This window comes from Vitis vinifera, chromosome 18 (genome assembly GCF_030704535.1).
Source record: "Vitis vinifera cultivar Pinot Noir 40024 chromosome 18, ASM3070453v1".
Lineage (NCBI taxonomy): Eukaryota > Viridiplantae > Streptophyta > Magnoliopsida > Vitales > Vitaceae > Vitis > Vitis vinifera.
Window position 1 is genome coordinate 7,231,814 of NC_081822.1, and position 61,679 is coordinate 7,293,492.

Here is a 61,679-nt window from a genome sequence, read left to right on the forward strand (position 1 = left end):
TGTGTAGAAGCAAGTGAACAATAAATAAGAAAAAAAAAAACAAAAGTATTGTACTATTTTTTTTTTTAATTTACTATAAATCATTAAATCAACATATTTACTTTTATTAATACTTATAATTTCACTAGTCTTAAAAAATAAATTTATTGTTAAATATTTTATTTAAAGTATTGCACATATATAAGAAAATTATAAAAAATATTAATTATAAAATATGAGTTGTAAATATAAAATAATAGCTATAAAATATACTCTCACTCAATATAAGTAAATAAGACAATATATATATATATATATTATATTTGATATTAAAAATAAATTAATTATTTTAACTTAACACTTAATGTTTTTTTTAAGTTATAAGATTAAGTTATTTTATAATAAATTATTAAATTGATTTATCAGATACTATTTTTTTTTTTTTTTTTTTCATATTATGACAGAGTGATTTGGGATTTGACTAGGTGGATCACCTCAACCCCATGATGAAGTTAGCATACCAATGCACCGACCACACTTGTCTTTCCACTTGAAATGCCTTTCAAAATTCTTCAATTAAAAGAATAAATCATTTTAGATAAAAAAAAAAAAAAGGTTTTTTATTATAAAAAATTATAGAGTAATATATGTAGTGTGCCCTACAATGCTTGAATATTCCTGTTGGACCTTGACCATCTAAACTGAACTTCCAATTTTTATTTTCTATTTTTTCACAATTTGTTTTTATTTGCTCAACTACTTCAGTTGACGTTCAAACATCCTATTTCACTTTTGAAATTTTGTCTCAACTTAAAATTAAATGCAATTATCATTACTTTGACCAAAGTCCGATATTGAAACTCACTCATTGGTGTCTCCATCCTTAGTCTTCACCATGATCCTAAGGCTAATACGTCCCATGAATTTCATACACTGATTTCAAATCCAGATCATTACTTATGACATGCCTAGTGCCTAAATTTCATTATGGGGAAAAAAAAGATATTGCTTACATGTGAACTTCGCCCTGTCCATGTTTCATATCATCTAAGGTATTATAAGACCTTCAAAGATTAAAACTTTCAATCCTGTGAAGGGTTTATTTTTTAGGGGTTAGATATCTTCTTGGGATCGTATAACATTAAAAATTTTAATTTGATTGATACAAATTGAATATATATTTATGAAAAGTGTGCTTTTATGCACATATTTGAAAGTAATAAAAAATAAAAACTTTTAAAAAATAATTTTATTTTCATGCACTATAAAATCAAAGTTAATATTTAAAATAGTCAAAGACAAGGTACTATTATCGATTAAAAAAGTGTATAAAAAACTAAGAACATGTTTATGAATCATTTTTTTATAATAGTTTTTTGTTTTTTAAAGTAAAAAAATATAAAAAATACGTTTAACAATAAAAAACTATTTTTTTTTCTCACAGAATATTTTTTAATTATTTTTTTTATTATTTTCACTCACATTTAAGATTTAAAAAAAATAATAATTATACAAACATATAAAATGATAAAACACAGATATAAAAATTATTTTAAAAATATATTTAAAAATATTAAAAATAAATTAAAAATAATTTAAGTTTTCAAATAGTCTTTTATTCTATAAAAATCAAAAGATAATTTTCAAAAATTATTCTAAAAACTATTTTTCAAAATTATTTTGAAAAACAATTACCAAACAAGTCATAATTATTTTTGGATTAATGTAATAAATTTTAAATTTTATTTTGTGATTTTTTTATGGATGCTCGTGAATACACACTTTTTCCCAATATTTTCTATTCATATAAAACTTGGTACTTTTTTTTTATTCTCATCCAAATCAATGAGAATAAATATAATGAGAGCCAAAAACCAATTTTTATCAAAATTTTTATTTATATTAATTTTTTGTAAGCATTATTTAAATTTTAATAAATAAATTTATGTCAATTGGAGTGATTATAAAATCTTTCCTTCTACTTCCTGTTGTCTTTTTTTGGTCAATATATATATATAAAGGAAAGTAAACTATAAAAGAGAAAACCTCCCACTTTCTCACCCTACCAGCTGGAAAGTGGAAAGTGTAAGAAAAAAAATTTGAAAGAAAATAAATATAAAAAAAATGTATTATTGTTATTATTATTATTTTAGTTTTATTGCTGAAAAAAAATTAAATTACCTAAGAATATATTTTTCTAAACTTTTACTCACGGTTGTTTTAAGGAAAATAATTTAGAAGAAATTTTCATATCTTTTATTTATTTATTTTAAATTTAATAATTTTTTTAAGTTATTCAAATTCTTTGTGTCAGAACAAGTTCAATGCATTAATACATGTCACGATGAGCTAGAGCCATGTCAAAATTCACCATCCATAGGTTGGTCTCACCAAATATTAAAAGTATATGATAAAATTTAAATTCTTGGAAAATATGATCAAATAAATGGCTTACAAAAGAATTACATTTAATAAAATAATGAAATTGGATTTAATTTCACAGATTTAATAAAATTACATATGCATAAAAATAATACAATCTGAAAGTGTATGTAAAATCTGGTCATCATCTGACTTTAAAGCAATCCTTCTTAGGATTCCCTGCTGACCACTGTTGATGGCCCCTCAGGAAAGAGAGAGGAAAGGTAAAACAAAAGTAAAAGAAACTTAGTTTAAACTTTAAAATCTAATCAACAATATGATTTGCAAAACGGCAACATCATTCAAAGTCACGGAAAAAGGTTTTTTTGAATAATTAAAGTTTCTTTGGTGCCTTTTTACTTTTCTTTTTTTACAGGAAATCCGGTAAGATATGCAGTTTACAGTAAGTGCGGTTACTCCAAAAACCCAGTCATTGGAGTGGATCGCCAGCTTGGCCGAGTTAACCAGCGAGTTCATCAATAAAGAGAATTTTTTTCTTTTGTCTTTGAAAGGGACCAATTAATAATTGTGAAATAAATAAATTTTTGAGAATTGCCAAGTTTTCCAAGACCGACCAAGTAGAATGTCTTCATCTGCTATAATTCTGGGCTAAAGTGCTCCATGATCTGCTAATTAATATAGTACCATTAAACAAACTGGAGGTTGAGCTTCAGGTCAAACAAAACCACAGATTTGAATGCCCATATAGTGATGTGTATGTAGAACTGGCATAAAAAGCAAAAACTGGAAAGAAAAAAAAAAAAAAAAACTCGTTGCGATTTCATATCAATAACAGAGAATTCAAGCCAGTAAACATAGCTGTTTTTGGTTTTTTGCATCGCTTTTCGTCCTTGCAATGCCAATAAACCCAACAAACTTCACAGGTCCAGAAACCCCAGAATATATTTATACGTAACTTACCAAAATGAACATCAGTTTTACTTAATCATCCATTTACTCCTGATCAACAAGCCCTCCTCCTTTCTTCCCTTTAGCCCTCCTCCTCCGGCTACCGGAGCCGCCATCGTGCCGGAGATTTCCATCGTTGAAGATCAAGGGCAAGTCGTTGGCATCATCACAGTCATCTTCAGTGGCGATGCGGATACAAGAACACCGTTCAAGGGAGGCGAAAAAAGCAGCTGCAACACCATTGATGAACCACATAGCCACCCCATCGAGCTTTCCGCACCCGGGTGAGGCATGGGTGGATGAGGTTCGGGCCCTGGGCTCATCCGAAGCTGGCCGGAGATTGAATAAGCTAGTGCAGGTGGTGGAGGTAGTAGCAGCCATGAATTGGAGATACAAGTTGCCTCCACACAAGAGAAGAGAGGTTTAGAGGCCTTGTCAAACTCTTAAACAACCTATAATAATAAGCTTGTTAACCAGTGGGGTCGGAATTCCAACAATGCCCTTGGAAATTCGTAGAGTTGCAAGCAATTGTTGATGAACGTGACAGAAGAAAAATGGATTCGCTTTCATGTCTGTTTGGGGCAGTGGGCCCTCTCTATCATGTTCACCTGCCCATTTCTCATAAACTTTGTTTCTTGTTCTGTCGCTTATATTAATTACCTTGTGGAGGTTTATGAAATATCACTTTCACCTCCTTCCTTTACCACCTTCTATTTTTTTCAGCATCATATCCCACATTAATATTGATTAGGGAAAATAAATTATGATATATATATATATATATATATATATATATAATTAATTTTATTGTATGATAATATTGAACCTTTTATTATCAAATCCTTAAAGCTTTTTATGAGGATTTAATCCTCTGGGTGTTGATTACTCCATAATAATATAAATTTAAGAATTCAATTTATATTTATTAATATATTTATATATAAAACTTTTTAGTATGCGATAATGTAAATTGAAATTGTAACGGTTGTAAGTGATGTTTAAAAATAATGAGAAAAGAAGGTTGATAAAAGGCCAAACTTGTACAAAGAAAATAATGGGAAAAAAAGTCAACCTGGCTCGTGAATATGTAATAGACGTAGGTACAAACCAAATACATGTAAAAGAATGGAAATATGAAAAGAAAAACATAAAAATGGCCCAAAGACAATGATTAAACCCAAACGTGAAAGTGGGTATCATCATTATATCTGTTGTTATCCTAAGAAGATAGAGGGGGTGCTTTATGCATGCTACCTTTATTTGATCACAAATTTTACAAAAAAATAATTAAAAATACCAGAATTAGCCTCTTCAGCCGTTTGAATATTTTAAATTTATGAAAAAAACAATAGACAATATAACAAAGATTGAGCCATATAACAGTAAGGGAAAGGTGACTCTTAAAAAACCTAAAAGAGAAAGCGTCATCATTTGGGAGGCAGGGCATGGTGGTAGACTCAGGGCCAGATACACCATGAATTTCTTCAATCCTTTATTTTAATTCTTAGTCTATAGCAATTTGTTGTTCCTGAAATCATTAAAAGCTACATACTCGACAAGGGTAGGGATTCTACTTTTAGACTAACCAAGCAAAGTCTAGAGGGTCCACCATATTTATGGTGTCAAAGGCTAATCACATGGTCCAATTTTTTGAATAATCTGTTTCAAATTCAATATCTTTGCCCAAATCTGACCTGGGGTGGAGAGTTGAGACCAACCACCTAACCATTGATTTTCTGCCACTATTTCGTCTCTCTTTTTTCTCCTTACAAAAGTCCTCTCCATAACAGCTTTCGTAATAGAAGTTTAAACTTTAGACTTTCAAATTAGGTTCAATCACATTTCATACACCTTTACTATAAGGGCAATTTGTAAATATATGATTTTGATATTTTATATTCAACTCAAATAAACACTATAGTGGATCGATTTTTCCATACCTATCCTAAATTCCTAGTTGAAAACATACTCATATAAATTAATAGTTTCGTGTATAAGTAAATAGGTCTATTATGCCAAATCTTGTACTCTTTACCATTCTTTTTATGCCCATTTCGGAATATAATATTGTGTGGGTGTACAATTAGATTACAGCCTAGTGGTCCAAATGAATTGACCATTGAAAAGGATTCTGATACATTGAGAACCCATTCAGGAGTTTTAGTATCAATTCAAATGGCGGCATCTGAACATATGCTTCACATTTACCAAACACTTGTAAAAATCCCTAAATCCAAAAGGAAGGTTGGCAGATCCTCTTTCAAAGCATTCCCACGTGCGTAAATAAAATCTAGAATATTTGCCACTGACTTTATAGTTACAAAATAAACTAACACCAATAAGTTGTTCGTTTTAGTGCTCTTAAAAAGGAATGAATGTCTTTAACGTATACCAACCAATATGGACTGATGGATTCCTAAAAATGAACCAACACCAGAAAATGGATAGAATTCAAATTGAAGTATTAGTGGCTAAAGCGCTTAACCAAAACGAACCTCAACCTGCCCATCCTCGTTCTCTGAATCCTTGCCCAACAAGAGCAGCCCCCAACTTTAGTTACCATATTAAGCCCGCAAGACGTGTCCGACAGCCAAGATTAATGCGATAAAAGCCCAATATTTCATGTTGGGCTCTTGATCTCTCACCAGTATAGTCATCCTATGTGACCAAAAGAAGGTTTTGTGCAGGCCTAATTCTTTCATCAAAATTCAGTGCCCTATACTGCAATAAGATGATATTTCTACTAAAATAATGTATGCTCTTCCAGCCATTTGGTTGAACTGCTTACCCAACCTATGGAATGCTACATCTTTGTGTCATACTACAGTATAATATGGTCCATGTCAAAGGTTTATTTGCTTTTGAACCAAAATCACAAAATAAATTGGTCGATCTAAGCAAAAAAATCCAACATTTAAGACGCTAAATTATGTTGCTTTTTAAAATGTGAAAATATCTTTGGAAGAAACTAATGACAAGTACTAAACTTACATCCTACACATCACTCCCAAAATGCAAAAACGCATGAAGCTTTGGATTGCCAACTACACCATCCTACAAATCTATGCAAATTATATATATTTAGGGAGATGGGGCTAAGCTTGAAGTAGATATTATTGTTATTACCCATGTTCATAAGAACATGGATAATGAATTATATTTTTATAAACGTAAAACCGTGTTCTTGTTAACATGAACTAAAATCATGTCCATGAAAACACAGACAAATTGTATTCTCATGAACACAAACTAAAATCGTATTCTTACGAATACGAATGAAACTGTATTTTAATGAACATAAATAATAATTCATATTTTTATGAACATAAACCATAGTACGTGTTCATAAGAACACAAATAGAAAACCATCTTTACGTGAATTCAATTATAAGGATTTAGAGAATATTTTCTATTATAAATTATTTCGATATGGAATATTGAGAAGATAACACGTGAATTCACGAGGGGAAGTAAAAACTGAAGAATATTCTAGAAGAACTCAGATGAAAAATTAGTGTGACAACAAAGCCCATATCTAGCTCATTAAACTTTAGTCCACCATCCTTCAAATCTATCCGAGTTATAACCAACTCTCTTTATCCAAGAAACAAACACATGTACCAACTACCAATTTGAATTACATCAAGGCATCACATGGGCCCTTGGTTTCCGACTTTCAAGCCCAAGCGAATTGGGCCCAACTCAACGCACTCTTATTATCAGTAGGCCCAATCTTTCTATCTTTTCTACACCTTTTTCACCATATTTACTAGTTATTCAATGGAAAGAATAACTCATCATTAAAAGAAACAAGAAATAATGGTGATGCTATATAAAGTAGTAAGAAGTCATTATCAATTTAAGGTATGTATTTTTCATTTGTATAAGATTTTTTTAATTTTATTTTAAGCCTTTAAAATGGAAAACAGAACATTTTTCCACAGACCAAAGAATACGTTATTTACCACAATCATAATCCATGTGGTTGCCTTCATTGAAACGCCTTCTTCAACGTAGCGACCGAACCAGTTTCCAGTCATAAACTAGAATTTCCTTGCAGTCATTGATGAAATTCCAACCCTTCAAACCATCAACATGTATATGAATTTTAATCGGTCTGTTGCTGGAGCGGTGCTATTTGGAAAAAGCGCGTGACCTCAACTTCTTTTGTGGCCTACTGAACATTTCCACGAGAGTATAGCGTTATTACATCATGGATGGTGATGTCAGAAGCAAAATGGAGTGGATGATAATTTTATATTTTTTTAGTTTTGGAGTGGTGAGTGGAAACTAATTTGACTTTTTGGTTCTTCCAAATTAGGAGTTCAAGTCACAGACGTGTCTGAGAACCCCAGGCAGGCAGGTTCAGCTACAGTGGGTTTTGTCCTCTCCTCGTTCTTGGCCCAAATCCCCCTCCTTGCTGGAAATGAAGCACCAAGTAAATATATTTGATGAATAATACAGATAAGAGAGCTCTCCCTGACAAGATGATTCATGATGACCTAATAATTACTTCAGGCTAAAAGGGAGATTTTAGAATCTAGGTCAAGGGTTTTGCTTTCAGATTCATTTTCATCGTTTTCTCACCCAATGTATGCTGCTTTCACTAGAGGGAATGTATGTACATGCCAAAGGGATGTTGACTCCTCAACGTCTTTGACTTAAAGACAAAAGAACAAGTTGAAGATGCCCAATCAATCCAGAAGCCGGAGAGATTTTTTCTTCCAATTTTGACAAATGTGCCCAAGTGATATGCGGGACCTCAGTTGAATTTGTTGCTGATGATGGTATGGGAATCCCATCACGCATTTTAAATTATAGTTAAAATTATCCCCTGAATTCATCGCAAATTTGCTAAATCTGATTACTGTGATGCCATTATTATCAGGAACTGATGCGCGTGATGGGATTTGCATCGTGGTGAAATACGATGAATATTTAAAAAAGGCGGCACACAATACCTCACGTGACCTAATCCTCATAGTAAAGACGGGGCTGGGTGGGCGTTTGGGGCGAAACCATTAACAAAACGCGTAATACATTTGGCATTGATACCATGTAACCCCACCACCAATTGCGTTTGCCTACAATTTTCTTCCCGGAAATTTCCAAGATCATTCCCATTTCACACTTGGGAGTACAGATTACTCTGCTATTCAACAACGATATTAACAAGTTCTCACTTCAATTCCTCTTGCGATCGCGAAAGTCAAATCTCGACATAATTACAACAATTATCGGACTTCTATTTTATGCTATGACAATTCACAAATTCGTTGTAGATTGAAAGATAATTTTAATTTTTTAACAAAATATTGGCAAGAAATTAATTCAATATGTCTGCTATTATCTTATTATAAACATTACATGTGTAAATAAGCATCCTACTATAAGAATAGCATACTTTAATTGAACATTAAATTATATTAATGAAATTAATTTTATAATAAAGATGATTTTATAAATATATTTTCTTCCATGTAAACATTGTCAACTTTGAATCCAATAAATCCTTATAATTTTACAATATATAGTTAAGATATATCATCCATTCTAAGCTTAATAAGCTCTTATGTCTTCAAAATATATCTATAAAATTAAAAATGACTTATACATATGTAATTTTATCATAAATATTTTTTCTAATCAATGTAGGATATCAAAATTACTACCTCTATAAACATAATATTTTTATTGTGTTTTATAGAGTCGTTGAGTCAAATAAATATATATTTTTTGTGGGTCAAACATACTCCTATAGAATTAAGATTGACTTTGATGTAATTTATAATGACTTACTCATTTCCATAAAAATATTATTTATTTTGGTCCAATAATTTTGATATTATCTTTAAGTGTACCTCTAATTAAGTTTCATGTTTAAACTTTTAATATGGTGTCGACAAATATTTTCATTGTTTTTAATTTTTTGTTATGAGAAAAAAAGTTTTTGTTTTTTTTTTAAACCTATTGTAAGTAAGGCAGGTGCATCTCTACATATACATCAAACACATATATTGCTAACCGAGTAGTGGTTAGGTGTGGTCACGCAAGTGTGGTTCAATACGTGGCAATAGATAATTGGGCAGAATGGAACCACGAAAATACAACAGAAAAACAAGATTGTGACAATTAACATGCAAGCATGACAAAAACACAGCTAAGGTATAGCTAATTCTTGTCACCCCTCCCCTCTATAAATTAGCGTCCTCGGCGTCCTACTTGCTCACCACTTGAATACAATACCAACAGGCAACGAGAGAAATCCCCCCTGAATAACAATAACAATGTCTAAGCATACCTCCGTCTTCACCATACTACTCCTCCTGTTCTTCACACTATCCTCCGCCGCACGCCATGAGCCGACCTTCGTCACCGACTCTGCTGTGAAATTTCAGTACGAGGTACCTCCATCAATTTCATTCTTCATCATCAACAGCGATCTCTTTCACAACAACAGTAACTGATTGATTATGTTTTTGGGGTTTTGGTTTGTGCAGGAAGTGGAAGCAGAGAAGAGCATGGAGGTCGTGGGCGGGAGTTGCGAAGGGGCAGCAGATAAGGATGAGTGCTTGATGAGAAGAACCCTGGCTGCTCATACCGATTACATCTATACTCAGAAGCAGAAGCCCTGAATCTCTCTCTAGCTTCAGCTTTCATGTTTTTATTTATTTCTCATCCTCTTTGTTATTAGATATTACGAATCACAAATAAATATTAAATAACCAATCAATTATTATATGTGGTTATAAAAAATAAAATAAAATTGTAAGATGCCCTTCTGAGTTGCAAGTTCCAACAACACCTTATGCACTTACCTTACTTCTTCCGTGAGTTCTCTGCACATTCACCGACCAACTTGGCCTTACGTTTTGTCCTGACTCATAAGCCACATGCCATACCAACCCAACCCGCTGGGGGTCAACATATTTTACTCAGTCAACAAAGAGGTCTCCCACAATATCATTATTATTAGTTTATTACGCACGTAGAGAGGTCTGCATCTAAGAAGAACCTGGACAAGCAGCTAAGGCTGCTTTGCTGTCATCGGGTTGACTCATGTTCACAGTCTTCCTAATTAAAAAATCTAATTTGTAAAAATTAGTCGTCTTGAAATTCTTTTAATGATTACTATAAAAAATTACGTAAATCTGAGCACTCCAAGTTACAAACATAGGTTATTTAAATATCATTAGATTTGTTCAGCTTACAAGCAAATTATGAAAGAATCATTTGGTTGAGTTGAGCCACCCTATGCAATCAGCCCCTGTTTTCTAATTAAAGATTCAAAAGTTAATTAAAAGATCTCATGTTTTCTGATTCTCAATATCCAGGATGGAAAAAAAAACATTGGAAAACAAATAATAATAATAATTTAAAAAAAGTAAGGTTATGTTGGTTTGGAGAAAATATTTAAAAAAATGGTTTTCTTATTGGATTTCACCATGAAAAATGTAAAAAAATGATTAAAAAAAGTATATATATTTAAATTATTTAATTTTTATAAAATAAAGAAAAATAAGTAAAACAAATTTAAAAAAATTTATTGAGTTTGAATTAATTTTTTTATTTACTTTTCTTCTCCAATTTTTATCTTTTATATATTCGTTGAATTTTTTTGAAAATCAAACATAACTTAAAAGATTCAACAAAAGAAAATCCCTAGACACATTTGCAGTAACATTCATACACAATTTTTAAAATTAGAGTGTGAAATAATATTATAAGAATAATGACTAAGAAAATATATGATTAGAAGATGAACAACTATTTAATCAATGATAAATGAAAATGACATAAACCTACCTGTCTTTTATCATCTAAATAATGTTAAAGCAGATACACAGAAAAGATGGATAATAAAGACAATTAGAAGAAAGAGTCATTGAAGGGGACGTTTATTTTTCTTTTTAAAAGTTTAAATCCAATCTTAGATTTTTAAACTTGGTTCAAATGGGTAATTAAAATATACACTAAAAAAATAAAAATTAAAAGAAAAGGTAAAGAAAAAGAAAAAGGAGAGGATTATAAGAGTGAAAAACTTATGGAATTTTAGAAATACTAAATTTAGTATTCACGACTACAGTTTGTGGACAAAGTTGCTTTCGTGCTAACAACAATTTTGATGAATTTTCCATGAAAATCACATCAACATTGGAGGGACCATCTCTTCCAATGTCTCCCTCAATCCCTCATTTCTTTCTAAAAGTGAAGCAGAGTGTCAAACACGGCTATGACTATTTCATCCCCCGGGCCATACCCACACAGGTGTGTAGTTGAGGAATTTTTGATAAAGTATGTCAACGTCACAAAAAAAGTGAGTAGTGAAAGGAGAAGAAGGATAAAAGACTATCAGTGCTCAACTGTTCCATCATCATCTGTGGTAACCTGACTCAGAATCAAACTTCACTAGTGGGAACGTGGGATTCTACTTGGACATTTTTTCCTGCCTACTATTCCACACACGTCTGCCATATGTGTTCAATTCAAACTTCTTCTCACTCAATTTTTGAATGATGAACAATTTGTAGGAACATTGTACATGTGCACTTTATCTATTAGGATAAATTTTGGGTGGTGAACAATTGGTAGGAACATTGTATATTTGCACTTCATCCATTAGGATTCAAAGCATTTGAAGAACAAAAGGAATGGACTTGGTGGGAGGTTGTAGGTTGTTTCTGACCTTCCTCCTAATGGAGCTGCACTAGAGACACTGCCCAAAAGAAGTCTTTTGACTACTGATTTTTTGGAAATATCGTAGTGAGAAAAATGTTATTTTCATCACCACATATACAATTGTTTTATGACAGATTTGGGATTGATGATACACTATGCGTTCGATGGGGGGGAGTATGATCGGCAAAGGAAAGTATAGGATAAGGGAGAACTGAAGAAAAATAAATTGTTCCATCCAATTCTGAACTCCCTCCCAGTCATGTGTGCTGTTGAATACACAGAACATTAAACTGGGAGCCATTGCCAATCAAATTAGGTCTTTTGAATTTGAACAGATATAATTTTTTTTTAGTAAAAGTAGACAAAAATGGGAATCTTTTTATATAACCCAATACCTTTTTTTTTTTTTGAGTTAATGAATAGATTATTGGGCTCGAAAAGTTGCGGGCTGTGGAGGGGGCTTTTTTAACTTCTACAGCTAGTGTAAAAAATAATTTTAAAAAAATGGTAGTTTGGAAAAAAATTCTTAAAATATGGTAGTTACAAAGTTATTGATAAATTTACGGTACTTTTTGCCACTTTGAAAGATGTTTCTTGAAAAGACACGTTCCATAGTATCTTTTCAATAGACATATTTCATAATTTTATAAAATTGAATTTATATTAAATGTGTCTCTTTAAAATATATTTTTTCATAATTTCATAAAATTGAATTTATATTAAAGATATCTCTTCAAAAAATATTTTTCCATAATTTTTTTATTAATCATACATATTAAAAAAAAATTAAATTTATACTAAAGAAATATTATTTCCACAATACTATAAAATCAAATTTTACTAAATTTGTATCTTGAAAGTCATATCTAGTATACATCATATATACTAGTGCACTCATTATAGGAAACTGATCCCGATAATCAATACAAATCATCCATTTAATTAGGAGGTGATACATTATAGTTTTTACTAAATTGCCTAAATCCATGAAATAATTATAGACAATTTATCTATTTATAAAGAACCTATAACTTGTATCTTCTATGTAACTCTCAATATACTTAAGCCATGTACAATGTAAAAAAAAAGAGTTAAATGTTCAAATCAATATCAATATATAAAAATAATAGCAAAGACCTAATAAAGTCTGACTTTATTACATCATGTTTTACTTTTAAGACTCAATTCCAATAATAATAAATTAAACCTAACCTACTATAATGTTGATTTCTTTGGAATCATAATGAAAAAAACTACGACTATTATTAGTTTTTGAAAGAAACAATTCATAAATATATTTTATTAGGCATATTGATCTTTTTTGATATCTTTGTAAATTCTTATAAAATTGTTATCTCATAAACTATTTTAGGAAGATTGAAATTGGCTATATTTGATAACTATTCTGAAAAATAATTTTTTATTTTTTAAAACAAAAAGGCATGAAACCACGTTTGATTCTCAATTGTTTCCAAATAGGTTTTTAAAAATTGTTACAAGTGTTTTATGAGTGTTACATATAAAAGCATATTTTTAAGAATTATTCTATGTTAATTATTTTTAATTATTTTCACTTTTTTCTAAGAATAATCACAAATAAAAAACCACAGATAAATAGTTATCTTTAAGAAATGTTTGGAAACACCTAAAACATGTTAATAACATTCTAAATTCTTAAACAAATATTTGTTCTGACAAATATCACAAAATTATTTTTAAAACGGTTCTTCCTTGAAAACTATTTTTGAAAGTACCCAAATATATGTCATATCTTTCCTTTGTTAATCTTATCACTTAAGTCGATAAAGGCAAGTGCATTCCTAAAGATATATCCTGTACTCACCTTTTCATTTGCCTAAAAGCTAATGTTATGTTTGGTGAGGGACAATTTTCTTTTCCTAGATTTTTGTACAATCGACCCTAGCCCAAATGATAACAGGTGTGCTCCTTCTAGAGAGTTTCAAATAAGCAGGCAATGGAAACATAAAAACAAGATTACCTACCTTATTATAGAACATATAACAAAAATGTAACTGAGCTTGTTCTATTCTTATCATCTTCTCTTCTATAAATGTACGTCCCCTCCATCTATTCTCCCTCAACCATCACCACTTAAATCCCAACCACAACAAAGTCTAAAGTTACTGGCCTTCTCACCATAGTCCTCCTCCTCTTCTTCACAGTAACCTATGCTTCACGTCCTGAGCCCACCCTCGCCAGTGACTCTGCTGGGAAACTTCAATCTGAGGTAACTCATTTTCATTCTTCTTCGTCAGATACAATTTTTTTTCACAAAAAGAAAGAAAAAATATGATCGCATGTGTTTATCTGGTTATGATTTTTGTTTTGTATAGGGTGCGGAAGCAGTGAAGAACGTAGAGATAGTGGGTGAAAGTTGCAAAGGAGTGGCAGACATGGATGGATGCTTGAAGAAGAGAACCATGGTTGCTGATATCGACTACATATATTCTGTGGACCCCTAAATGTCTTTGTAACTCCATATTTTATTAAGTTGTTACCAAAGAATGAATGTCACCACCCTTACCTAGTCATAATTTTGGTTATGAAATAAACATTGCCTGTCGTACGCTTCCATGCATGCGCATTATGGATTTGGCTTCGCCTATTTTTACTTTTTGGTTGGGACTTTGGTGATCTTCAATAATTTCCTTACCGAGTTTAGTGAGTGATGAAGTAGACAAGATGTAAATAACACTTTTTAAAAAATTTAAAATTGTAAATTACAATTTCGCTTTCAAAAAGAGCACAAGTACGTCCTTAAAAATGTGTATCAATGATCATAAAAAATCTCCAAAATTCCTAAATTGTTGTTTGTAAAATTAACCTCCCATTAATTTGAAAAATGCTCTTATACTCAATCTAACTTTTTTTAGACAATTTTTTCTACACCTTTTAAGCAAAAGTTCAAATAGGATACTACTAGATTTATTTTTAAAAATATTTTAAAGAATAATTTTAAAATTAGTTTTTGTTATAGAATAAAAGAATTATGAAAAAATGAACTTAAAAGAAAAACTAGGGGCTCGACCATGTTTTTCTTATGTTTGTTTTTAAAAACTAATTTTTCCCTTATTTTATAAAAATAAGGGATGTTTGACAAGTTGTTTTTAAAAATATTCTTCAAAAATAAAAAAAATAAAAAAAAAAATTTGGATAAATTGTTTTTAAAATAATTTTTTCATTTTGATTTTGTAAAAACATTGTAAATTCAATTTATATTGTATTAAGTATATTTAATTCAAGTCTTATTAAAATGAAAATAATTTTATAATTATTAATAAATTTAAAAATAAATAATTTTTACTTTTAATAAAATATGAATAGTAATATTTTAATAAAATTATAAATGGTATTTCTTTATAAATATAAGATATTTTTATCCCTCTTAATTATTTTTTTTATTATAAATTATATATAGTAAAAATTCAAATAAGATGATTCTGGATTCATTGAAAAAGTAATTTAAGAATGATTTAAAAATTTGTTCTCTAATACTCATTATGTCAATTCAAAGCCAGTCCCTTTTTTCTTTTTCTTTTTTTCTTTCCTTTTAAGTGTCAAATCTCTCATCTTTTAACACATGTAGCAAGAAGTATCCAATTGGACCAACTAAAAGAAGCCTATTGTTTGCCCCCTGACTAGGACGACGCAGAGTCAAGGACCTCATGGGTAGAGACACCTTGCACCCATGAGGGGCCCCGGAGAGACACGCAATGAGATAAAGAGTAGCATGTGCGCCTCAACATGTCGCAGTGCACCACTAGCACTCGACACTGCCTATGACTGCACACGATGTCATAGGTTATTACTCATGACACAACGACCGTAGCATGCGACTCAACAACATGGCAAATGGGTGGCACGTTCCAACTTGGTCCGAATTCAAGTATCGAATTTTTAGATTTTGGTATTTCTCCATTGAATATGAACCTTCAAAAGGGAGTTTCCAATTGGAATTGGATTTTTTCGAGTTTCCATGAACTAATTAAAATTCATTATGTTCCCTTAAACATAGTTAATGTCTCTCCCAGAAACTTCTAAAATAACCTAAAATGCTCTTTAGGGTGGTGGGGATAAGTAACTCAAGGGAAGTAAGGTGGCTTAGGCAAAGCCACACATAAGGGCATCAATGCAAGGCTTTAGATGCGAGTAAGGCGCAAGAGCAAGCTTTGCTAGCACTCGCACATGGGGCTTCACAACATGTGACAATGTGCAACCAATAGTCGTAATGGCATGGGGTGTAATGCAATCTCCCCCTCCTAATGATGGCACAATGGTGCAATGCCTTATGCAATGAGGTAGCCTGACAAGCCATGGGCGCAATGCCATGGCTTGTTGCCACACCAAGAGAGGGTTTAGACGTGGCTTGGTGCTGCTGCAGCAACGAAGTCATCTGAGGACATGATGACTGATGCCCAACACAAGGGAATAATGCCTTGGGCATGGAGATGAGAGGTCATGGGCACAATGCCATGACTCGTTGCACCAAGAGAGAGCTTGGATGTGGCTTAGTGCTATTGCAGCAACAAAAATGACTCGAACATGAGGACTAATGCGTGACAAGAGGGTCAGGCATGCCATTAATATGGCATGGCCGACTCTTAGGGCTTGTAAGATGGGGCAAAGCCTTGCAAAGGTTGACCCATGGGTGCCAAAGACATGAGCAACAACACTCTAAGGTGTCAGGGGCATAAGGAGACGACCTAATGATGTTGAGGCAACAACTAGGGGTCAAAACAAACATGCTAGTGCATGCCTGATGAGGCAAGAGGGCTGGACATGACATAGGCGTGGCATGTTGCCTCCTCTTGTGGCTTTGTAAAGCATGGGAAGGACTTTGTAAGTGATGGTCTATGACAGGGACAACAACACCTAGTGTGCTGTGGGAACCCAGATATGGCATAAGGGTGGGCAGTAATGTGCGGGATGAGGCACATTGGTGCATAGGCAGATTGGACAAGTAGATATGGCTAAGGCAAAGCATTTATGTTGGTTGGTTAGCATGTGTGGGCTAGCACAAGGTGTTTGATGTGGGCCTGACCCACATGAACACACGGACCGAGGCCTGGATGTGGGCTGACTTGCAACAGTTCGTGTTGGACAAGGGCTCCAGGTTTGACATCATCAGAGGGTTGTTTGGCGAGTTGCAAGACAGGTTGCATGATACCTATTGAGAAGAGACACCAAGGGTGGCTGCAGTAAAATGCATTAGGATGCCCCAGAAGGCTGTAGATTGCATCAGATGGCCGCTGAAGGCATTAGAGGGCTTGGTGTTAGCTATGTGGCTTGAATAGACCGGACTTTTCTCAATAGTACGGTAATTTAAAAAATTTATTCTTAAATTATTGTAGTAGAAGAAGTTATTACAAATATATGGTAGTTTTTGCCACTTAGGAAAGAGGGTGAATGGATAAATTTTTTTTTAAACCAAAATCGTCTTTTTATTTCCATTTTAAAAAAAATTCAAAAGGGAAATCGTCTCTTGAAGAGACGATTTCTCATTAAAAAAAATTAATATTTTTTTTAATATTTATTACAAATTATAAAAAAAAAAAAAAAAAAAAAAAACCTCATGGGAAATCGTCTCTTCAAAAGACGATTTCCCATGAAAAAATCCCAAATCATATATAAAAAAATAAATAAATAAATCCTCAAGCGAACTCGTCTCTTCAAGAGACGAGTTCCCATGAATTTTTTTTTTTTAAAAAAAAATCCCAAATTAATAATAATAATAAAAATCCTTAAAGGAACTCGTCTCTTAATTTTTTTTTTTTCAAAAAATCAATATTTTTTTAAAAAAAATCCTCAAGGGAATTTCGTCTATTTAAGAGACGAGTTCCCATGAAAATATATATATATATATATATATATATATATATATATATATATTTAAAAAAAATCCTAAAGGGAACTCGTCTCTTTCCCTTGGGAAAAAATTAATATTTTTTTTAAAAAAAATCTCAAATTATAAATAAAGAAATAAATAAATAAATAAAATCCTCAAGGGAACTCGTTTATTGAAGAGACGAGTTCCCATGAAAAAAAATTAATATTTTTTTTTAAAAAAATCCCAAATTATAAAATTAAAAAAAAAAAAAATCCTCAAGGGAACTTGTCTCTTCAAGACATGAGTTCTCATGAAAAAAAATTAATATTTTTTTAAAAAAAAATCCCAAATTATAAAAAAAAAAAATCCTCAAAAAAAAAATCCCAAATTATAATTTTTTTTTTTAAAATTCCCAAATAAAAAAAAAAAAACCTCATGGGAACTCGTCTCTTAAAGAGACGAGTTCCCATGAAAAAAAAAATTCCCAAATTATAAAATTAAAAAAAAAAAATCCTCAAGGAAGAGACGAGTTCCCATGAAAAAAATTTCCCAAAAAAAAAAAAAAAAAAAAAAACCTCATAGGAACTTGTCTCTTGAAGTGACGAGTTCCCATGAAAAAAAATTCCTCAAAGAGACGAGTTCCCTTGAAAAATATATATATATATTTTTAAAAAATTCCCAAATAAAAAAAAAAAACCACATGGGAACTCGTCTCTTAAAAAAAAATCCTCGTTTCCCATGAAATTTTTTTTTAAAAAAAAAAACTCCCAAATTAAAAAATAAAAAATAAAAAAAATCTTCAAAGGAACTTGTCTCTTCAAGAGATGAGTTCCCATGAAAAAAATTAATATTTTTTTTTAAAAAAATCCTCAAGAAATTTCGTCTCTTCAAGAGACGAGTTCCCATGAAAAGAAAATATATATATATATATATATTTAAAAAAATCCCAAATTAAAAAAAAAAAATCCTCGAGAAGAGACGAGTTCCCATGAAAAAAAATCCCAAATTATAAATAAATAAATAAAATCCTCAAGGGAACTCGTCTCTTGAAGAGACGAGTTCCCTTTTGAATTTTTTTTTTAAATGGAAATAAATTCGTCTTTTGAAAATATGATTTTGGTTTAAAAAAAAAATTATCCGTTCACCTTCTCTTCTAGGTGGCAAAAACTACCATATATTTGTAATAACTTCTTTTACTACAATAATTTAAGAATAATTTTTTTAAATTACCGTACTATTGAGAAAAGTCCTAGTAGACATCTATTGGGTAGGACCGTAGGAGCCTCTGGTATAAATAGGAAGAGGTCTCCCATGACTAAAAGGGTTGGAAAAAGGGGAAAATACGTAGGAGTGTAAAAGATTTGTAATCTCGGTTATGTGGACCAAGGGTCTCCAAAAAGCCCGTGGCCCACTTTAGGCCTGGCCCGACGGGCTAAAGCCCTTCAGGCCCAAGACCGTTTCTGGGCGGGCCGAGCCGCGGGCCTAATTTTAGGCCTGGCCCATAGGCCCGTAGGCTCGACCTTAGGCCCACCCCTTAAAAAAAAAACTACAAAAGTAAAAAGTATTAAAAAAAATATTCATTTCAAAATTTTATTCATTGAATGTATAATTACATTTGAAAATGTGGAAAAAGTTTACATCACTACAAAATAAATACATCCCAACTAGGTTGACACCTATTTATTTGTCAATCATCTGTATTTTTCAACCACAAAAAATAAAAATAAAAATATAATATACATTTAGTCATTATTTTCTGGCGGTGATGGCGAACTATCATGCATCCATAAAGATCTTGATAATTTTAAAGATTCCATATTGGCAAGCATCTCTGTTTCTCGAATGGAATCGTACATCCTTTTATTTGCTATTTCCCAATCTTTCACACATATCCCTACTTCAATAACATCTGGCGCTAAGTTGCATCGTTTTTTAATAATTACTCTTCCACCTATACTAAAAGCAATTTCTGATGCAACTGTACTCACAGGAACTGTTAGTACATCACGAGCAATTATAGAAAGCACAAGATGTTTGTGTTGATGTGATTTCCACCATATTAAAATATCAAAATCTTTTTGATCTTCAAATGAAATTATATCAGTATTAAAATATTTATCTAAATCAGATGTATTATTTGGAGAACTATTTGTTGTCTTTTTTCGACTTTTCAACATTTCTAGAGCTCCTTTATAAAAAGATGAGGAGTTTGTAGATGTAGGTGGTAATTTAATAGTATTAATATCATTACCATATTTTTCTTGATAATAGTTATATAAATTATATAATAATGAATTTATTTCATTTTTAATTTCTTCAATTTTTATTTGGTCATTAAAATAAATAATTGTTAACCATTCATCCAAAGCTTCAAATTTCAATCTAGGGTCCACAATTAAAGCAATATAAAAAATTAAAGGTATTTCTTCCCAATATTTTCTAAATTTTTCTATCATTGCAAATACTGTATCATTAAATATTTCAAAACTTAAATATTTTTGAAGTACAATAAAAATATTAGTTATTTGCATAATAACTCGATTTGAAGTTGGATAATATACACCACAAAAAATGTTTGTTGAAGTATCAAAAATTTCAAAAAGATCCGCAATATGCCAATCATAATCATTTAATGTATAAATATATGCTTCACAATCATTGTTAATTAATTGTATTTCATATAATTCGACTACTTTTCTATATTTTGTAATATTTTGTAAAAGTTTATATGTGGAATTCCATCTAATGGCCATATCCAAAGTTATATTTTTTCTTTTCATATTTAACATTTTGCAACAATAAAAAAATAATTCATGTTTTGCTTGAGAACTATTAATACTATATGCAATGCCTCTAATTTTTTCCAATGTACTATCAACATTTTTTAATCCATCCTTTACAATTAAATTTAAAATATGTGCACAACAACGCATATGAAATATTTTAGTATGATCTTCTTTTACTTGCCAATATCGTTTTAATCTATGTATTGCTGCATCATTATTAGCAGCATTATCTAATGTTATTGACAATATTTTATCACGAATGCCTAAATCTATAATTTCATCATTTATTAAAGATGCTATATTTTTACCATTATGTGGAGCATTTATTAATTTAAATGAAATTATTCTTTTATTTAATTTCCATTCATTATCAATGTAGTGAGCAGTTATACATAAAAAACCAGTGTGAGTTAAAGATGTCCAAATATCAGATGTTAAACAAATATTTCCTTCAAAATTTGCAAAAAAAAAATTTTTAATTTCTTTTTGTGTATAAATTTTTTTCATAATATCTCTTTTAACTGTATTTCCAGACCAACCTTTAAATTGAGGATTAATACCTCGTTGAATTGTTCCTGCAAAATCATGAGTTCCCATCATGTTGAAAGGTTGTTCTGCTCTTATTATATAATCAATCATTTCTTCATGACAGTTAGATTCATCATAAGAAAATGTGTTTAAATTTCCACTTTCATTTTTACCTAATTGCATATAATTTTTAATATCTACATTATTTTTAGTTTTACAATTTTCATGATGTCTTTTTAAATGACTTGTGCCTGCATTTGAGCCACCAGTAAGAAATTTATTACAAATTTTACATTTTGTTTTTATTTCTTTTTTATTATTTTCTAAAATTATTTATATTCTATAAAAAAAATTTCATATATTTGAAGTAAATTTTTTGTTTGATGATATTTCATCACATGGACTAGATGAAGAAACACTTGCCATATTATAATTATTAATAAAATATTATGCCAAAAATAATAAAGTAATAAATATAAAAAAAATGTAACAAAAAAATAAAGTAGTAGGGGTGAAGTATGTTACTCAATTAGAGAACCGATGCAAAAATTCCTAGCAAATTTGAACTCTTGGAGCCACCAATGCTTGTTTTCCACCACCAACAATATTGTATAATTTGAGAGAAAAATAAAAGAATTTGAAATATTGTAGAATGTGAGAGAAATAGAGAGAGAAATAGAGAGAATTTGATGAAAAAATGAAAAGGAAGAAAATGTATTTATAGGAAGGTTAAAAAAAAAATTTTCAAAATTCAAAATAATTGGTCATGTGACCGTTGGAGGCTTACCTCCAATGGTCACATGGGCTGGAGCTAGGCTCCAACGGTCACATAACCTTTGGAGCATTTATTTTTTTTTAAAAAAAATAATATACTTTATATATATATATAACTCAATTAATAAATATAAAAAGAATGTAATTTAGCTAGTTAGAAACTTAAAGTTTAAACATGAGGGGAGGGGTTCGAATCCCCCCTTTCCCTTCCCTTGGCTTTCAATATAAAGCCATTTTGACTTAATTCAAAAAGCCCGCGGGCTCATAGATGGGGCCGCGGGCCTAGCATTTTAGCATGGCTCGGCCCGGCCCGTTGACCAATCAACGAGCCCATAGGCCCGGCTCGAACTGGGCTACGGGCCTCCTATTTAGGGGCCCGGCCCGGCTGTTGGAGACCCCTGTTGTGGACCTTAGAAAATTTCTAAGCATAGGTAAGCCAAATTTGTATCCCGTATTTATCCGAGAGAAATAAAACAAGTTGGGAAGATTTCTCGTATCCGATTGCCTTGTGTTGTTGCTTCTCATTTGATTTGTTTCCATTGTTGCATTAAGTCAGAGTAGATAAATTAGAGACTAGTCGCTGCATACTCGAACAAAAAAAATTGTCGGCAGATTCGTTGGGTGTGACACCTCCATATTTTTGTTCATAAACAAAAACTTTTGTTATGTTTAGTTAACAGAAAATTTAAGAGAAAATATAAAGAAAAAAAAATAGATTAAAAGTTTGATAAATTATTTTTATTTATTATTTTAAATTCATTATACTTATTTTAACTCATCTATAGAAATATTAAATAATTTAAAATATATAAATTTATAATTAGTTTTAATTATATTTAATTTTTTTTATAAAATAATAAATATAAGAAAATTATTTTCTTTTATATATATTTTTTTCTTAATATTTCTCGAAACCAATAGTAAACTTAAAATATCCACCTTCACTTTTTCTTGCCTTCTATTCATTCTCTTTTTTTTCTCTTTCCCTTTCCCTTTCCCTTCAATTAATAACTTTGGGATTCTCGTTTGAGCAGCGTGGAAGAATTCTAGAGTCCATTGTACCTATTATTGGATTTGACTGATGTTTAACCAAGATACAAGACAGTTTTCAAAGTATTGTAAAATGTCACTTAGTAATAAATGTCGTGTTTTTTAAAATCTCTTTAATATTACTTTCTTTTTTTTTTTTTTCTCATCTCTAATATATAAAAATATGAAAATCGATTTTCACATTTTTTTAGATTTGTATATATTACAAAATATTTTAGAATATTTTCAACAAATTAATTATTATTTTTTAAAAAAAAATCCAAAATATTCTTTTTTATATTTTTTAAAAACAATATGTAAAATAATAGAAAGTCGAACCTGATCATTGTTTTCATTTTTTTCAAAATGAAAATATACTCCGTTAGTAGATGAATTATTTTTCACTTCTCTTGGCATTTTTTTGTGGAGCGTGAATGCTTAAAGAGTTCATTTGTCATCGAGCAACTTTTACGCTCCAGGCAGTGCTCAAATAATCCCAAATTTTCAAGGTTAATCCACCGGCAAAAGTAGAAGCAGAGCCGATGATGAAAGACTCCTGCCAATTTATGCTCACCCGCACCCATTCTACAACATGTTGTTTTATCCATCTAAAAACATTTTTCACTGAACTTTGGATAAAAGAAAACTCATTGAAAGAAATCTGAAAGAAAGTAGAGCCTCTGATGAAATGATGCAAGGCTCCTGCCAATTTATTCTCAGCCATACTCATCTTTTATACTTTGTTGTTTTGTTGTTTTATCCATCTGCAAAGATAAAAAATAAAAAAATCTCATCGAAAGAGAGTATCATTTTTCTTAATCCAGCAATAGATACTTAAAAAAATAGATACTTTAAAAAAAAAAAGGAATTGACAAAAAAGTCCTCCAAAGAAATGGAGAACTCCTGCCCTCTGAAGTCCCATGTAGCAAGAGAAGCTATGGAGATTTCAATTCTCTGCAATTTCAGTTTTATCTCAATTTTCAGTTTGTTTACCCCAATTAACCTCCACATAACTTGTGTTTTTAGTACATTAGGTAATCAGATGCTCCCAATTCTCACACCTCTTTGTGCAACAAGCTCTAAAAGGATGTGGTGATCAACTTTCCATGGCCAAGGGCAGAAAAGTTGAACTAGTTTACCATGGAATTACACAATTTGCTTCTAAAAAAATTGACTACTTAACCAAGGAATGTAATTTGAAGTCACCCAGCATAAAGAAGAAGAAACCAAGAAAAAGTATATAATCAAATCACAGGGTTTTCAATATTCTATTGATGAAGTTAAGAATTTGAGGATGCTACAACAATCTAAACTAAACAATGCCAGAAATTTTGTATTTCAAATAAGAAACACAAAGATATACATGGAGGCAGGTTGTGAGAGTTCCAAATAAAGATTTGCTAACTTTGAAATCATCTGCCTGCACGAGCTCGTAAGTCAACAAGTATGGAGTATTGTCTATGAATCATAAATTCATGCATGCAACAAAACCCCAGTACCCCCCAAGATATGCAAATACAAAGCAAGGCATATGGTAACGATAACAGAAGACTTGGCACCAACATATCTGATAACTTCAAGTCCTCTATCCACAACCTCCTCATGTGCTACATTTAAACTTCTCTTCAAACCATCTGCCAGCTTCCACAACAGAAACTCCACAACTGACTTGATGGTTTCAAATGTCACCCTCCCAGTCAAATCAAGCACAAACTTCCTGTTGCTGGGGACAGCCAATGCAGATGAAGCCTTGTCCACCCACCCACCATTCTGAATCCCATTGGGGGGGCTTCCCACTTTCAGTTTGGTTGAAGATGTTTCCTGCTTAGAAACCTCCTCATCAACAAAAGAACAAGGACTTGAACTCGAATTATTTGAAGTCGTCAACACTTGGTGAGATGTTTTCACAAGTGTTTCCACAGCACCATTACATAAAGAAACCAAAATGTCTCTCACTTTGATTTGGTGCTTAGGATTGGTCAACCCAGCAAATAATTCATCATAAGTGTTGATATCCATCGTTTTATCAAGATACACTGCCACTGCTGTGCTCACAAACATCTGAATGCAATCAGCTATGAGTGGCTTACATTTATCACCACACACCACATTCACCCATTTGGGCGCAGTCGATACCTCTGCCCCATCTAGGGCCGCAGCATTCCGGTTATTTTCATTTGATCCATCATGGGAGGCACCTCTGGCGTAAAACCCCATAACCAAGTTCCGGGCAAAGCTACCAACGACCACCGAAGCAAAACCAGTCCCAGCGGAAGAAAATAGTCTCTCCATAATGCTATCAGAGAAACTCGAATCCCCTGACCTTGTTTGTGCATCATTCTCAATCCTTGCATCCAACCGATACCCTCGCAAAATTCCCACAGTCAAAGCCTCCATGACCCCAATCATCGACCCAGAGAACTCCTCAGACTTCACAATTTTCGAAATCTGCTTCAAACTATTGGGAATTTGGTCCGTATCTGACTGTAAAAATTCCTTCAAGTCCTTGGAGACGACTCCAACGGTTTCTGCGGAATCCGAAGCCATCTCGGCTATAGAAATTAGCGCTCCGAGCAGCTTAAACAACCTCTGCCTCTTCCTAACCACATAGGGCCAGTGATAAACCTTGTAAGCACCAAAACTGGATACACCGAACACAGCAAGTAAAACAACCAGTTTCTTCCTTCTCCGCGCTAAATCCAAAGCCTTCTTCACCAGCTCAAGATCCATTCCCCAGAACAACCCTTGGAACTACAAAATCCAAAACCCTAGGGTTTCAATTAATCGACCAGAGTTGCGTATGCAGGGGTCTCGAGAATCAAAGATCCTAGGGTTTCGTTTCTTGTTGCAGATGTACAATCACGTCACAATAATTTTTGGGAATTGTATAGAGAATTGTGCAAATTTGGGGGAAATTAAATGCGGATAATGGTGAGAAGACGAACCTTTAGGAGAGAGGTTGTGCTGCAACTTGCAAACGTGAAGTTGTTTTCGTCCAGAAAAACGAAAAACATAAAAAAAAAAAAAAAAAAAAACAAAACAATAAACAATAACTGGCCTAGAATGTTGGAGCACAGAAATTTCGCGCGACGACTTGTTATTCAAGCCCTACAGGGTGCGTTATGCGCACCTTCGATTCCAACAGGGTAGACATACTGCAACATACGTATACGGTATACCAAGCCAAAACCTACCTCCCTCAAATTAGGCTTTCTGGTTTCTGGACATTTGTACGTGGCTCCGCCTGACCCACTTTGCAGCCCAAAACATTTTTATCTAAAGAAGACAAAAGCTGTATGAAAATAAGTTTTTTAATATTAAAAAATTAAAATAGAAAATTTTGATTAAAGCGTCGTCTCATATATATATTTTTTCCCCCAAAAAAAATATAAATTTAAGATTAATTTAATTTTTTTTAATATTTTATTTTTATAGGGGTTTTCAAACTTTGTCAAACCTTTTTTGGTTAAGGTGTTAAGAGAGATTGGATGAGTTCAAAAGGAAAGTTTGTTAGCTTTGAGCTGATTGTGTGGGCCATACGCCTCTACTTGAAAGGTCAATGCGTGAATAATCAGAAATAAATATGATATGTACGATTCCGTGTGGGCGGGAATGGGTTTGGATGAGATCAAAGACTCATATCTCCGGTTCGCACACCATCTGAAACGTGTGTTCAAAAAATTCGTGCGGGATCTCCAGTTCGCCTTTTTGGACACCATCTGAGATTCTGAAACGCGTGTTCAAAATTCCTGCGGGATGGAGGTGCCAGGTGGACAGATGCCGCCTCTTGTTGAAAAGGAAAGAGACTGTATTGCCATTTTTCAAATTTTATTTTTTTATTATTTATTTTTTGAATATTGTAATTTTTTTATTAAGTATTATCTCAACTTAATCATTTAAAAAAAATTCTTTTTTTTTTCAATTTTTATTTTAAAATTTCATATATGAATTTGTCATTTATTTATTCAGAAAAGTTTTTAAGTCCTTCAAACATTATTATTTTACAGGTTCTTTTGATAATAAAATTAAAAATAATAATTTATTATGTGTCTCGTAACAAATAAATAAAGTAAAATTATTATCATAAATAAATAAAATAAAAATATTTACAATTATAGCCATGACTATCAACAAAGATGGAATTAGCATCAATAGCGATGAGGATAAGAGAAGGAAGAAGGAAGAAGGAAGAAGGAAAAAGGCCAGAACCCATACTGACCTGTTAATATTAATCTTTATTTAAAATCATGTATATAAATTTATAAATTACATAAACCAATAAAAAATAAATTTTTAAGAATAAAAATTTCATAAATAAAATTTAATTGTCTTATTTTTAAAATTCTATTATATTAATTATTAATAAATTTTTTAATATTTTCATAATAATTCAATAATAAAAGAGGCATAAAATAGTAAGTAAACTTAAAAACAATTAAAAAGAACCTCATACATGTATCATTCATTTTATGTCCTTAAATACATACCAATTGGATAAATCATCAACAACAATTTTCCATACTTTTCTGATGGATCAAAACCAAAAACAGAAGGCAAAACTAAGATAATGACCAAGATGAGATCTAGAAATTTTACATTGGAACTTCAAAATTGAAGATTAAGGCAAGCATATAAAGACAAGAAAAAACATTATTAAGGCAAGATGGTAGATGGTGATCACGATGAAAGTAGGAGTAGAAGCTTTCTTCAAGAAAAAACATTAAAAATACAAAGACAAGATAGAAAAGAAAAAACCAAGATGGGGAGGAAAAAAAAACATGAGGATATCATATCACAAATATATAATCAAATCACAAAAAAAAAAAAAAAAAAAAAAAAAAAAAAAGAGGATATCCAATCTTGATGGTGTCGGGCGAACTGTCTTCAATCTTGATGAATTCCAATTATAATAGTTGGCACAAATGTGAACCTCATCTTTGGATATGCAATTATCTCAGGCTAAAGGAGTCTCAATTACAATTGGCTGATCCATCCTCAGATCTGCAAGCTGATTTTGCCATCAAAAGTCAAACCTTACTAATAATCAGCTATTGCATCCCAATTGGGAAGGCGAATCTATGAATTGAATCAAAGAAGCTTTCATGCTTTTAACAACATATATTGTCTCAATCAAGGATTTTTACAGGTAACCAGACGACAATCCTCACACAATCAATCAACACATAATTGCTCTATGAAAACTTGATTTGGCTTTCATCATGCAAGAGAATATGCTTCAACTTCAGTCATGGAAGCTCAGTAAGTGCTCTGACTCTTTAGTTCCCATGTCCATTTATCATACGACTGTACAGATCCATCCTTTGATGGGTCAGCAGAGCCTTTGCTTAGCTGAATTGAAGCATGGGTTTCTTGTAAAAGCATCACAACCCCTTGAGGCTACTTGGATTTTATAGGTATAATACAATCATCATCTTCAAGATCACTGAAAGATACATCTTCTTCATGTCCCACGGGGATGACAGTTCTACTGTAGGCACCTAATTCTAAGATTTCATCCTCCGGCCAATCATCCTCATCATCCTCGTAGTTCTGAATCAATACTTTAGAGGATGGACCAGGGAGAAAATCCTTGGTTCTGACCTCTGGCTTTTCTTCAATGACAGACTTATCACTGATTTGAGATTCGCTATTTGCAAGCGTGTACTTCTCAGTCTCCAAATCAGTTGTCACAGGGAAACTGACAGGTTCCAAAGCAAATGTCCTGAATGGCATGTTTTCAGAATGAGAATTATTGGTGGAGGCAGAATCCTCCTGATGTAAACTAGTGCTCTCTTTTGAATAGTAAGTGCTTCTTCCGGACCAGTCTGGTTCTGGCTTTGTTTTCTTTTGTAGTTCCTGCATCCACATTGCTCTAGCTGCCACAATCTATGAAGCAATAGATAATTTTAATCAGTCAGTGTGCATGAAAATAAGAGTTTGAAAAATAAAATAAAAAGTAACAATACCCCAGAAGAACCATGCTAACGTTTATAGATCCAGATAGTCTATAAACTAAAGAACTGACAAAGCATCTCTTCTACTAGGCAGATTAGAAACTTTACAAAATAATAAATGATAATGTATATCGTACCAAGTGCCACCAAATGATAGTTCATTTGGTGTACTACTGAAAGAAAAGAATCAATATTATCATCATGAGAAAAAAGAGACCTTCAGTCTTATTATAGTGCAAACAGCAATGTGATTCGCTACTAAGCATCAATCAAGCGTCAAAATTCTATATTATCAACAAAGCATGTCAACAACAGAGACTATGGATCTGTTTGGAAATTATTCTTAAAAATAGTTTTCTAACTTAGAAAACATTTTGACAAACTTTTTAACAGAAAATAGATTTTTTGAGAATTCATTTTGCAAATAGTTTACTTTTTAGAATAAAGTTGAGGTGTTTTTCATATGTGAGTTTTTCTAATAAGAATTTTGTTTCTGAAAACAATTGCGAACTATTTTTAAGAATATTCTCAAAAATTGTTTTTTGAAAGTTGTTTTTGAAAACATTATCAAACAGGCCATAAATGTTTCAAGGAATACTCCCTTCATCAAGTGATGCAAAACAGTAAAAACAAATTTTATCAATTCATTTTTAAAATTTAAACATCTAATAACTTGAGTGATCATAGTTTAGACCAAGTTGAGAGCAAAAAATTGTACAACTTGATGTTTTGGTGTTGAACTTCAAATAGAAGGTGCATTGCGCATTCCATGTGCGCGAGGAAACATTTAATTAGGCCAAAAGATATTCGGTTCTAATGAGCTCCATTCAAAGTTGGAATATTGAAGTCTGCAAGGGGTTATAAATGGGCTGATAACTGTGACTAATTAGTAACTTTTAGTTTACAAATGTAACCATATGTAGGAGCTATGTTAATTTTTACAGACTGAAGTGAACTTTTAGGACTCAGAATTTGGGTTACATGACAAATCCTACTTTGCTTTATTAAAAGCATAACAGTACATTTCCATAAATACCATAAACTGATTCCATTTGGAGGAAAATTTAAACCAAGCTTCAAATCTAGAGCTTTGGCCTCAACAGAGAATAATGAGAACATTGTTTGAACCTATCAATCAGCAGTGGCTTAAAATATCACTAAGTAAACCCATTTCAAGAAATTTTTGTGGAATAAGCAAAAATGACAAGGATGCTGTGTAAAAAAAAATGACTTACCTGAGGTGTTGACAAAAGCTCTGCATCTTGTCTATTAAGTCTTGAATGCAGGAGAACAAAATAGATCTTCCAAAAATAGCCCTTGCTCATATGGCTAGGACACAGTTCAATACGGAGAGCAGCTAATCTAGGTGCAAGATGTTCAATGGCCAAAGCATGATCTTCCTGAGCGTCGGACATGTCAAAATCTAAAACAAAGAAAAGAAAGGCACATGATTACAGTTCAATGCAAGGGTTCATGATATCCATCCTGAGAGATACATGGTACACAATTTTACAATTGTTCAAGTAAAATTTCCTTATAAATTGTAACTTATGCAATTCATGCTCTTGTAAATGACTGAGGATACTTCACCTTTTTCAGTATAAAGACATAAAGGCTGCAATTATCAAACATCGTATATTTTCCTAATAGCTACTCCTAAATCACACATACATAAAAGACTTTCCCCTATACTATACAATTAATGTTGTTGTTCACAATGATGCTATAAATCATGCTTCTAATAGGAACCCATTTCTCCTCGCAAAATAGGTAGATGAATGTTAACTCCAAATATGCACTACACAAAATGCTTTTACCTTAACTTGTCTTGGCTAATTATACTGGAAACCACCGTTAAAGATTCAAAATGCCATTCTATATGTTTCTTATATTTTTAAAATATGATATATACAGTGGACAGTTCTATATATGCTGAACATCCCAATGTGACTGTCACCTAGGCGCAGTCTAGGCTTCGCCAAATTCGCAGCTTGTATCCAAATGCCCGATCGCCTAAAATACCCCAACACAAAGAAACAAATTACCACTAGTTTGACAGGACGACATCTGAATATTAAAGATCAATGGAGAAATCTACATTTGGGAGATTAGAAGTAACAAATTCATAGAAGTTCAGGTCCTACAATTTGCTATTAGAAAGAACAATATCTTTGTGGTTGAATGGTATAAAATCTTTAAAGGAATCAAACTAGACACCCTATAACTAGTCCAATGAACCAAACATATAATCAAACATTGCGTGTACAACACCCAAAATCTTATTTCAATTTCTATGGGTACTCAATTATCAACACCAACTTAGTATATCAAAAAGTGATAAAGCTTTTACCAACACCAAACATTTGGATTGCTTCAATCTTTACCAGCGTAAATAGGATGTCAATGTGTCCAATACAAGGGTTGCGAATTATAGAATCCATTAAACTAACAAAGCCAAAAAAAAACGTACCATCCAGGTCGTCTTCCTCCTCCAAAGGAAAATCCAACCAAGTCTCAGGATGATGCGCAATGTTCCTCGCGAAAGCCAAAACCTCCTCGGTGATCCCAGGGATGCCCTCGAAATCGTACTCCTCCACCGAATCCCGGCCGTCCGATCGAAACGGCAGAAAATTCGAATCCATCTCCGAAATCTCTGAAACCGCTCTATTATTCGATGGATTCGAGATCTCTGGCCTGAATCGTCCCCCGATCCCTGCGATATCGTCGCGGATACCAACGGAATCGAACGTCTCCTCGTCGGAAATTTCACCGGAAACGGACTGATCGGAGGGCTCGCATTGTTCAAGATCGGAGATTGATTCAACGTCGTGAGGATTAGATGGCGCGGAGGACTGTGCAGGAGGAGGAGGAGCAAGAAACGAGGCGACGCCCCACAGCTGACGAGTTAGGGTTTGTTTGAATTCGGTGAGGTCTTCTTTGACGCCTCGGCCGTGTTGATCCAACTCTGGTTCCTCCGTATTCTTTTCTTCTCTGGTCTCAGGGATGGTTGTGTCGTCACCATCATCCTCACCTTCACCGTCACGGTCATCGTCTAGACGGAGAGAGTTGGCCAGCGATCGAGCCAACCATGACATTTCCATCACGCGAAAGAAAAATGACTGACGGATCCCGAGGGTTAAGAAAAAAGGTTAATTAATTAATCAATTAATTAATCACGTAGGAGGTCCATGCAGCAGAAGCCCGGGAGGAGGGACATCGCCTTTTGGTTCCGCACAAATCCACTTCACATTCTCGTTTAGCAGAAATTTTTATACGTAGTCATTCAAATGGCGGCCTAACTAAATAAAATAATGCATTATTGATTTTTATTTAACAATTAATAATAATAATAATAATCTTGCTCTTCTGAAATGAATCTCGCACAATATAATCTAAATATAATTCTTAGTTTCAAGAATTATTTCAAATTTTATCATAAATTTTGACAGTGAGCGCACTAACTAGCGATTTCCATTTATATATAGAGCTAGTGCTAAGATTCATACCATGTAGCAAAACCTAATCCAACAATCTCGTAAACATAGAACATTGTCTGAATTGGTTCGGGCTTAGATCTTTGGGCGGGCTGAGCCTGCAAAATGGGTAGGCCCAATCCATTTATTGAAAAACAAAAAAGTTGTTTTGTTTGGGCTGAGTAACCGTCATTTTGCCTAGTCATTTTTTATTGGGTCGGATTCAACATTACTTTTTTTGTTTTTAAAGCTTCCCCAATGAATTGATAATTTGGCAAAGTGGGTTATCCTTCATGGGCCATAGATTTATGCTATTCTTTTTCATTTGGTCAATCATATAAATTAAGACGAAGGAATAAAGAAAAGCGAACCACGTTTGATCCATTGAATGGTAATTTGTCTTGAGACATTTGGACGGCATTATTATACATCAATCAATCAATCATACCAAAAAAGTTGATTCACAACTTTTAAGGCTTTATCAGGATGATCTTCTTTTCTGCGAAGACTTTCCACCGTCATCCAAACCTGCTACTATTACAGTTTATTGTTTTCTCCTCATTTCAACCCCTGTTTTCCCGCTCATTCGCATGAGAAATCAAGGGAAAATAGATGGGAAACTAAAGCACGGTGCCTTGCTCCAAGGCAAATAGAGTTCCAGGACTCAAAAATGGAAAAGAAGGCCAAGCAGAAGACGGGGACGAACAGATTTGAAGAGAAGTATTGGCCATTAATGAATCATCACAGAACATCCCAGGTAGCAAATGGCCATAGGTGGTGGTCGGCGTTGCGGCTCCTTTTGGACAACCAGAGAGCAGAATCGGCTGGGTGATATTATCATCAGATTGTAGAAACGATGGCACCGGCAGCGGTAGGGGAGGGGGAGCCATGCTTTTGAGACGCTGAGATTTGAGCTTCGGTGCGCCCGTGAGCCGCTGAACCACCTTCCGGAAGTTGGTGGAGTTCACCCTGTAGACTTTAGGTGGTGGCAGCTGCTGTAATATTCCAGTTCTTTTCCCTGGTTTTGGCCGAGGTTTACGGACTGAATGAAGGGACTGAACCGGCTTCACGGAAACAACTAGAGAATTAGAAGAGGATGATGACCACGAGGAAGAATAAGTGTAAGAATCCATATCCGCTGGTGGGGTAGATTTGTTTGAACTGCGAGGCCATAGGATATATAGAAAATAACATAGAGTAGTGGCGCCAACGTCTAAATGGTTGAATATTCTTCGTATACCAGATAGAAACTGGATATTCTATGAATCAAAATAAAATGTTGTAAGCCGGCGGCGCATTTGGGTCAAACTCGATGGAATTCGCTCATGACCAGAAAAATCTAGCCATATGAGCTCAGAAGTTTATGGAATTCTACTAACCCAATGCCGACACGTTGGCATGAGTCCCAATATATCTGATGCCGGCAATTTTTTGTAGTCTTCTAGATGGACAAGGGCATGATTGGCAAAATCGTGGTCAAAATGCTAGAGTTTGACCAAGGGTAAGAGTCATGTATCTTCAATGAATCTTTTCTTCATTTTGTTGACTTTATGTGCAGTTTCAGGTGTTAACCCAGGAACTGATAGAACGTACGACTTCAGATAGTTAGAATGTCGGCATCACGAAGGAGCTCTTCAACTGTTCAATTGATCTAGATTGGTAAAGCCTCTGGTCATAAATATCTAAGTATGCCAAAGAAGTTTGGAAATACTTTCCGAAAGAACATGATCTAAAATTTTGGTATCTTTACCTCAAAGTTTGAAATTTCTTTTATTAGAATAGTTTATTTTAAAATTTATTGCTTTTTTTCTAAGATAATTTTTTGTCTTAATGGAAAAAATATTTTTTTCTTCTTTTTATTTTTAATTTTTAACTTTGTTATTACTTAAATCCAATTTTTTATCCAAATCAAACCAGAATTATTTTTAGATATTTTAGATTACTATTGGTTTAAAAACAAATTAAACAACCTTAAATTTGTGCTATTTAAATAAAAATAAATTTATTATAAATTATTTTAAAATAAATTAGAAATCATATGATATACCATAAAAAAATAAACATTAATTTAAAATTTTTCTAACGTTTTCTTAGTAACCAAACTTTTAAGTAAAATTCTATAATATTGAATGGAGGATTTTTTTTTTTTTGAGTAATTGGATGTGCAAGATTAGATCTTAACCATCTATTTTAAACTTGAACAAAAAAAAAAAAGATAATTTATTAAATGAATAATTAGTTCTTGATTTCCATTCTTTCTCTTCTTCTTTTACCTCTTCTCCCTCTGTTATTTGTCCTTAATTCTTTCATTCTATCTCTTTCTTCCATTCTCTCTCTTTAGATTCATCATACTAATGAAAGATATCTCTCAACCCAAATCCTCGTGTCTTCAATTGCTTTCATCATCATCCAATCCTTCGAGTTGATTGAATAAGAAAATATTGTTATATATATATATAGTTTTGTTTTGTTTTTTTTATGATTGATTTTTTATTAATTTATTTTACATACTTTTAAAACCATTTAGAATAGAATACCATTTCTCAAAATTAGGCTATCAGAATTAGGTACCTCTCCTCAAGATGAGGCAACCAATGGTCCGAAGACAAACTATTTTTGGTAAATGAAAAACATAAGCAAAGTATGGTAACATATGTCTTAGTAAAAAATAAACAATGTTACAAAAAGCAAATAATGTTCGAATTCACACAATGAACAATAATCATGCACTTCATTTTTAGTTTGATTTCTTATCGATTCACACCCTGCACTTTTCTTGAATATTTTTCTTCATTATGTTTAAATTCATACCCTCTTTAAAATTTTCATTTTTTTTATTTTTTAAAAATTATCAATATTTAATCGATCCACCTTTAAAAGGCATTTACTTGATTAAGAGGACGCCATGAATTTTCTCCCTTATCCAATTGAGGAAATTACAAACATCTCTCATGCAGATACAACATTCTCATTGTGTTCCTTAGGATTGCCCTTTTATGGGGTCAAACAACCCCCGTATCGGGTCGAGGATCGACTTTGATATCAATTATAAAGACCCGCACCTAACCGTATACATATTGTTTATTCTAGACCCAAAGGAGTTTTTATGACTTTAAAACATGTCTATTTGATTGAGAGGGTTTACATATATAGTATTAGAAATTTTATTCCCTATCCGATGACATCACATAATCAAATCATTTCCATATAAAATTGAAATTACAATAAAAGAAATTAATAATACTTTTAAAATTTTAAAATTTATAAAAGTATAAAAAATGTGAAGATGGTATAAAAAAATGTAAGTATGATCACATTTTTCATACTCTCCTCACATTTTTTGTATTCTCTTCCCATTTTTCATAATGCCCCACCTTCTTTCATACACTTTTTTAAAATTTAAAAATTATTAAAAAAATAATATCTATATGTTATCTAATCCTCTTCATATAAAAATTGAAATTACAATAAAAAATAATGATACTATTTTGAGTTAATAATAGATAGATTCAATATTCTAATTTTTACCAATAATTACATGCTCTTTACATATCATAAAATAAACAACAATTATTCTTTTTAAAATTTTTATTATTGCTTAAATGGAATAAATTTGGATAATCACTTAATATTTTCCCAATGCAATCACTTTAAAAATGATTTGTTCCAAAATCAATTTTTTTCTATATATATAATCATTATTTTCTATGTATATAATTAATTATAAATAAAATAAATTCTCTACCTAATATGTTGTAAAAAAAATTATTCTAAAAAATAATATAAAAGGTAGAAGAGTTTTTTGCCCAAATATTTTTAAAATAACATAATTTATTTATTTTTTCAAATATTTATTGCACAAATTTTATATTTTCCATAATCAAATCTACAACTTTACAATGTCTTAATCACAAAAAAAAAAAGTCTTCTATTATCTCCATTCACCTCCACATTCTCAAACCTTCCCCATTGAATTTTGCAATGTTTTAAATTTTCCGTACAATTTATAATTTTAGTTTTGATTAAATTTTATTTTAATTTTTTTACCATATTTAGAAAATAAATTCTTAAATGCTTGTTGTATTTTTTTTATAGTATGATTAGATTGGTACATTAAATTAAATTTTTAACAAAAAGAAAAATCAATTGTAAAATAGTATTGGAACGTGTGATACATAAGATTCCATTCCTTTAAAATATAATTTAATCTCTTGGTGAAGTGTGGAATAGGGTTTTTTTTTTTAATTTTTTTTTTTTTTTTTACTTCACCTTAAATTCTCATATTTCGTGATGTTCGAAAATAAATTAATATGCTATCTTTCCAAAATTAGAAAATTGGCTAATAGAACCTAATAGTCATTATCTATCATTTAATTGAAAATTTCAAATTTGTGAAGTAAATTCCATTTAAAAAAAATAAGTTATTTATTTTTATTTGTTTTAAATAAGTGCATGAAAAAGACAGTTTTGGATACTTCGTTTTCTTTGAGAGAATGGGCCCACATACAAATTATCATCCCAAAAAAGGGACCCACATGATAGGGCATAGAGTCAGTGCATTTAGGTCCCTTCCAAGTTGGTTACCTAATATATATTAAGCAAATCGTGATTTTGGTCAAAGTGTTTATGATGACAATTTGACTTGTTAGTTATTCAGGTATTTTTCATGTCAGGGTAATGAATTAGATTAAGAGATTTTTCGTATTATTTAAAATTAGATAAAATTCACATTTTTTTGAGTTGGATTGGGCTTCTCACCGCCAACATGGGGTTCACTCCAACCCATGAACCTTTGTTCTAATACCACTTCTGATAGAGTTTTGAAATATCATTTGAAAATTAATTGGTTTTTTTTTTAAGGATAAGTTAAATCTTTTATAATATTCGACATCACATTTTATAGGTCTGTTCTAAGAATCATCATTTAGGTGACCTATTCTCGAACTTAAGAATGACATTATTTAATTGTTTGAGCTTAGAAAATTGAGAAAAGTAAAAATAAAATAAATTTTCTTTTTTAAAATTGTGTTGGGAATTGTGAAAATAGTTTTAAAAAAAATTCAAAAACAAATAAGAAAATAAACTCACATTAAAGATGTTATGTGATAACAATATAAATGGAATATGAATGATATATATATATATATATAAAGTTAATGTGAATAAAATATGATCTCGTGAATATTTGAAATTAATTATTATCTTAAAAATATTGCATTACATTTTTTAAATAAAAATGCATTGATATATTTTTATATTAAAAACTAATTTATTTTAATGGATTAATTATAAGTATATTATAATGTTTTATTATATTATTTTAAAATTCATAATATTAACATGATCATAAAAAAGTAATAATATTATCCTTTATAATAATATACTTCATAACATAACATTTGTAATATTTAAAATTTTAATCATATTTGTTTCGCTTTCTAATTTAGGAAAAACTCGAGACCAAACTAGTTTTAACAAACTATAATTTAAAAATTGTTTTCGCTTTTCTCAATGAAATGCATATTTAAAAAGAATGAAATAAATGAATTTTTGCAATCTTGTTTCAAATTAATAAATTGCTTGATATTGGTACATGTTTCAACTCCTTCCTTTGTCTCTCATTTTATTGGGTCAGGTTGGGTCAGTCCACTTGAACATTCAAACCCAATTTCAATACGAATGATTAAGAAATTAAAATTTTTAAATTGTTTCTATTCTTTGCTAAATGTTTGATTTTACTTTTTACTTTCAAAATTTGGGGTCATGTTAACCTAGAAAATGAGAGCATGCTATTACATTTTATACGTTCACCACATTTGTATTTGAAATGCATTTTGTTTGCGGCTTTATGAAAGTTGGTTCAAGTGATAGTGAGATACCACTGAAAACATCCAGGGGATGAATCGGAAAGTAGAGTTGCTACTAATAAATATAATCGGCATTTATATCAGTGGAGTTGTTTGATAGTCCCTTTGTTTGGCCCTGTCAGGATTTTCGAGTGGGATGAAAAAGATAATATTGTTAATCAGATTTTATTAAAGTTTCAACTGAAGTGAACACGAAGCAACTATTCATCTTCATAGGATCTTGTCTCTAGTTTCAGAATAAATAAAAGTCCATTATCTTGACAGTCAAGGTACCCAAACAAACCCAGGCTAGCTGCCTATGCAGGTAAGCATTTAATATATACCAATGGATCAAAATCAGTAACACTCAACAAGAATAAAATAAGCTTCTTTGCGAGTGAAAAGTGGCTTTTACATCATGATACCAGCTTCCACTTTCGAGGCAGGTTGAGGGTTTTAATCACTCTGTTGAAAAGGAGGAGGCTGGCTTGAAAAATCAGGCAAATTCAGTCTGAATGGTCAGTTTGTAAGGAAAAGCTTTTTCAAATTGAAGGTTTTGGAGAGGATTGGACTGATCTACCCAGCCTTAGGCACCAAAATCACAAGCCTTGTCCTCTAGCAGCAATTAGCGTATGTTTTGAAGGCTCGAGTAGGACCAGAGTGGGGGAATCATTTCCAATTGGGCACTTGCCAAGAGCTTGGAAAAGAATCAAAAGATTCAATTCACGTGGACCCATATGCCCATACAGTTGGATGGGAAAGGCATGCAAGTTCATTGAGGCAGGCAAATAACCCACCATATTTGGAGGCCAACTATGTCATTCAAACCCAAATTTTAGAAACTTTGAATGCTTCTTTTTTAAGCTGTCTAGCATCTTCATATGTTGGGGTCTCATTCAAAGATGCTGAATTGCTAGTCACCATAGACATTTTTTCCACCCCTCCTTTTTAGGTAGCCAACACTTCCCTTTCCTTTTTCCCTTCTTTCGTTTTCCACAATGCCCAAATGCGTGCGGGTTCATCATGAATTTTTCACAAGTAAAGTAAAACTAGAGGTGACATTGAAACAGGGGAGCGCGGTGGTGGCTTCAACTAGAAGGAGACAGGGCTGCAATGCCCCTGCCCAGAACCAAAATCGACCCAAACCTGAATCTGATCTTTGTACCAGGGCTGCAGTGGCATGTCAACTAAAGGGATAGATTCAGATTAGGCGTCCAGTCCCATTGAAATATTTTAGTAGAGGTTTGTTGGCTTGAGCTCAGGCCCCAAACCAGTTAGGAGGATATTGTGGTAATTGTAAGATGGGAGTTTTATCATAAATTAACTTTTATGGAGATTGCAATGATGCAATGATCAATGATAAGGATTGCTCTCCCATCGTGGTGCCACTAATTACCTAAGGACCAATCGAAGGGTTATATTCAGTGACAGCTCTCATTCAACTTTTCTCTCTTTTGTTCCTGTATCAAGAAACCAGAGAGAGGTGAAAAGGTTCCTGCCATCAATTCTATCCACAAAATAAAAGAAGCAGTACTGCATATCACTTTTGATATCAATGGTCATCCTTTAAACAGAAAGGTCTGACCACTCTCTCTGAGTGTAAATAGACATCCATGACTGAAATCCGGGAAAAAAATGTCAGAATTTGGAGAGTGAAGACCAGAGGGAAAAAAATAGTTGGTACCATCACCAAGTAGAAAGAAAAGAAATATTCATTGTACACATTGGTTTCATGTTGAAATGACAGAAGCTCTACAATGGCAGGACTAAAAGTGTTAACACCACTTCCAACCCAAATGACAAAATCTAAACCCCACAAATCCCTTCAAAAGAACAAAGCAAAAATTAGGGATCAATGGGACATGGCAACCAAATAAAACTAAATACAATTACAATTGAAGAAACAAGCCTACTAGAATTCCCTTCCTCCCCCTTCCCTCTTCATGTATTCTTACATCCCAAACCCCATCCAAACTCCACCCCAGTAGTATGGTTATGATGCTCTGTTGTGAAATGAATCAATCATGTAATCGACTGTATCCCTGTCGGCAAACAAGCTGAAAACTCCACATTATGATGCTTCTTCTTGTGAAATCAAATGACAAAATCAAAGTCCTCAAGTATACACAGGAGTACCTCATAAACCCCATTTCACATTGTTAAGAAATCTGTTTGAGTCCCACAAGCTCTTTGCACCTTTGTCCCCCACGGCCGGAGGGGAAATGAGAGTTTGTATGAACAAATTTCCCATGGTCTTTTCATTGTATCGTTCTTGTAAGCTTACACTTGGATATGAAGATGGTGGCCGTGTAATTTAGACTACACAATTTTAAGAGCTCTGCAGCCCTTTGCTTCAATACAGGATTGCAACCACTCTGAATAACGAGGAGGAGCTTCGCAGCAAGGCCAGCTTCCACGGCAAGTGAAGCACATTCCTCTGGGGCAAGCTTGCAAACTGCTGATAAGATGGCCAATGCCAACTGGGTACAGCTCTCGGAAACCCTCATCAATAATTTCACTACATTTGGTATCATGTTTGGGCAATCCTTCAAAGCCAATCTTCCCTGTGGAAGAGTTGACAGAACCTCCAGGATATAAAGGGCTAATTCCAGGCACGCGGGATTCAAATTGGGCAACAGCTCAACCAATTGAGGAACAGCCCCTATGCTCACTACTGAGTTCCGCACTGGCTCGTGTAAACAAATTGTCTTGAGCAGGGCGAGGCCAGCCAAGATCCCATTTTGGTGCCTCTTATCCTTTACCAACCTCAACAATCCAACCAAAAGACTCAAGCTTGGCACAATCTCCGATTCAAAATCCCTCCCCTCCATCAAAATTTCGATCAATTTTGTACAATTGATTTTGGTCTCGATTGATCCCTCATTCAACATGTCCACCATTAGTGATATCTTTGCTGGCTGCATCAAATTTGACTTTGATTCTGAATCGAGACTCAAGTTCACAAGAATCCCAATTACTTCCGACCCTACTGCATGCGAAGTGAAGGGGCCTAATAGAGAGGAAATCAGACCGATACCACCATTGTCTGCCACCGTCTTCTTGGCAGAAGCATGAATTGAGACAACCTGTCGAAGTTCCTTGAGGGCTTGAATCCTAGCTTGACCCTTAACTTTCTTTAACGTCTCCAAGACTTCCAATGCTCTGCCTTGCACATCTTCTGATCTCTTCTTCATGACCAAGTACTTCTGCGAAAACCAACTATAAATTAGTTGGTAAAGAGTCTTGTTTGGCGTGATGGAATCGTCCCAAAGCTCTTGCATTGTTGTGGGGCAAGTGAAGTGCCCCATAGAGAACCATTTCACGATGTTGGATCTCTCGTAGGTCTGGCCAGTGCAAATGGTCACAGGATCCTGCATTGGCTCTAACGAAATTGGGCATATGAACACAGACGGAACATCAATGGAGTCCAGGTCTTCAATCATCTTTTTCAGATCCAATTTCTCAGTGACTCCGCTGCCGCAAACAACCCCACCTCCGCCCCCCAAAATCCCATCTTTCACGGCGGTTTCGAGATCTAAGACATGCCCACCGTCGCCGCCCACATCATACATGACACCCCCATCTCTTCTCCGGCCAGATGGCTGGTACATCGGCATTTTTGAACCACTTTGCGGAAGAGCAAGAAAATTTAACAGAGAGAGCAGATAGAGAGAAACTGAGGTTGAGGAACAAGAACTACCCTTGAAGGCCTATCACATCTACTGGACATCAAGCGTGTGGGAAAGAAAAAGAGGAATAAAGAGAATGAAAGAGAATGAAGGGCTTCTCACACACTCTCTCTCATTGACAAATACAACTAACAACACCCATCAAAGGAGACATCTTTTCTTCTTGAATGTTTCTTTTTCGCTTTATCTGATCTCTTTCCCTGGTCAAAAGAGCCATATTGTTCTTCATCATCATCATCAAAGACATGATGAACTTGTAATCTTCTTCTCTAATACCAAAGCTCGCTTCCTCTTCAAGCTCAAAAAAGGGTGAAATCATCAACACCCAGATCAGAATAAAAGCCACAAAAAGATAAACTCACTCAAAGATAAACAGTGCCCACTAGTCTACCCCAAAAAAATTCAACAAATAGTTGTTGAAAATACCAACAACACTCGGAGAACATCAAAGACATGAAAGAATGGGAAAATTCAGGGCCATACCAAATTCTACAGAGAGAAAAAGAAAGCAGAAGAAAAGCTATCTTCTGCACAACCCCTCCTCTGCTGCTCTTTTGGGGCAGGTGCTGAAAACCCTAGAAATTGTTTTTTATTTTTCTTTTTATTTTCTTTTTCCTTGGGAATAAAAGACAACCGAGGAGTAACCGGCTATAGAGTGTGAATCAACCCTCGGCAAGCGCGCACCACACGTGCAGTCATATCTGCAGACACCATAATAGCCGGTTTTATTCAATTCGTTTAAATTTTAACAATACTTTACAACCTCCTTACGGGAGTGGGGCAACTATACTGATTCTGAAAGACGCAAGAGGTCAGATGGTCAAAAGGGAAAGTGATGTTGCCAAGGCGGAAATTACAGGATTTAAGGCAAAAAGAATGAATCCACATCCTTTACCTTGTCCCCACTCTTTGAACCACGTCGTCTAGAGGTTTCGCACGAAGCCCCCCTCAACGTTAAAGTCGAGGGAAGAGATGGAGTACACGTTGGGTTGGGTCAGGGTCCCAGCGTACGAAAGCGACCCTTTTCGATTCGTATATCTTTTTTTATTTTATTTTTTCAAAATTTTTCGTTTTCTCAACCCAAAAAGCCCGAATAATTATTAATTTTAAAAAACAAAAGTTGCATTACTGGAAGGCCCGTGGGCTGGGACCCACAGAGAGCGTGCCTTTCATAAAGTGCCAGCTCAGCTGTTTGACCATTATATGGAATTTGACTGTACGCCTCGGGGGGTGCTTTCCGGTCACCAGTTTGACTGCCTTCATGGTGCGTCCCCTCACCAATTGCTTGCTTTTAGCCATCAAACACTGACACGTGGCGGTGGGAACCGTGCGTCTCTCACTTTCGCTCTGGCCAAGTCTCTTTTTCGTTTGTAGTTTAGTTGTTAATTAGTTGATTTAATTAAGATTTAAGACCTCAGTCTGCTTGTGGGATTTGTTAAATGGGAGGGAGTGGGAGGAAGAGATTTGACTAATATTCTGTCGTTGCAGAGTACAGGTGGTGTGACTCGAAAAGATGATGTCGTTTCTCTAAATTCTTTCTCACAATCCCATTTTCCCTACTTTTCAATCCTCAAATATTATTCAAATGTAGTGCCAAATCCCTTCTGAATTTAAGATATTTTTATTACATCAATTAAGACAACTTCCATTTAAATATTCAAATTATTTTTTCAAATGGTACCTTTCCCCCTTATTTTCGTTTAAAATATTTTTTCAATTTTCTTATTTTAAATTATTTTATTTTATTTTTAAAAAAACACAAGTATAAATACCTTACAACTCACCTAAATGAAATTTGCATAGACCATCGTAATCATTCACTCTAATTTGTTCAAAGCTATGATCAAATTTTGTATTTTGATAAAAAATAACTCATTTAAAAAAATATCCATAAATTAAACCCGATTATGAAATAATGCTCAATTTAGTGTGTCTCCATCATATAAATATTCATGTTATAAAATAGTAGTTGGTGACTACGAATTTAATTTTTTTTTTTTTAAGTGGTTAAAATTATAGTCACTACCTATGGTTTTAACTTTAAACTTAAAATTATATTACAATTTTGATCATTTAAAAAAATAAAATAAAAACAGTAATTACCAACTATGGATGATTATGATTATTTTAAATGAAACAACATATTTTATATATATAAATTAGCATTAATTTTAAGCTTAAAACTATAATTGGTGATTATGATTTTGATTCATTTTTAAATAATCAAAGTTGTAGTCATCAACTCTGATTTTAATATTAACATTAAATGGTTTTGATCACTTAAAAAAAAAAAAACAAATTGTAGTTATCAACTACGATTTTATGATATAGATATCTACATGATGGATTTTATGATATGGATATATACGTGATGGAGGTACACTAAATTAAGCATTATTTTGGAGTTGGGTTTAATTTGTAGATATTTTTTTAAAATTGGTTATCTTTTTTGTCAAAACTCCAAATTTCTAACATCATTCATACATATTATGTCAATAAAAAAATACTTAGATTATCAAATATTTTTAATAAAAAATATACCTTTTGATATTTTTATTAAGAGTGGATTTGATAGTGATTTTAAAAATTATTTTTCATCTTTTTAATATTTAAGTAAAAATTTTCAAGTATTAAAAAGATTAAATTTTTTTTCTAAAATTACTACTCTAAATCTTTATTCATTTGAATTTTTATTTTTTTTAAATTAATGAACTCCCTTTGCTTTCAATTTTCAAATATAAGATAAATTTTAGAATATTCTAATATTTTTTTTATCTTTAATAAATTTTACTAATAAAAATAAAATTAAAGACAGATAAATTAATTGTCTTTAATTTTATTAGCAGTTAGCTGCATATTATAGAATAAGTATAGAAGTTTTTTCTTACTAAAATCTATTTAAAAAAAAATAAAATTATAAAAGATTGGCTTAAGGCTAGGTTCAATAAGCCACGTGTGAACTACATCCTGCAATATGACCTATAGTTCTATCATTGTTAATAAAGCTTGAAATATTATGAACTATCATTATACAATTTGGCAGTGCCACTATTTATAAGAGTGAGTATAGTTATTAATTTGTAATAATTAAATTGAAATAGTGGCTATTTGAATGATTAAGATTTATGATCGATTTACCTGGGTAGTCATGATTGAACTCTGGAATCTGGTGTCAGCCATACCAAAGGCCATGAGACATTGAATCCAATACGGGAGAAGATAACATTATTTGCTTTTGAGATTAATACAGATTGAAGGGTACTGCAAAAGGTGAAAAGGTATTGGGAGGAAGCGAATGGCTTTATTCGTGGTTTCATATATTCTCTGGCGAAACTTCCTTTTGACATTCACAGCCACAGGAGGCAGCTGAGCTCTATGCTCTCAGTTTCCTTCTCATTATTATAAAAGTTAAAACACACACTTAAGGATCTCTAATTAATAATGGCAGTATGTGATCAGAAAGAGATCACCACTTCACTGACAGCTTGTCCTTGAGCCCCATACCACTGCCTTGCCAATAACACTCTTTGAAAAAACAAAAACAATCTAAAATCATGCAGTCACACATTGTCAGCATGCTCATCTTCACATGGCTTACCGCCTATTTAAAACTTCATTTAAGAAACGCTTCTCGGATTAGGTCATGACTCATACTAGGCCTTTGGCCTCATATAGAGTGCTTAATTCCCACCAATGGAAGACTTATTTTGTCTATAACTTAAGTTAAGAAATTACCCCTTTGGATGAATTCCTGAACGAAAATAACCAGGTTAATAATGGCAGGAAAATTGGAGCTTTGCAAACGTATGTTGGTGGGTTTTCATTGAAATATGAGGGTTCCCTGAAGTTGGAACCAAATGTTACAGATTGAGAAATCATAACGGTTCCCAATTGCCAGGCAATTGATCACTGGTCAATTGGGTTGTTTTCATGATGAATAGGTATAAGAATTAATACCTGAAATTTCTTCTACTATTCTATTAAGTGCATTTTCGTCTTTGATTATGGATGTATGAGATGCCCCTTCAATGGTAACCATCTTAAGGGACTGATTTTGTTGGTCGGCCCACTCCGATTCAAGTGCTAACAAGCTCACCATGTTCACTGTCCCATCTCCATCCCCGTAAACAATCTCTGGTTGTCTATCAAAGCCACTTTCATCATAGAACAGTGTCTCGGATGTTCTAACGCCACTCCCGATTATACAGGTGACGGGCACCTCAGGCGCTGGTAAGTGTTCCAACAAAGGCACAGTGCGAGATTGGTAAGGATGGATCCCTTCCGGGAACCCAATGTCATTGAGGAACTGCACAATATCGTATGCTGTATAAGTAGCATTTAATGTAACCACGAGTGGTTGTTTGGCACCAAAGACTTTAGGAGAAGGCATGAGCCATAAGTTGCTCTCTGAGCTCCTCTGCTGCTCCCTCACCAGCAATGGATCAACTAGGGGTACTCCCAGAGTGTAGCCAGAAGCAAGGGTGTGCACTTCCTGCACTGCGCCACCCCAAGGAGCGGACAGTGCGACGAAGTGCTTGATGAATTTCTGACGCCAAGCTGGGGGGTTTCGGTTGAGAAGTTGGAGGACAAAGAGGCCTCCCAAGCTGTGGGAGACAAGTATTACTGGCTTTCCTCCATTGGAAGTGCTTGCTTTTTCTATCAAATCTTTGAGGTCCTCAAGGAACTTGGAACCAACACGTGATGGGTGACCATCTGCCGCTAGACCGTATCGAAAGTCATATGGAGCTCCGAATAATGTTTCGCCATCAACGTAACCCATTTGCTCCAGAGATTTCACCAGGGGCCCCATGTATGCTGTGATGCGCCTGCCAATGGGACCAATGTTAGATGTAAATGTGCCTGTTCCTCTTTTTGTTACTGCCAATACTAAACAGTAAATCCCTTCCTGCAATTAGTACAGTTGACTGCTAAATATCTTCTATAACTTCAGTTGTTAATTGGTTCCACCTTGGATGACTATGAATTAGGACAATCTTCAGTCTTCACTAGTTATCAAAATTTAGTATGGCTCTACACTTCATGCTTGAACTTCGATATAAAAATGCATACATTTAACTTTTGAAAACAAGAATGGTTCTAAAAACTTAAATCCAAAGACCACTTTAAGCTTCTGTGTAAACAAAATCAAATGGGTTCAGCTGTTATCTCTCCACTCGTTCAGTAAAACAAACTCACAATTTTAAATGGATGACAAAATGAACAAATAAACATCTCCAAATGACCAACGGCAGCCAAAATTCAACAGTCTCCCGCGGAAAGAAATGGTATTTGGATTCCAGCCCAGTCATTGGACCTTATTCCCATCACTGGTTGGGCTTAAGTGTTGTAGCCAGGCTGACACTGCTCTATACAGTTTTCTCTGGGTCATCCATTCAAACTAATTTTTGTTGCTGGATTTGGTGAAGAGTTCCTATTCAGAGTTTCCATAATATTATGAAATATGCATACATATAATTAAAATAATCATACCATCTATCCACTCAAAGAAATATATTCATCCCAGAGTAGAACACTCTTCCGTAGAGAGTATATGCCACTCTGCTAGAAGGACTATTTCACTAGACTGACTAGATAATGGGACAGAGGCCCCAGGAGTCAGGAGTCAAAAACGGCCCAAATGTGTTGAAATTGTGGAGCACATGTTTAAGCTGAAAAGATTACCAAGAAAGAAAGAAACAGGGTAGAGCGGCGGCTTACTTGAGATGAGGATCTAAATGAAGAAGGGAGCGAGTAGAACCAAAGCTAGGGACCCTGGTTTCAACACCAGGGGTATTTACATAATCATCAAGTTGTGGGTCATAGTAAAGCATCATCCGCTGGGCAAAGCATTGAGTGAATGGACCAACGACTTGGGCGGGGTCGAACCACAGCCTGAACCACCCTTCTTTGTCCTTCAAAGGCGGATAGAGTCGGCTGCACAGCAAGCTCGACGGTTTGTACCCATCCGTAAGCCTTGCTTCTAGCTGATTTCCACCACTCCCCGGCACCAGGATCAGAGGGTGGAGGTTGCTGCTCGCCTGACATGTGTACCACATCACGGCCATCGAAACCATCGCGAATATTAAGCCCAATCCCTTCATTTTTGGATTTTGGAGAGAGAATTGGAACCTTGGAGATTCAGACCCACTGTCTGCAATTCGGACGTCGCCACATACAACTGTGTGGTGGAGAACCTCCCGACGTGGCTGGTTAAATAGGAGGGAATTGATTTCCCCTTCTCTTGTGGACTCGTTGACTAATTTTGCTAGAAGCTTAGAAAGAAAAAAAAAAGATAAAAACTTGACATGAAAGATAGAAAAATATTACTTATAATATAAGCTTTATTTGAAGCTATATAAAAAGTTTTTTGAATTTAGCATACATAATACATAGTCAATCCTAACTATGATTTGCCAACTCCAAGAGAAGAACACTCATAAAATTTTTAAGTAATTTAAAATTCTCCTCATGTGAAATATGATGATTATTAATTAAAACTGTCAAAAGAAAATGAGTACAATATTTGATATTATTTTTCTTTCATTGAATGATGCATTCTTCTCTCTTATTTGTCAAATACATCCATTATACAACCTTCATTTCAAGACCTTCAATATCACATCCACTATGGTAACATCTCTATAAAATAATAATTTTTAAATCTAAACGAAATTATTCTATTTGTAAAATTATTAATTTATCGATAAATAAAATAAATTTACTAATTTATCGATAAGTAAATATTTATTAATTTAGATAAAATATTATGCTTTTACTATATATAATTTGCATATGTATGAATTATAAAATTATTAATTTAGTATATTGGTTCAAATTAAGATCATAAAATTTATTATTTATGTGGGATTATCAATTTATTGAATATTTATTTATTGAGGTTTTATTAAATTTACCCATGCGTCAAAATGGTTTAAAGACGTTAAAAAGCGATAAAAGATATTGGATTCTCCTCAAAGTTCTATCATTTTTTTAATAATAAAATATGAAGAAAATAAATAAATAAATGTGAAGTGATCGAGACTAATACGGTTTTAAGTGTATATTAAAAAAAAGAGTGAATTAGGTATCGGTCAAATCTTAATTTTTAAGATGTAATATAAATGATGATGCTAAATACAATAACAATGAAAAAAAATAAAAACAACGAAAATAAATAAAGACATGAAGAAAGAAACGCAAACAATTATTATAATAATTACTTAATTAGGTTCACTTTTTCTGAGCTCTTTTCGACCTTGAGATTTTTTCCTCAACTCATGAGAACTACTTCAACTAAAGCCCCCTAGTCTTATTACATTTGGATTCTAGGTTCAAACAAATTTTTACAATGTTTGGAGTGATGGATCCTTTACACTTAATCAAACATTTCTTTTATTTTTTATCGAAACGTAAGTCAGAATTTATATAAAAGATATATTCACTTAACTTTGGGGAAATGGTTTTTTCAAGTTTAGAAGTAAGTGCACTAAAAAAGAGTGTTCATTATGCTCTTTTGTAAATGACATTGTAATCTCATAAATAAATTTCGAAAGTTCTAAATATAAGTTCGAAATTGGAACTTCCCGTTAGACATAAGCTACAGTTCAATCTGCCCATCAAACGACCAACTATTTAACTAGTCGAGGTTGCAACTAATCGTTGGATGGTTGGACGTCAACTAAATGTTGCAAAATCGATTGGTACCTCGACTGAACATGGCTCGCCTAAACCCAAAGTTTATGAAATATTTTCATGTAGGAAGCAAAAATTTAAGGTCAACCTTTGTAGCTTTAAATGCTCGGAAACCCAAACTGCAAACAAAAATTTAAAGTCAACCTTTATTGCTTTAAATGCTCCTGTATCACCGAGTCATGAAGGAGCCTCACGAACCTTATGATCATTCTAAGGCAACTGACCGGCAAATAATGGAAGCTAAAAGACAAAAACATCTGCTTGAGCTTTTCTTAAGAAAAGAAGAGTTACAGCAAATAGTATTTGGGAACATTTCCCCACCCAGAGTTACTCGAGAGATACAAAATCCCTTGGAGTAGAGAAAAACAAAAAGGTCCTTGTGAGTGAATGGGTTATCCTCATAATCCGTAGTAGAGACAAAATTCGACATTTGGAAACAAGGTAACGAACATCTTGCTGAGTCCTTAACTTTGTAGAAGTTAATCAAAGTCAGGATGAGATTCAACTAGAAAATGTCCTTGAACCTTGACAAATCGACCTAATCTCACCGGCAATGACAATGATATTTATCAACCTCAATATGGTGTGCTTGTCAGTTGTCATTGCTTCACCAATAGCCAAACTATATCAAGTGCTTTTGAGATATGCTCAACTTCACACGGCTTACCACTATTTAGAACTTCATTTTTGAAAATGTTTCTCAGATTAGATCATAACTAGGCCCTTGGCCTCATATAGAGTGCTTAATTCCCACCAATGAAAGACTTATTTTATCTGCAACTCCATGGATCTCTCCGACGAGTTGATGCTGCAAGTGATGCATGGGTATCTCTCATACTTCAAATTACGCTAAGAAATGACCCTTTTGGATGAATTCCTGACCAAAAATAACCAGGTGAACGGCAGCAAAATTGGAGCATTGCAAATGTATGAAAGATCCTGTATACTGGTGGAAGATTTTCATTGAAATTTGAGGGTTTCCCTGAAGTTGGAACCTAGTGTTACGGATTGAAATATAGTAAACGCTCCCAATTGCCAACCAATTGATCACTGATCAATTAGGCTCTTTACATGATGAATATCAGAATTAATACCTGAAATTTCTTTTACTATTCTATTAACTGCTTTTTCGTCTTGGAATATTGAAATATGAGAAGCCCCTTCGATTCTAATAGTCTTAAGGGGTTGATTTTGCTGATCAGCCCACTCCAATTGAAGAGCTTCCAAGCTTACCATGTTCACTGTCCCATCTCCATCCCCATAAACAATCTCCGGTTGCTTATCAAAACCACTTTCATCATAGAACAGTGTTTCTGCTGTTTTAACACCACTCCCGAATATACAGGTGACAGGCACCGCAGGCGCTGGTAACCGTTCCAACAAAGGCACAATGCGAGATTGGTAAGGATGGATTCCTCCCGAAAACCCAATGTCATTGAGGAACTGCACAACATCATTTGCTGTATAAGTAGCATTTAATGTGACCGCAAATGGTTGCGCACCAAACACTTTAGGAGAAGGAATGAGCCATAAGTTGCTCTCTGAGCTCCTCTGCTGCCCCCTCACCAGCAATGGATCAACTAGGGGTGCTCCCAGTGTGTAGCCAGAAGCAAGGTTGTGCACTTCCTGCACTGCGCCGCCCCAAGGAGTGGCCAGTGCAACGAAGTGCTTGATAAATTTCTGGCGCCAAGATGGGGGGTTTCGGTTGAGAAGTTGGAGGACAAACAGGCCTCCCAAGCTGTGGGAGACGAGGATTACTGGTTTTCCTCCATTAGAAGTGCTTGCTTTTTCTATCAAATCTTTGAGGTCCTCAAGGAACTTGGAACCCACACGTGATGGGTGACCATCTGCTGCTAAACCGTATCGAAAATCATATGGAGCTCCGAATAATGTTTTGCCATCAACGTAACCCATATGCTCCAGAGCTTTCACCAGGGCCCCCATGTATGCTGTGACGCGCCTGCCAATGGAACCAATGTTAGATGTAAATGTGCTTGTTCCTCTTTTTGTCACTGCCAATACTAAATTCCTTCCTGCAATACAGTTGACTGCTAAATATCCTCTAGTACTTCAATGGTTGACATATATATGCTTAATTGGTTCCATATTTGTTGACTTTTTGAATTAGGACAATCTTCACTAGATATGAAAACTTAGTATGGATCCTAATTTTCATACTTGAACTTTGATATAATAAATAAACGCATTTAAATTTTTTTTTTTAAATGGTTCTAAAAAAATGATTTTAAATTGACCACCGGACAGCTAAAATTCAAGTGGCTTGTGGATTCCAACCAAGTCCACTGGTTGGGTTTTAAATGTTGAGGCAAGCTGTCTACAGTTTTCTCTGGATCATCTATTCAAACTAATATTTTTTGTTCTCAGAGAAATGCCTTGTGCAACCATCAGCTTTGGTGAAGAGCTCCTCTCAGTTTCAACAATATGAAATGTGTATGCATATAATTAAAATAATCATACCATGTAACTGCTATGTGTGGAACACTCTTTCTGTACAGTAGAGTATATGCTCCTGTGACAGGAGGACTATTTTACTAGTCTGACTAAATAATGGGCTTGAGTCCAGACGCCTCACGACTCAAAAGTGGCCCAATTGTGGAGCCCATGTTTAGGCTGAAAAGATCACCAAAAGAGAATAAAGAGGCCCGATATTAGAGCAATGGCTTACTTGAGATGAGGATCAAGATACAGGAGGGAGCGAGTAGAACCAAAGCTAGGGACCCTGGTTTCGACCCCAGGGGTATTTACATAATCATCAAGCTGTGGGTCATAGTAAAGCGTCATGCGGTCGGCAAAGCATTGGGTGAATGGAGAGACGAGCAGGGCGGGGCGGAACCACAGCCTGAACCACCCTTCCTTGTCCTTGAAAGGCGGATAGCTTCGGCTGCACAGCAAGCTGGACGGTTTGTATCCATCCGTAAGCCTTGCTTCTAGCTGATTTCCACCACTCCCTGGCACCAGGATCAGAGGGTGGAGATTGCTGCTTGCCTGACATTCGTACCACATCACGGCCATCGAAACCATGCCCATTATTAATCCCAATCCCTTCATTTCCATTTTTTTTTCTTTTTTTCCTTTTTCGGAGATTCAGACACTCTGAGCTACTCGTGTAGCGGAGGATCTCCCACCTCGCTGCTTAAATAATAGCGAATTTATTTCCTCTCGTCTTCTAGAGTTTAGACTTGTTGACTAAATTTGTTAGCAAAGCTTGTTTGCAATCAGGGAAGAATAAAAAAACACAATCTTCACTGGAAAGCTGTACAATACTTCTCGCATAAGATTTGTTTCAACTTATATAAGAAGGAGTTTTTTATTTAATAAAAAATTTAATAATATTAATATTATTTTTAAAAAATGGGCATCACAAAATATGCTTATTCTAACGCTATATTTTGAATCAACAAATGCTTTTGAATTTAGCGTAGTCCAATTCCAATGATAATTTGCCGACCAAAAAAAAAGGGTATCCATAAATTTTGTAAGCAATTTTTAGGTCCCTTCCAATCTTCACATGAAAGATGATGATTAGTCAGAAAAATTGTCAAAAATAAAATGAGTAGAATTTGAGAAAAGAAAGTATATTTTTCCTTTATTAAATGATGCATTCTTCACTTTTATTTGCCACTCAGTCGGGCTAAGAAAAACATGTCTTATACGATTTTCCTTCATTTCTTTTTTCCTTTTCAAGCAAGTGGTACAAAGAGTTTAAAAAATGAGTATTCAAAAAAACTTGTTTGATACCCAAGAAAAACTAAATTTTCATTAGTATCATTTTGGAAAGTTTAGAGGAAAAAGGCAAGATCCATAAAACAAAAAATAAAAATAAATAAAAAATATTTTTTCTTTTATATTTCTTAAAATAAAAATTAAGTGAAACTATTCTAAATGTAATAAAAGGATATATAAATAAAAATAAAAAAATTAAGAATTTTTTAAGTCATAAAAAGGGAAGTAATATTATAAATTTTACACTTCTGAAATTGTGTAAATATAAAAAAATAAAAATAAACTTGAAAATAAATGAAATAGAAATAAAATATATTTTTATAAATAAATTAAATGTAAAAGAAAATTCGAATAAAACCAAAAAAAGGAAATTGGTAAATAATGACTTAAAGTTGAAGAAAAATAGATACTCTACTTTTATTGATATGGGACCATTAATGTTGCAATTCGATTGGACACGGGATTGTAGTTGCAATATGGAACCATCAATGTTGCAATTTGATGGGATATGGGATTGTAGTTTTAATATGGGACATTAGTATTAGGGGGTGTAAAGTAAAACTTAATATTTATTATTTAATAAATTAAGTTGATTTTAAGTTAAATTATACTTAAATTGTTAACTTAAACATGCTACTTAATTTTTATTTTAAGTATTAAGGTTATTTGATAAAATTAATTTAAAAATTATTTTAAATTATTAAAATGATATATTTATCCTCACAAATTATAACTAAGGTAAAGGAAGTTGAGTAATAATGGAGATTGTGGAGTAGTAAAAGAGATCGTTGAGGTAATTAGGGCAAATGAGAATAAAAAGATAAAATGAAAATATGGACTTAATAATAAGTTAATTACTTTTACTTATTACTCAACTTTAAGTTATAATTAAATTATTTTATCAAATATACTTAATTTACTTAATGACTTAAATTAAGTTATTAAATAACTTTAAGTTATTAAATTAGTTTATCAAACACCCACTTAGGTGGTGTTTGTTTTTTTACTTAATTTTAAATAGAATCTTAATGCTTAATAGTGTTAAATATTAGGTTGTTTGTTTTTATAGTATTTTATTTTTATTAAATATTAAAAAGTAAAGAAAACCAATATGTTATTTTTTTTTATTTAAAAAATCTATATATTTTAAATTTTTCTATTTAGTAAAAAGTTTATAATAAGTAATGAAAAAGTAGAAAAATAAACAACCTAAATTCTGAAAACAAATTACTTTCAGTAAAAAACCAAAAAAATAAACACCACCTTAGTTTGCAACTTAATGGATTACATTGATTAGGGTTTATTGTCAAGCTAAGTCTAATCCAAATAAGAAATTCTTTAACTAAGTCCATCCCAATTCAATCACCAACCTTAATTTGCAACTGAGGTCCAATCCGAGCTCATTTTCTAATTGGGTCATGAGGAAACTTTGGGGTCATCAAACTTTCTTGCAAATTGGAATAATATACAATATATTTATAATTTGACACTTTGGATAAATAGTTTTCTAATTTTTATGTCTAATCAAGTTTTAATCTGTATTCAATTGATTGAGAAAACCAAGCCCAAATCCTATCAAAATACTCAAAATGGTTGTCCAGCCCATCTAAAAGTCAGATCATGTTGGAATTGAATCAGACCAACCCACTCTAATTTTTCCTTTAATTCTTGTAACATCTTTTACATATGGAAAATATGTTACAAAAATTCTAGGAAAAATCATTCATTAGAGTCAAAACTAATATTGAAATATAAATACATATTATTATTAACAAAATGCAAACAATCAAGCACCAACAAGTTCATACTTCTTTATTTATATTATTAACAAAAAATCATGTCTTTCCTATCTTTTACTACTTATACCGATAATTATCTTAAAAATAATTTTATATGAAAATGGTAACTAAGGTCGGATATATTTTTTACTTTTTATTTTTTAAATTTAGAAATTCTTATGCAAAATAAAAGAACCACCATACAAAATGCAAAAATTTATTTTGAGTTCTTAAAATCTTTTTTCAAATTTCTAAAAATTAGAAGAATAATTATTATTTTTTACTTAAATTAAAAAAATGTTTTTTAAGCACATAACTATTAAGACAAGCTAGTTCAATCATAATTATACATCTAGGAGAGGAGGGGATACGAGGAATTAGACTTTAATCGCATTTTCAAAGCTTTGATTGATTTTCAAATAATATGAGAAATAAATGTAATGTAATAACAAAAATTAAAAATGTTAGAGAAAAGAAATTACAAGCAATATCTATAATACATATGTACATTCTTTTTGATTCAATCCAAGATTGAAGACAATCCACTAACTTCAAAGGTTTCAACAAAGACTTTTTTTTAGGACATCTAATGGATTTTTACTATGCTTTCAGCTTTCATAGTATCATTTAACCTTTTTGCTTTTATAATTAAGCAAATATAAGAACCATGTAATTGCTTCAAAGTGGTTTTAAATAGCCTAGCACTAAGAACAGAGATAAGAGTAAATGGCTGGGATTTCAAGGTGTGCTCAAAGAGGATTGCAAGTTTGAAATTAACGTACACTTTCAAATGATTTTGACCTCTCACATTAAGTAATAATCAATGGTATGTTGAAGAAGAGTTATAAATATGGAATAAAAACCTTTTATATAGCATTTAGAAGCCAACTAATTGTTAGAGTCAGAAAATGGTTTGTTGCATAATCATTCGGTTGACCACCTAGCTAGTTAGTGAAGCATTTAATTGCACTATATGTGACTTTTGCAAGTTACCCAGGTGAATTAGTTGACCGTCTGATTGAGTCGAAAGATCATTGTAATTTTTTTTTGGTGAAAAATGAGCAAGAAATTACGTTCTTGAAACACATGGGCACTCTCCATCAATTGTCTGGTCCACCATGCTATCCTTCTACTCTCCGATTTTCAAATATTGCTTCCAAAATCATTTAGTATTTTGTTTTTAAATTTCTTTTTATTTTTGCATAAACTTCATTTTAAATTACTGGTCTTTAATATTTTATTTTGTTTTTATGGATACATTTGGTTGCTGGATTCTGGGAACTTTGACTAATAACAAGATATATTCAAACTTTTTGTATAAAAATTCCTATTTTTCATGTAAGACTTTATATTTTTAAAAAATAAAAATAAGAACTATATTCAAGCATTACTTCAATGGAATTTACAACAACAGATAAAAGAGGATTTATTATGTTAGAAAATTTAGTTTTATAAAACCATTAATACTTTGAATTCTTTCGATTTCTTATAATTTGTTTGATGACATCACACTCATCACTAATGAATTGGAAATAAAATAAAAAAGTATTAAAATTCGAATTTATGAATATTTTGATGAAAAAAATCGAACAAGGCCATAGTATAAATATAGAGAAGAAGAGTCAACAGTTGCATGTGATCCTATGACAAAATAACAAAACAAAAGATATGTGAAAACAAATTGAAGATACATGGTCATACTTTTTTATTTAATTATTTGGGACGATCTCCTTTCCAATAAGCTATTCCCCTTCAAGACAAAGAAGACAAATAAAAAATGCTATTAAGATAACGACTCGACTTAAATAAAAGAAAAAGAAAATAGTGTTAGGATTGAGCCTTATGAGCCCACTATGGTTGACGTTTAGCATTTCATGTGACCCCTCAATCACACCAATTGTTTATTTGTTCCAAACAAGGAAGCTTCCCCAGGAATTGAGCCTAGGACCAAACCCTTAAAGTCTACCTAAATGTTAATCCTGGTATTATCAATAAACAATTGGTGTGATTGAGGGGCCTTTAACCTTTCCTTGGGAAGTGTTAAGCGCCAACCATGATAGGCCCATAAGGGTCAATTCCAATAAATATGTATAATTTACAGAAAAAGGAAACCTAGCAATGATGTAGAAATATTTTATTATTTTATAAAAATTGTAATACATGATACCAAAAGTATTTTGTTGCTTTAGAGAAAAAGAATAAATAGAAGGTATTCCAATTTTGGAACGCCACGAGTCCAAATATTGTGTAAGTGGGTCTGGGCTGAGCCGATCTTGGTTAGCCTTCATCACATATCATACAGTTCTCCCAGCACGTACCCCCGGTCGGCCCTATTGGAAGTCAATCCAGCCAGAGTTTCAACTTTCACTGTAGCTGAACAAAATTGTATTTTTATCCAAACATAAATTAGAATTGAATGTTCCAAAATGGTGAGCTTATCCTCAGCGTACCCGGTTTCCTTCTAGATTAAATGCGCCACGAGGAGGTCTAACACATGGAACCGAAAAGAGAAATAGAAGTTGGATTCATTCAGCAGGTACTTTAGCCTACAGGTTGAAGTTGAAGGCCTTCGTCGTTTGAAATGTCAACCAAAGTGGCGATGTACAGGGGGTCGTTATTAGACCATTTCAAGGAGACCAAGAACATTAATAATAGTAATAAAGAAAGAAAACGCACATGTGAGCTGTGCTCAACACTTAAAATAATTCGAGAGGAGTTTCCAATTTTAAGGGCAAATACAAATAGTCCACGCGTACAAGTAGAAAAAGTACTGTATTGGTAGGTATTGAAAAATTGAAACGGTAAGATTAATAGAATGGTGTCATACGTAGACTTTGAGTATCTTTTTGTCTTATCCTATTTATTTGTTTTATTATCCAATAATTTAGACTTGATCACATCTACCTATGATTTAAAAACTTAGATAAGGAGTTTGACAATGTCTCGACCCTTTTCAATGAAGTAATGTGTTCCCATTAACCAAACCACTCCCACTAACTTGTAATGGAAATGCTTTCTAATGGATTTGAATGAGTTCTCCATTTTCCAATGGCGTGATGCTTGGATTAGAAAAGGAAAGGAAATTGGATATATTTTTACTTATCTTATCTATAGCAGCACAGAATGCCACATCAGCACTGGGCTTTTGTTAGACTTGAAGCACCCACAGAATCATTTAGGTAATAAAACGCGGACAATGGGCGCCGCCCCCAAGTTATTTCCTTGCACGCCATGGGTGCCAAATTTTATCAAGCTAAGATGTGGGTAAGCCGGAGGCTGACGTTTAAGGCATGCATTTCATACATTTATTTATTAATATATACGGTCGCCACTCGATTAGGCAAAGACCTCTGATTTGGAAGGTCAGTTTTAGGTATATGGTTTGAATAGAAGGTGGCGGGATGAACGAGCAGATGCGGTCTGGCAGGACGGAACAGTGAACAAATAGAAAAAGTCAAAAAGATGACTAATTCTTACCCAAAACAACATAAAAATAATAAAAAATTCAACTATGTATATGTTAAAAAGGCTGCCTTCAATTTCAATCTTGGCCACGCAGCTCGGTATTATCTTGGGTTTTCTATTTCTGTGTGCTTCAGAAATGTTCCAATACCACACCCACCTTTTTCTCCCACCCTTTTTCTAAGCTTTTGTTCACAACTTCTCCTCTATAATATTGGTTGGGCTTGCTCGTGTCCACATCACACAACCCACCTCACCTACTTCATCACCTTGCCTCAATCGCCATTCAGAATCGCCACCCACCATCTCCATTAATCTATTCTCAACCTTTTCTTCTATCTTTTTGTAAGGGTGTGAGGGAGGCAGCCAAAGTGAAAAATGAGAACGAAAGCGCACAACCAAAACAGATTCATGCGGATCATTACATTACCCATTAGGGTTCTGGGCAAAGCAAAGGATTTATACGTGCGGGGCATGACAAACTGTGCCACCCGCGGCTACGGCAACAACATGGGCGGTCCGGCCGGTATGCCTAGAAGCTACAGCTATGCCTCTTCCAGGTCTAACGATAACGAGGATTTCAGAGAGCTGGTGAGAGCTGCCTCTGTTAACACTTTGGGCCATGGCGTTGACTTGAATGCGCTTCTTCAACAGTCGGCCGCGGAGAAATCCAAGGTGGTTCCCAGGAGTTGCAGTGTTGGGATGGCCAGAATCGATGAGGATGGGCCTTGTAATGATTTTGGAGAAGTTAACTTCAAGGCCAAGGCTGATTTGATGTACCCAAGGAGCCGGAGCTATGCTGTCACAAAGAGAAGCGTTGGATTCTGATCCGCAGATTATGGGAACTTTTCATTGGATTACCCTGAACGGTATGGATTAATTTATTTCAATTTTGTCTCCAGTTGATTCAAAGGAGATTTATTTTGCTTGTAAATACGCGTCTGAACTATGAAACGTTAATTTCATGACGAGGAAATCTAGTGTTTTGCAGTACCTTTAATTTATTTTCCCAATTGTTTATTCCTCTTGTTTGGAAACGATCTGAGGATAAATGGAATTCATGGACTGATGGACAAGTGTTTTGCAGTACCTTCAATTTATTTTCTCAATTGCTTACTCCTCTTGTTTGGAAGCGATTTGAGGATAAATGGAATTCATGGATTGATGGACAAGGAATTCCATCGCCGGGACGAAGTCTTACAATCTCTTTTTTGCATTTTCAAAGATTAATAATTCCATCTCTGGGGTCTGGACGAAGTCTTCTAATCTCGTTTTTCACTTTCAATGTTAATTATTGATGATTATGATCGCCTTGTAAATATGTTTTCCTCCATGGTATTTTGGTTGATTTCTCGGGTTCTCAGTCCTCAGTTTCCTTCTCCCCAGCCTGGTCTATATCCTTGAAAAAAAATCACAATCTATGACAAAACAAAAGGTGAAATAGATTTTCGCCAGTTCTACGACCCCGCCTGGCCCACCTTGTTGGCTGTCAAGGTACTCAGGGCCAACTGCCAAAATATCTTCGGATGGATAGATGATTTAAGGCAGAGAAGAGTATGCACGGCCTGTTCCACGCTTCGCGTCATGGTCCCGCTCACCATTGTCTGTGAGTTGAAGCTAAAACTTCATCTGTTAACCATGGTTGGTAATAGGCCAACCATGATCAAGACGATTAGAATCATAGCTGTACCCACCTCACTTCGATTATCAGCAAACTATATATAGATAGACAAATATACGTAGTGAGGTAGGTTACTTATCACAAAGTAGAAAGCCAAGGAAAATGACTTATGACACTCTCCGGTTTTACACTTTGTTAATCACTTCCACCCTTTGTTAACCACGTCGGAGTTCATCTGTCAATACTTTTACAAAGAATACTTTACCCTAAAAAAATATATATATTTAGTAAAATTTAAAAAACACTTAAAAAATTGAAACATCATTTAATGCTCACCACTTGATCTAGCAATATGACCATAGACTTCAATATGGAGGAATGCATGCAAGTTTTATAAGCATTCAATGGAGGTAGAAGGAGTTGAGCACACCACCAAGGCATTTGATTCAAGCTATAGATCAGTTTCAAAAGGAAAATGAGTAACTTCCTCCTCTCTACTGATTGAACTAGTCTTACTCATTAATAGCTTGTTTGAGTAAACTTTTTTAATACTTGGAAATTTTTTTCATTCAATTGTAAGAAAGCTCGGAAAGGTTTCACACTCTTAAGTTTGTTTTATTCAAAAATATTTTTAGGGTGAGGTAATAATACAAGTCCCAAAGCAAATAACCCGGCACCTAATTGTCAGGCAAATCTTGCGATGGCTCTTCCTTATGAAACTCCGGGTTCCTAGAAACTATGATGTTCCCTTGAATCTACCCCTTGTTATGTTCTACATCCAGTGGGGAACTGAAGGGTATAATCAGCTAAAAAATACAAGGATCCTTTGGACGTTGAATGGATCTGGTAAATGAATAACATTTTTTCTAAGCCTATATCAAAAGCAACCCCGTCTAAGTGATTCAAAAATGAAGCAACCCATCAATATTCTATAGACACTAAGGTGACAATGTGAGTGATGAGTTCCAGAACAATAGAAAAACTCTCCAACCAAAGAAGGTTACAAGTTACAACAGCCTTGCCATGCTATTGAATGGCTCCCTGGTAAAATCCATCTTGTTCGAGCTAGAGTTTGAAGCATCGAGCAATTCATTCATATGATCTTTGAGTTTCCTTGCTACAATCTGACTCAAATACTTAGCCTTCCTACTGTAATTTTGGGTGGTGTGCCCTCCGCTCCAGACAGGGTCGGAAGACGATTGGGTGTTAGAACTGGGAACCTAGACAACAAAAATGCAAAAGTGGTGCAGAAAGAAGCATGGAAAGCAACACGAAAAGATCATGGGATCCCAACTAGTAATAGAAAACTGGGTTGAAACTCCTTAAACCTATATATTAGATTCCCTAGAAATTCCTAAGGAATCAACCAGAAACCAAGAAAGATAATCACAGCAAAAAGCAAGCAGAAAAGTTACGTACAAAAATCCTGAAATATAGCAAACACAAATGCGAGAACAAAGCAGAAAA

At 33.4% G+C, this 61,679-nt stretch overlaps 9 protein-coding genes across 9 annotated transcripts; 2 read left to right on the forward strand and 7 right to left on the reverse strand.

The window, feature by feature from the left end:
* Positions 1-3,156: 3,156 nt before the first annotated feature.
* LOC100267736 (uncharacterized) lies at positions 3,157-3,891 on the reverse strand. Its single transcript, XM_002285397.4, has one exon. It carries the CDS (start codon positions 3,688-3,690, stop codon positions 3,355-3,357), a length of 336 nt encoding a protein of 111 aa, XP_002285433.1. The 5' UTR covers positions 3,691-3,891; the 3' UTR covers positions 3,157-3,354.
* Positions 3,892-9,471: 5,580 nt separating this feature from the next.
* LOC100245416 (phytosulfokines 3) lies at positions 9,472-10,125 on the forward strand. Its single transcript, XM_002285394.4, has 2 exons — positions 9,472-9,713; positions 9,810-10,125. The coding sequence occupies exons 1-2, from the start codon at positions 9,597-9,599 to the stop codon at positions 9,942-9,944; spliced, it is 252 nt and encodes an 83-aa protein (XP_002285430.1). The 5' UTR covers positions 9,472-9,596; the 3' UTR covers positions 9,945-10,125.
* Positions 10,126-24,194: 14,069 nt separating this feature from the next.
* On the reverse strand, positions 24,195-26,166 carry LOC109124390 (protein PHLOEM PROTEIN 2-LIKE A10). Its single transcript, XM_019226736.2, has 2 exons — positions 25,899-26,166; positions 24,195-25,704 (listed from the first exon to the last, which is right to left on the reverse strand). Exons 1-2 carry the CDS (start codon positions 25,965-25,967, stop codon positions 24,427-24,429), a joined length of 1,347 nt encoding a protein of 448 aa, XP_019082281.1. The 5' UTR covers positions 25,968-26,166; the 3' UTR covers positions 24,195-24,426.
* A 1,657-nt stretch (positions 26,167-27,823) lies between these two features.
* Positions 27,824-32,377, reverse strand: LOC100250545 (uncharacterized). The gene is made up of 3 exons (XM_019216841.2): positions 31,378-32,377; positions 30,143-30,330; positions 27,824-28,839 (listed from the first exon to the last, which is right to left on the reverse strand). Exons 1-3 carry the CDS (start codon positions 32,006-32,008, stop codon positions 28,351-28,353), a joined length of 1,308 nt encoding a protein of 435 aa, XP_019072386.1. The 5' UTR covers positions 32,009-32,377; the 3' UTR covers positions 27,824-28,350.
* Positions 32,378-32,736: 359 nt separating this feature from the next.
* Positions 32,737-33,828, reverse strand: LOC104882519 (uncharacterized). The gene has a single exon (XM_010666188.3). It carries the CDS (start codon positions 33,511-33,513, stop codon positions 33,001-33,003), a length of 513 nt encoding a protein of 170 aa, XP_010664490.1. The 5' UTR covers positions 33,514-33,828; the 3' UTR covers positions 32,737-33,000.
* A 6,092-nt stretch (positions 33,829-39,920) lies between these two features.
* On the reverse strand, positions 39,921-42,607 carry LOC100255725 (U-box domain-containing protein 30). Its single transcript, XM_002285384.5, has 2 exons — positions 42,399-42,607; positions 39,921-42,206 (listed from the first exon to the last, which is right to left on the reverse strand). Exon 2 carries the CDS (start codon positions 41,841-41,843, stop codon positions 40,485-40,487), a length of 1,359 nt encoding a protein of 452 aa, XP_002285420.1. The 5' UTR covers positions 41,844-42,206; positions 42,399-42,607; the 3' UTR covers positions 39,921-40,484.
* A 3,096-nt stretch (positions 42,608-45,703) lies between these two features.
* On the reverse strand, positions 45,704-48,118 carry LOC100260799 (lecithin-cholesterol acyltransferase-like 1). Its single transcript, XM_002285380.5, has 2 exons — positions 47,634-48,118; positions 45,704-46,741 (listed from the first exon to the last, which is right to left on the reverse strand). The coding sequence occupies exons 1-2, from the start codon at positions 48,014-48,016 to the stop codon at positions 45,844-45,846; spliced, it is 1,281 nt and encodes a 426-aa protein (XP_002285416.1). The 5' UTR covers positions 48,017-48,118; the 3' UTR covers positions 45,704-45,843.
* Positions 48,119-50,533: 2,415 nt separating this feature from the next.
* LOC100262564 (lecithin-cholesterol acyltransferase-like 1) lies at positions 50,534-52,825 on the reverse strand. Its single transcript, XM_002283408.4, has 2 exons — positions 52,294-52,825; positions 50,534-51,567 (listed from the first exon to the last, which is right to left on the reverse strand). Exons 1-2 carry the CDS (start codon positions 52,680-52,682, stop codon positions 50,655-50,657), a joined length of 1,302 nt encoding a protein of 433 aa, XP_002283444.2. The 5' UTR covers positions 52,683-52,825; the 3' UTR covers positions 50,534-50,654.
* Positions 52,826-58,675: 5,850 nt separating this feature from the next.
* Positions 58,676-59,707, forward strand: LOC100267722 (uncharacterized). The gene has a single exon (XM_003634296.4). It carries the CDS (start codon positions 58,970-58,972, stop codon positions 59,417-59,419), a length of 450 nt encoding a protein of 149 aa, XP_003634344.1. The 5' UTR covers positions 58,676-58,969; the 3' UTR covers positions 59,420-59,707.
* Positions 59,708-61,679: the final 1,972 nt, after the last annotated feature.

What these genes read in the sequence shown, in the direction of transcription:
- LOC100267736 (XM_002285397.4), bottom strand. Translation starts at nt 3,690, where the DNA reads ATGGCTGCTACTACCTCCACCACCTGCACTAGCTTATTCAATCTCCGG.
- LOC100245416 (XM_002285394.4), top strand. Translation starts at nt 9,597, where the DNA reads ATGTCTAAGCATACCTCCGTCTTCACCATACTACTCCTCCTGTTCTTC. An exon ending in CTGTGAAATTTCAGTACGAG is followed by an intron (nt 9,714 to 9,809) that starts GTACCTCCATCA and finishes TGGTTTGTGCAG; the next exon opens with GAAGTGGAAGCAGAGAAGAG.
- LOC109124390 (XM_019226736.2), bottom strand. Translation starts at nt 25,967, where the DNA reads ATGTTTTTCGTTTTTCTGGACGAAAACAACTTCACGTTTGCAAGTTGC. An exon ending in GCACAACCTCTCTCCTAAAG is followed by an intron (nt 25,705 to 25,898) that starts GTTCGTCTTCTC and finishes TGGATTTTGTAG; the next exon opens with TTCCAAGGGTTGTTCTGGGG.
- LOC100250545 (XM_019216841.2), bottom strand. Translation starts at nt 32,008, where the DNA reads ATGGAAATGTCATGGTTGGCTCGATCGCTGGCCAACTCTCTCCGTCTA. An exon ending in GGAGGAAGACGACCTGGATG is followed by an intron (nt 30,331 to 31,377) that starts GTACGTTTTTTT and finishes TCTTTGTTTTAG; the next exon opens with ATTTTGACATGTCCGACGCT. An exon ending in AGCTTTTGTCAACACCTCAG is followed by an intron (nt 28,840 to 30,142) that starts GTAAGTCATTTT and finishes ATTGCTTCATAG; the next exon opens with ATTGTGGCAGCTAGAGCAAT.
- LOC104882519 (XM_010666188.3), bottom strand. Translation starts at nt 33,513, where the DNA reads ATGGATTCTTACACTTATTCTTCCTCGTGGTCATCATCCTCTTCTAAT.
- LOC100255725 (XM_002285384.5), bottom strand. Translation starts at nt 41,843, where the DNA reads ATGCCGATGTACCAGCCATCTGGCCGGAGAAGAGATGGGGGTGTCATG.
- LOC100260799 (XM_002285380.5), bottom strand. Translation starts at nt 48,016, where the DNA reads ATGAAGGGATTGGGCTTAATATTCGCGATGGTTTCGATGGCCGTGATG. An exon ending in CATTTAGATCCTCATCTCAA is followed by an intron (nt 46,742 to 47,633) that starts GTAAGCCGCCGC and finishes TCCCATTGGCAG; the next exon opens with GCGCATCACAGCATACATGG.
- LOC100262564 (XM_002283408.4), bottom strand. Translation starts at nt 52,682, where the DNA reads ATGGAAATGAAGGGATTGGGATTAATAATGGGCATGGTTTCGATGGCC. An exon ending in TATCTTGATCCTCATCTCAA is followed by an intron (nt 51,568 to 52,293) that starts GTAAGCCATTGC and finishes TTCCATTGGCAG; the next exon opens with GCGCGTCACAGCATACATGG.
- LOC100267722 (XM_003634296.4), top strand. Translation starts at nt 58,970, where the DNA reads ATGAGAACGAAAGCGCACAACCAAAACAGATTCATGCGGATCATTACA.